Source organism: Danio aesculapii, chromosome 4 (assembly GCF_903798145.1).
Source record: "Danio aesculapii chromosome 4, fDanAes4.1, whole genome shotgun sequence".
Taxonomy (NCBI): domain Eukaryota; kingdom Metazoa; phylum Chordata; class Actinopteri; order Cypriniformes; family Danionidae; genus Danio; species Danio aesculapii.
The window spans coordinates 15,978,959-16,041,081 of NC_079438.1; the positions used below are offsets into that span (position 1 = coordinate 15,978,959).

A 62,123-nucleotide genomic window follows, 5' to 3' on the forward strand; every position below is an offset into this window, starting at 1 on the left:
CTGATCTGGCCCAAATCAACAGCTAAGATGTGGCCCAGATCAGTTAATGTTCCCCAGCCCAGAACTGGCCTACATCCTTTTAGCCAGAACTGAACCAAAGTAGTGCCACAACTCCACCAAGCTTGAGCCAAGTAATACATTTTATGTGGGCCTTGTATTCAAGATTAGTTCGGAGTTATGTGGCCCTTGTATGGTGTGTAAAGACTGATAAAGCCTTTATCTCTTACATTGATTTTCAAATCTCCATCTGTTTTGTGAACAGCGGTGTGTAGTAAAAAGTCTTTGATAAAAATGAAAGTTCTAAATAATAGTTTTTATTTGCAATATTTTAAAACATTATAAATACATGTACAATGTTATAAAAGACTGCAAATAAAAGCTATTACTTTGAACTTTCTTTTTTAATAACACAAATAAATCTCTTTTACTCTCTAGTAAATCTTGTGCAGTGTGTTTTAGCATCAGATACTATTATCCTGATAAATTCAGCCATCATGAATGAGCAGTTATACAAATTAAAACTATTCTTTAACAGAAAATTTGTTACATTTATCAGATCAGTCAACAAAAATAGTGCTTACAGTGTATTACCCTTGATGGAAAGATTTAAACTGTTAGTACGTTTTTATGCTGTTTAGTTCAAAATGAAAGTGAAACTGAAAGCAACACTACCGCTACCGACATCAACCAGCAGATGGCGCTCGGACACCACAAAAACTCAAACCCATTTATTATGTGCCACACATATTGCCATTTCCCTTGATTCAGCCATACGTTATTATTATCCAGTACATGTTTGCTCTTCTAAGACTACAACACAGTTATTTAAAATGGTAATAACATTTCACAATCAGTCAGTTTTTATTTATCTCTTAAGTTAAAAGTTAATAAATTAAAGATTCAGGATGTACCTGATGAATTCATTTTAAAGACTGTTCAATGTAATTGAACAGTAACCTAAGAATCTAACCCTAACCCTATATCTCACAGCAATTCCTGACTTTTTTATTTGGCTTGTACATATGAATGTATGGGATCTCATTAGTACATTTTAGTATGATTAATTTGCTCATCCCTCAATGATGGTTGGGTTTAGGGGTGAGGTTTGGTGCCTCCTTTTAAAAATCCTCCATTTTCGTAGATCTGAACTCTGAATTAGCCACTAAACTGACAAAACATGAAATAGTTGTTCCCAGTGGGATCAGGCTGCATCTGCAGAGTATGAGTAAACAGGAGCTTTAATCAGATTTGAAGAACAAACGTTTAATAAAACAGACGGCTTTGTTTAACATTTGGTTTAATTATATTTACTGGACATGTGGGTCAAATATAGGACATTTGAGTAGCATACTGCATTTAAATTAAATCTTTCAACTACTTTATTACTTTTGCATTTTGCTTTAGAATTACTATCACATCAATTAATGCTTTTAACTACATTTATTCAGTTTTATTTCAGAGATTAACATAATTTGAATTTATTAATAATTGAGTGGATTTTTTCAGTGTTTTTTATTATAATTTAAGAATTAATTAAATGTTGCTAAAAATAAGAATCAAATAATATAATTACAGTACTTATTTGATTTTATTACTTACTTTATTTCAATTTACTTATTTTTTAGAAACATTTAGAAGCAGAGCTACATGGCCTTCTATTAGTTTTTGTATTTCTACTTGTTGTAATGGCCTGTTGTTTTTGCAATAAAAAAATACATTTTAAAAAGCAGTGTGATGTGGCTGTATATCAGCAGTGGTGGGAGGCATGTGTTATAGTGTACACTAGGCACTCGAGAACGATTGTCCCTCTACCTGTTGTTTCAATCCCCTGAGAACTTTGCTCATCTTCAGAACGTAAATGAAGACACTTTAGATGAAATCTGAGATCTCCCTCGTCTGTCATAGACAGAAAGAGTCCAGAGATGCTCAAAGTCCAGAAAAGGAACCAAAAACATTGTGAAAACAGTCCATGTGACTTTAGTGGTTCAATTGTAATCGACTTCCAAGAACATTTTGTGTGCAAGAAAATGTTGACAAAAGCAGCCAAAGTAGGAACTGTTGAACCAAATAGTGGCTGTTTTTGCTCCTGTATTCTCTTCATTTGCATTCAGGCGAAGAAACTAAAACAGGTTTGGAAAAAGTAGAGGATAAGTAAATGACAGAATTGTAATTTTTATGTGAACTACCCCTTTAATGCTTCTGTGAGTAAAGGTAAATAAATATTATTACTGAAGATATTGCTAAAGAATGGCAGGAACACAGATAGTAAGAGACAACAAATTCAAATGAAAAAAAGAAACCCTATATAAGCCTATGAAGTTGTAGAAATAGAAAAGAAGAGATCATAATTATGAGGATGAGATTTGAACTCATATTAATAGGAAGTAATGTGTTGTAGACATGCAAGTCATCATGAACTGGATTAAAAAGTTGATCAAATTTGTCTTAAATGTTTAGATTAAAGGTTTTGATCTACTTTAAACTCTGAAGTGTGAGTTTGAGCGAGAGAGAGAGGGAGATTAGATAAAGTGTAAAGTGAAAAACATGGGAGAAATGTATCAATAAGTCATGACTGCAACAGTAAGTGGCAAAAAAGCTAAACAAAAAGACTTTTATTTTGGCGTGGCGTGACGTCATCAGGCGGCGCCGCTTTAGCGGTGTGATTCAACTGGAGAAAGGTTTGTTTTAAAACGTTTACAGATATAAACCGATTTAATTAAAGTTGCAGGTTTTTAATCCTGTGCTGTATTACGTTCCTGCTGTTGGAAATATTATTTTAACCCTTTATACAACGTAGTACTATTTTATTCTCAGTAACCGAGGGCTATTGTTTAAATAAAGTAACAAAAAATGTGTGTAATAAGTGTTTTAAAGAAACGTTTTACCTGATGTATTTTTGTTAATTACTCTCATTAAAAGAAACTGTTGAAGCAAGTGTTGAAGAGAAGTTATTTTGTTTCTGTTCATTGTTTTATTCATTTAAACAGAACATTTTTATTGTTTTGTTTATTTTAAACAGGATAAAGTGTCCAAACACAGAGAAAAACTCCTGCTGAAGCGACTGATCTCCACACTGTTATAAAGATGGCGTTTATTAAAGAGGAGAGTGAAGATGTGAAGATTGAAGAAACATTCAGAGTCAAACAGGAAGATCTGCAGGAACAAACAGGTTAGTTTTCATTCTCAAAGACCAACTCAGTCATTTGATCCTCATTCAGATATATTTAATAATAAGAATACTAAATTAAATCCATCTTGCAGCCCTGAGTGTGCTGCCTAGTTCTCCTAAATGCACATAAGCACTCATTGAAAGACAGGAATGAGTTTCTTTCGTCACTTGTTCTCATGTCTTTTGTCATTAATTTTATGTATTATTAGTCTCCCGTTTTCTTGTTCTCCTACTGTTTGTAAAGCATTCTTGAGCACTGGCGGTTTATAACATAAACAAAAACAATAAATTAAATAAAGTTTAACTGAGCTGATGATATTTGACCTACAGTATTCTCATAGAAGATATCTGCTATTACAGTGACAGTGTTTGGCTTTGTACTTTCCATTTGCAAACGTCACGTTGATCACAATTCCCTTTTTTTTACATCAACTTTATAGGTTTAAACTTGTTTCTAGTAGTTGTTACTAGTTCTCACAGACAGTATCTGAGTTAGAATTACTTCGTTATTATAATAACTAATTACCAGGGCTATTGTGTTTAAACAGGGTTTCTGTGGGGTCTTAAAAAGTCTTAAGTTTTCTGAAATATTGTGTTGTAGGTCTTAAATCTTTTTTTAAACAAGTCTTCATTTTCCTTTGTTCGTGTTTTGCTACCCAATCTGGCCAAAACCCATACAATTACCAACAATCCATCTCAATAAAACTTTCAACTTTTATTCAAAAAGGTCATTTTAACTCTATTTATCATAATGGTTTAATTATTTTCCTTACAATAACATTTGTTTAAACGTGCTCCATGTATTTACTGCTGAGGACATCGACCTGGATAGATGTTGTACATAGATTTAGTTTATTATAGTTTTTAAAACATTTGTTCATTTTTTATTTTTATTTTAAAGAAAGTTTATGTTGAAAAAAGTGTGTGGATACAAGTAAAGCTTGCTTGTTTTTAATATTTAAAATCTTTTGCTAAGAAGTATCTAAAATATTTTGTTTTTTTATTATTCATTTATTATTGTATTATTTAAGGTATTAAATTATATATTTTTTGATAGGACTAATAAAAATCTTTTTCATTCGGGCCATTTGAAAAATTCCTTAGCCTTATGAGTCTAAAATTTTATTCATAATGGTCTTTAAAAGTCTTACAATTAACTTGGTGAAACCTGTAGAAACCCTGGTTTACAGTATGTCAGAAAACGTGGATGCCCCCAATTTAAAATACGCAGATTGAAACAGACACTGAAATCATTCATTCTTATAAAACATTGTACAGTATTCTAAACTATATGATGTTGTTGTGGGACGACATGTGGCAAAACGAACAAATTATAGTGGAACAATAACGTTTAGCATTGCACTGACTACAACTGGCCAACAAACTAGTCTAAAAATTACTTTTGCTGCTTAAATGGATTGCAGCATGCTGATGATATACAAAAAAATTGTTCACCCTGGATCATTCTGATCCTGGATAAACAGAATCCTGGGTTATCTGTAATCATGTTCCACACTGCTCATGCTATACCTGGGGTTAAAAAATAATCTTGGGTGTTCATTAACAGACATTTCACATTCACAAACCATGGGTTAACATTATTATTTGTATATTTACCTTTTCATTGTCCCTGATTGGACAAACAGCAGGTCACCTTTTTAGATGGCATTTCTGCATCTTATCAGGTATATAAATTGTCACCATGTTAGGTCTTCAGCTAAGCCTCAGGACATGCACAAAGGCAAGAAAACAAAGACAAAAGTACAAATGAATGAAAACAAGTAGCAAAGTAAGTCATCTCGCCATCTCCTCATCAGTTTACAGCAAACAGAGCATTAAGCATTTGCATAAGTTATATACAATAATGCAAACTCACAAATACTGTAAAAGCGTGAATTATGCTCACTTGCTATGAACATGCAGGATTTGTGTCCATCGTGTCTTCCAAGCAGGTTAAAAAAATTTCAATCCACATGAATATTTATTGAATTTATCTGCAAGTTTCGTCTTTCTGCAACATCTCGTCTTTCGTTGTTTGTTTGTGTGGTGTTGCAGTCCAGGTTACCGGAAGCAACTGGCAAACTCCGGTAGCTGGTTAGAAAGTTTGATAACGCTAAACTTTTGCACTGCACATGCGCGATCACTCTGACAACTGGACTGTCTTAACGTTGCCTGTTTTTGGGGAGAGCTGGGAATACAAAACCACCGTAATGTGAAAATACATGAACTGAAACATGTATTGGTCAACATGATGTATTATTAATGTTAAATACACCTGTTATGATACTGGAGATTATCTGAATGTGATGTATGTGATCATCTATAAAAGTGCAATATTTTAATACTCACCGAAGGGAATTTAGTGGAGTCTTTTAGTTAGTCTTTTGCAGTGGAGGGCAAATAGTGGTAATTTCTACATGTATACATTTATTTTCTTGTTTGTTTGTTTTGATTTTTGTTTCCTTATTTTACTGATAACTTTATTAATTTTTTTATGGATATCATTTGTACATATGAGCAGTTTTGGCTGGACTGTAAAGAGGAGCGGACACTGTCAATTAGGGGTGTAACGATACACTCAGCTCACGATACAATGTGTATCACGATATAGTGTTCACGATTCGATATGTATCACGATATTTGAAATAAAAATTAAAACTGAAATGCAAATAAAAGATTTATTTAAAAAATTACCAAGTAAACAATTTTCAATGTATTTCTTTTGTTTCTTTTTGTTGTTCTTTAAGAAAATAACAAAATTAAGGAAAATTTAAGTAAAGGAGCAAAAATTTAAAAAATTGCATTCTATTCAAGTAAATTTTCTCACGATTTTGTAGATGTAAAATAAAGGTGAATATGAGTAGGCTGTTATTATTGATATTTCTCAGACTTATGGTAAAACAACAATAATATTGTGTGTAGGTCTACTGTTGGTTAAAATGCTAAATTTTGAATAGACTTTGAATAATGAACTTGAACAGACTTTAAATTTGTCCTGGTCATTAATGCACAGTAAAGTGATGACATCAGAATACAACTATTCATAATTCTGAAGTTGTATTATTATGTTTGAGACATATGCTCGCAATCTGTCATTAACAATATTATTAGACCTTCACTAGTAAAATCAGACATTTGACATTATCAGATTCCTTATCGCATTATATTCAATATTATATAGGCTAGAATAGTTGTACTGACACTGTTAAACATTTATTCTCATCCACAACACTGTGTTCGCTATGGAAAAAAACATTAAATGCTTGTCGTAATCATAACTCTAAAATGCGATATGATCATTGAATGACTTGCACGCTTTCGGTTTCATTTTCACTGTTAAGTGCTGTTCATACTTCGCGTGCGACTCTCTAACGATCACTCCGTGCCACAAACTGAATGTTATTTACAACTTTATTACCTGTTATTCACAGCCTATGGAGGTTCTGTTCACTAAACCAGACGCGTGCGCATCTATCATTAAGTAGGGCGCGCGCCCGCCCTCTCTGTAGTAACAGCTCACGGTCAGCAGCTGTTATGAAGCGGACAGGAGACAGAGGTAAGGAAACGTTAGGGTGTTTATTAAATGACAACAAGGAGCACATGAAGGATAGCCAGGAGGATCAGGAATGATGTTGGGGTCTTTTCCTCCGTGGCTGGGTAACAGGAATACACGAGGATGGACAGCACACACCAGATACAGCTGACAGAGGATGACACAGACTTGGAAGGACTGGAAGACAGGACGATTCGGGTGGACCAGGAAGACTAGGAGGAATACAAAGAGAACAGGTAAGTAAAGCGTTTGTTTTAGCTGAGGATGACTACGCTGAGTGGTCGCTCAGTTGTCCGCTTTCGTCGAGACGAGCCCGGACAATGAGCGACTGGAGTGCTGTGCTTTTATCTGGTGCTCGTGAATGTGATGCAGCTGTGTGCTCATTAGAAGTCAGGTGATGGTGATCTTCGTGAGTGGGGATCGTGAGAGCCTGACCAATCCGTGACAGTACCCCCCTCCCCAGGGCCCGCTCCTGAGGGCCGACACCTCCGACGCCGTGGTGGTCTCCCTCTGCCTCTAGGCGCTGGGAACTCAGGGTGGCTCTCATGAAACTCCACCATGAGACTAGGATCGAGAATATCAGCTCTGGGAACCCATGTCCTTTCTTCGGGGCCGTACCCTTCCCAGTCCACCAGGTACTCCAACTGGCCACCACGACGTCGGGAACGCAAGATCTCCTTCACTGCGTAGACGGCTCCTTCTTCTAGGAGCAGTGGAGGAGGGGGTTCCTCTTCGTGGTCAGGCTCTGTGGAGGGAAGAACAGGATCGTGATAGGGTTTCAGGAGTGATACGTGGAATGTAGGGTGAATACGGTAGTGAGAGGGTAATTGTAGTTTGTAGGTGACGGGGTTAACCTGTTCCACGATGGTGAAGGGACCAACAAATCGGGGACTTAACTTGCGAGAGGGCAGTCGCATGCGTATGTCCCGGGTGGATAGCCACACCTTTTGTCCGGGTGTGTATCTGGGTTCTTCAGACCTTCTTCTATCGGCGGTTACCTTGCTTCGACGGACTGCCCTCTGCAGATGTTGATGAGCCTCGTCCCAGACTCTCTCGCTCTCCCGGAACCAGTGATCCACTGCGGGGACATCAGATGGTTCGCCATCCCAGGGAAAGAGCGGTGGTTGGAAGCCCAGGACGCACTGGAATGGCGTGAGTCCGGTGGAGGGTTGCCGCAGTGAATTTTGGGCATATTCTGCCCAGCCCAAATACTGGCTCCAGGAGCTCTGGTGACCACTGCAGAAGGTCCTCAGGAACCGTCCCACCTCCTGAATCTTCCTCTCTGTCTGCCCGTTGGTTTGGGGATGATATCCAGAAGAGAGGCTGACGGCCACACCTAGGAGCTTGAAGAAGGCTTTCCATAGACGTGAGATGAACTGTGGACCTCTGTCCGACACAATATCTTCTGGAATACCAAATGACCTGAAGACTTGATTAAAGATATTGTCGGCTGTTTCAAAGGCTGTGGGAAGACCTTTCAGAGGGATTAGTTTGACAAACTTTGAGAATCTATCTACGATGACTAGAATACAGGTATTACCTTCTGACGAGGGGAGGTCAGTGATAAAGTCCACTCCTAGGTGTGACCAGGGACGGTTCGGAATCGGCAAGGGATGGAGCTTTCCAGCGGGTAGATGACGTGGGCTCTTGGATTGGGCACAGTCCTTACAGCCCTGAACATATTGCCTCACATCCCTTGCCATGTTTGGCCACCAGAATCGTTGGGATACTAGCGAGAGAGTATTGTTGATCCCTGGATGTCCAGTGCCTAGCGAGGTATGTAAGGAGTGGATCAGATCTACCCGGTGTTCAGGTGGTATGAACTGCCGATGAGGAGGGCATCCCGGCGGAGCAGGGGCTTCCGGAGTGGCAACGACTGGAGGAGCGTTCCAGGTGATCGGACAAATGGAGATGTGTTCGGGAAGAATCTTCGTTGGGAGTTCTTCATGATCGTGATGCTCGTGTAAACGAGAGAGAGCGTCTGCTCTTAGATTCTTGGGTCCTGGACGATAGGAAATGGAGAAATCAAAACGTGAGAAGAAAAGTGACCATCTGGCTTGACGTGGACATAGTCTCTTGGCCTCTTTGATATATTGGAGGTTTTTGTGATCTGTGATCACCTGGAACGGATGTTTGGCTCCCTCCAACCAGTGACGCCACTCCTCCAAGGCTAGCTTGATTGCTAGAAGCTCCCTGTCTCCTATGCTGTAATTCTGCTCCGCCGGGCTCAACTTCCGAGAGAAATAGGCACAGGGATGCAGTCGGGGCGGTGTATCATGATGTTGGGATAATACTGCCCCGACGCCGGTGGTGGATGCGTCCACTTCCACCACGAAAGGAAGATTTGGGTCAGGATGAGTCAGGAGTGGGGCCCTTGTGAACTCCTTCTTAAGAAGGCGGAAGGCTGCGGCTGCTTCTTTGGTCCACTCCAGTCCTTTGGGTTTACCCTTGAGGAGATTAGTGAGAGGTGATGTAATCCTGCTGTAGTCCTTGATAAACCGTCTATAAAAGTTAGCAAACCCAAGAAACCTCTGGAGCTCCTTAATGGAAGTGGGTTCTGACCAGGATAGAACAGCCTCAATTTTCTTCCCATCCATACGTATACCGGTTTGGTCAATGATGTATCCCAAGAAATGAATCGACTTCTGGTGGAATGAGCATTTCTCCGCTTTGAGGTAGAGGTGATGTTCTCTCAATGTGTGTAGGACCTCCGCAACGTGTTGGCGATGTTCGGCCTCACTCCGGGAGTAAATGAGGATGTCATCTATGTACACTATTACAAAGTGGTGAAGAAACTCCCGGAGGACTTCATGAATGAAGTTTTGGAATACGGAGGGGGCGTTGACCAGACCGTAAGGCATGACCTCATATTCATAGTGGCCAGTAGGGGTCACGAATGCTGTCTTCCATTGGTCCCCCTCACGTATTCTTATCAGATTATACGCGCTGCGGAGGTCCAATTTAGTGAAGACTTTAGCTTCTCGGAGCTGTTCCAAAGCGGCTGGTACCAGAGGAAGGGGATATCGGTATTTTACTGTACCGTTATTTAGGACCCTGTAGTCGATGCATGGACGCAGCCCTCCGTCCTTCTTGGCCACAAAGAAGAAGCTTGAGGCGGCTGGTGATTTTGAGTGACGTATGTACCCCTGACTCAGAGCCTCCCTTATGTAATCTTCCATTGCCTGATTCTCTGGAAGCGAGAGCGGGTAGATCCTACCTCTTGGCAACTGGGCATCTGGAACTAGGTCGATCGCGCAGTCCCATGGCCGATGCGGCGGTAGCTGGGAAGCTCTCTTGGGGCAGAAGACATCATGAAAGGAGCTGTACTCCTTAGGAATGTGGATAGACTGCTTCTCAGGAGGACTCTCGACCGATGTTGTAAACAAAGAAATGGGGTTCCGACCTTGAAGAGGGAGATTTGGAAAACAGGTAGGTGTACATCCAGATCCCCATTTCTTTATCTCTCCTGTGCCCCAAGAGATGATGGGATCGTGCTTCACCAGCCACGGGCGCCCTAGAATGATGTCCATATTTGCACCCTCCAGAACCAGAAATTGAATCCTCTCTTGATGTAACAACCCCACTTGAAGAAGGATGTCTTCGCATTGTCGATGGATACGGGTCGAAGATCGAGTGCACTGGGTTATCGGTTGTATCTGGTATATATGCGAGGACGCCTCAGTACGTAGGTGGAGTTGACGACAGAGGGATTGGGAGATGAAGTTCCCTGCTGACCCGGAGTCGATGAGGGCTGTGACAAGGAGAGAAATAGAGGCAGTAGTTATTTGTACGGTGGTAGTAAGTGGTTTACATTGTTCAATATTCGTACTGAATACACTCACTGAAGTCCGAATGGGACGAAGGGGACACTCCATACGGGTGTGTCCACTGACACCGCAGTATAGACACAGACCCCGGGTCAGCCTCCTCTGTCGTTCCGCTGATGTCAGTCTTCCAGACTCTATTATCATGGGTTCTGGTTCTGGAGAGGCTGTTGACTCAGGCGATTGGAGGAGTGCAGACGAGGGGGTGATGGTGTCCTGTTGATAGGAACGGAGACGATCGGAACATCGGAGAGAATGTTGGATGAATCTCTCCAGACCCATAGTATCATCTAATGTGGCCAGCTGGATTCGGAGAGTGGGTTCCAAGCCGAGCCGGTACGTGGTCAACAACGATCTCTCATTCCATCCACTTGCAGCTGCTAGAGTGCGAAACCGGAGAGCATATTCCTGTGTAGATAGAGTACCTTGCTTTAGATGATACAGCTGCTCTCCAGCGGCTACTTCCCCATCAGAACGTCCAAACACCTCTTTGAAATACTCCGTGAAGGTAGTGATGGAATTCATGACCGGCCCGGCTTGGTTCCAGATCGTCTCAGCCCATTTAAGTGCAGGCCCAGAGAGTAGTGATACGATGTAGGCGATCTTTGACTTATCTGTGGGATATAGAGAAGGTTGCATTTCGAATATGAGGGAACATTGTAACAGAAAACCATTGCACTCCCCCGCTCCGCCTGAGTAGGGCGCTGGTCGGGCCATGGGACTGGAAGGAAGGGCCGAAGAAGAAACTGTGGAGGCGGAAGTGCTCGGTGCTGGTGGCGCGTTGGAAAGTGGAGCTGGTGGCTGTAGAATCCGCTTCAACTGGTCCACCAGCTCTTGAAAGTGATCGGGGGTGCTCATGTTGTCGTCGTTATGGGTCCGGGCTTCTGTTATGAAGCGGACAGGAGACAGAGGTAAGGAAACGTTAGGGTGTTTATTAAATGACAACAAGGAGCACATGAAGGATAGCCAGGAGGATCAGGAATGATGTTGGGGTCTTTTCCTCCGTGGCTGGGTAACAGGAATACACGAGGATGGACAGCACACACCAGATACAGCTGACAGAGGATGACACAGACTTGGAAGGACTGGAAGACAGGACGATTCGGGTGGACCAGGAAGACTAGGAGGAATACAAAGAGAACAGGTAAGTAAAGCGTTTGTTTTAGCTGAGGATGACTACGCTGAGTGGTCGCTCAGTTGTCCGCTTTCGTCGAGACGAGCCCGGACAATGAGCGACTGGAGTGCTGTGCTTTTATCTGGTGCTCGTGAATGTGATGCAGCTGTGTGCTCATTAGAAGTCAGGTGATGGTGATCTTCGTGAGTGGGGATCGTGAGAGCCTGACCAATCCGTGACAGCAGCGCAGTGAGCGCACGTCGTGTGTGATTTTGCGGCCGTGAATACATAATTACATGAAGACAGAAATGACATTTTTGGGTGAATTGTACCTTGTAAACACAGTATGTGACTCTTTCAACACCATTAGGAGGTATGCATGTCGCTGAGCAAAGTATGTAAAACAATGTGAAGACTTCGGTTGTGTTTGACCCAGTATGCGTGTCAAGAAGCGGACGAGTCTAAAGCAATGACGGTAAAACCGAAATGTTGCCAGACGTCCGACTTTGAGAGGATGGGCCATAGTGTATTTCAACTCCATTCATCTTGACCTGGCAACGTTACTGCTGCTAGTTCAAGCAATCTGAACTTACATGTGACAGCAGTTCACTAATAAGAGAAAACGGACGTCATATGGTAATAAAATCGTCATAACGCCACGATGGATATTGTGACATTTTTGCATCGCAATAAATCGTACCACGATAAATCGTTACACCCCTACTGTCAATAAATTACATTTTGCACATAAGTGCTCTGCCATATTCTTAGTGACCTGTATTCCATCACGCCTCGTCACACTCTCCCTTGTGTGGTTTTAAACCTTTTTTTTTTTAAATCCTGTTGAGCACAAAAGAAGATATTTAAAATAAAAATTAAAAAAACGCTGGCTTTCTTTACGTTCCGGAAGAAAGGAAATGTTTAAAACCACATGACGGAGAGTAAATAGTAAGGTCATTTTAATTTTTGGGTGAAACATCCATTTCATGCTTGTTGCTTTGTGCCTTTGTACTAAAGTTCACTCTTTTTTTGTTGTTTTTTTAAGAGCTGATGGTGCTGAAAGAAGAGACTCATCAACTGAATGAAATGGAAGAGAAACAGTTAGAGAAAAACCAAGAAATAACAACTGATGAAAAACCCACACTGACTAAAAAGACTTCATCACGCGGAAGACCTCGGAAATCCAAATCTGCGTGTAATTTTACTTGTCGTCAATGTGGAAACCGTTTCAGTCAAAAAAACAACCTTCAAGTCCACATGAGAGTTCACACTGGAGAGAAGCCCTACACATGCCAACAGTGTGGACAATGCTTCTGTACTAGTGGAAACTTGGTAGTGCACATGAGAATTCACACTGGGGAGAAGCCGTACTCTTGCCCTCAGTGTGGAAAGAGTTTTAAGCAAAATGGCAACCTTAAAGTCCACATGAGAACTCACACTGGAGAAAGCCCGTACACATGCCAACAGTGTGGACAACGCTTCTATACTACAGGAAACTTTGCACAGCACATGAGAATTCACACTGGAGTGAGGCTGTACACATGCGAACAGTGTGGAAAAAGCTTCTATCATGCAGGAAACTTGGCAGTGCACATGAGAATTCACACTGGGGAGAAGCCTTACTCTTGCCTTCAGTGTGGAAAGAGTTTCAAGCAAAATAGCAACCTTGAAGTCCACATGAGAACTCACAATGGAGGCAGAATGTTTACTTGCACACAGTGTGGGAAAAGTTTTGCTCAAAAGCAAGACCTTGAGATCCACAATAGGATTCATACAGGAGAGAAACCTTACACATGCACAGAGTGTGGTAAAAGTTTCAGATGTAAAACACACTCAAATACCACACGATAACTCACACCGGAGAGAAGCCGTTTGCATGTTCTCAGTGTGGAAAGAGCTTCACAACTAAAGCTAGCCTCATGAACCACATGAATGGTCATACTGGAACCATAGTGTTCACATGTGATGAGTGTGGAAAGACTCTCACACGCAAAGACTCCATTAGGAAACACATGAAGTCTCACTCAGGAGAGGATCGTTTTAGATGCAGTGAGTGTGGAAAGGGCTTTAAATGTAAAAGAAGCCTCAGCACTCACATGAAGGTTCACAATGGAGAGCAGAGTCCTTAACACTGAGACCTTGTCCAGCGGAGCTTAGGGCTCTCTCCCAGGACAGCATGCCAAACAAGTGTGTACTCTTGAATACATATCAAGTTACTGAAAATGAAACCCTTTGAACACCTGAAGATTTAAACTCAATAACTGAAGAGGGGTGAAGATGTTTTTTGTAGTGTAGATCAGGGGTCACAGCCCAGTACCAGGTTGTAAGAGTTTTAACTTTATAATGAACCGATAACCATATTTTTGCACATTGCACACTTCCATGAAAAGGTCGGCACTGAAAAGAAAATTAGAAAGATTAGGGAGGAGAAACTGTCCTACACCCTTAGATTGTGTTTTTGATAATTCACATCATTTGATTGTCACTCGCATGAACAAACACTGATTTGCCTCCAGTTTTGGGCTTTTGTCCGCAATTTCACAAAACTTGTTGGCGAATGAAAGTTTGCCTAAACTCGTGCAGTGTGAACTCGCCATAATGACAGTGAGCGACTGATGCAGACTCCATAAAGCCCTGTTCAGACTACACAATGTCATTTGCCATTACGACAGATCAGATTTGTGTCAGATTATGAGATTTTGACTTGATCAAATCTTGATGTGTTGTGGGTAACAAATAAAGACTTTGGTTTCAAAACACTACAAATTCATTTGATGGACTAATTTGAGAAAAGAAACAAGTTTTCTATAGGAAGACAATTAAACTTTCTGTAGATAACTGGTTGCCTTTAAAGATACGCTTATGTGAAAACTCCCACATTACAACAAATAAGTTGGTGTATGGGGAAACCCAGTGTCGCTATTGTGAATGAGAACATGAGTGATTTTTTTAGCTTACATGCTAATTCCATCATGATTTAAGAGTAATAAGTTGTTTAATTCTTAACATTCTGATGGTTCTTAAAAAAAAAAAAAGATTTTTAAATCTAGATTAATCTCACACTAATCTTGGAATTAATCTAGATTAAAATAGCTCTTTTGAATTCTGCAGAAGGCATTCAGAATATGTTTGCTACCCAAATAATAAGTCTTTGAGAACGGGTTTCTCAAGCCAGGTTGCGCATTGGACCAGGGGCTCATCTCCTGTTTCCAAAATGCATCACAAACTGCTTGAGAAACTGATCTACTATGATAATTGATGATGAAAAAAATAAATGATGTTGAGTAAGATACTTGTGTTTACTAACTATTTATTCAGTTAAACATGAATTTTTAACTGTAGGGTTACATAAGCTCCAAACAGCGATTTTTGTTTACTTTAATCTGACTAAAGTCATAACTGAACTGAACAGAAATGGAACTAAGACATGTGGAGTATGCATATATTAGTGGCATTACTGAAGTAAACACTGCAATCAAACTACTACCTTCATGTAGACTTTTCGGCATATTTTCCGATCCACACATGCGGCTGTCAGTAAAGGACCGCACACACACACACCGCTAAATGCAGAAGTTTTTTTCTTTCCATTTGGCTAGCGTTATTAAATTCCATAACACTCTCACCAGTCCTTCCTCCCTGTTTGCGTCCCAGTGTGTCACAGGGGCATGAATGAAATGTTCATGAGTGAATGTGGAACTGCAGTTAAAGTCACCCAAAATTACAGGAAACTTAAATAAAAGCACTTCACGTAAACAACTTCATTATATTGTTGTGCATACATTTATACATGTGACAGAATTTGAGAATCGTATGAATTAGAAAGAAAAGTGATGGCGTGGTGTTCCCCTTCATAAGTGTGGAGTCGGAGAAGGTAAATATGGCGATCCGTTCACAAAGTTTTTATTTGATGTCTCTTCTTTTTATTTTCTCTGCTTAATCAGCCACAATATTATTGTCTATTAAGGCTAGATTACAGATGTCCATGTAGACATAGTCAGTAGTGTCTTCGAAGTATGTGAAAGATCCAGAAGGGCATCCTGCTGATTTGATTTAGAAGGGCACTTTTTTTCTCAGACGGCTCACTGGTCAGGTATACATCCACGCTAAAATATCAAGGTGAAAGTCATCATAGCTTGCGTAGAATAGACCCAGCTCCCAACCCAACTTTGAAAATAGATTAATGGCAATATTTTTTTTAAGAGTCTCATAACGGGCCACCACTTACATATAGATATATATATAATTTGTAAAGTATTTTCATATATCTGTGATGATAGGTTAACAACTGCATGAGGAATAAAGGTGTTCAATTACTCGCTGCGTGAGAATGACCCGAAACTCTGAGCGATGGCCAAGATCCAGCTGCTGCAGGACAGTCTGACTCCAGGACACATGCGGGGCTTTGCACTTGGTACAGATGAGGGTTTCTGTAACCATGTTGTACATCCTGTCGATGTCCAGAACCTGCCGTGCCCTTTTGTAAAGACCTCCACCTGTCAGCTGATGCTGTCCACATGCAGGATTAGGGCAAAGGACTTTGACCCTCCACAGCTTGTATGGCATCCACAGCAAAAGTGACAGAAAAATCTGGCTGGAGCTGGAGCCTGATTGTATGTAAGTGCAGGCTGTGGAGTGTAATACCAGACTTGGAGGTTGTTACGAAGCTCTGGCTTTCCTTTGGACCCCATTTTAAAAGCCTGCTGGCAATCCTCTTGTGGTCCTCTGGTGGCAAGGTTTCAGCCCAAAGGCGAGGAAGTGGAACAGCGGATGGAGATTGCAGCAATGACCCAGAAGGTGCAGTCTGCAAAGGAAAATAGAAGAATTCTGATTATTAATAGCATCCTGTACATATATTCATTTATTGTAAATCTCTGTTCATAGCTAATACAACCTGTATATAATGTTCATAGTACATCCATCTGTAAATATCACCATAGTTTTTCTATAAACTGCACTTTAGAACTTATACCTATATCCTGCACTTGCTGCTATTGCACTGCTAGTTAGACCTAAACTGCATTTCGTTGCCTTGTACTTGTGTAATTGTGTAACTTGTACATGTGTAATGACAATAAAGTTTAATCTAATCTAAAACAGATAAAACATTTAGTCTGGTAATGTAAATGCACCTTACATATTTGAGTGAGTAGACTTCACATGATGTTATCTTGATTATAATCTAAATACCTTTGATTTTAAGTGATTATTATGTATTTCAATTCCAAAAAACATTAATATAATTTTACCAATAAACATTTCCCCTAAAGACACATAAGTATTTTCCAATATAGTTATTTCTCTTTTTTCTTTCTACTTCTTTTCCATCCACATTTTTTTCTTTTACTACTGTGAAGATAAAATATCAACAGCAGAAGGATTAATTTTTGTCATTCTTTGCTTTATTTTTTCCTCTTTATTTTGTTATACATATATCATGCTTAGTTAATTAACATCAAGTTGATTTAATTGACAGGTCTTAAAACCACTTTGTGTGAATTCAGCTGGGGCAGCAAATATGCAAACTAAATGACCTTTTTTGGACAGAAAAGATGAAATTACTTACTGAGACAATGCTGGACGGCTCTGTGGAGCTGGTCACTGCCGCAATGGATGTGAGGACGGGGGCAGAAACAGGTCCTGTGTCTGTACAACCAAGCAGTATAACAAAGTACATTTTGTAAAAATATATCTATAAGTAACATTAACTCAGAATTTTTTGCAACCATTACTTTATTTGAACATTAATGTTTTATAAAACATTGGAAATGAATGACTGCTGCTAAACTGTAAAATTTTGTCACAGAGCTTATATGCAGAACAAAAAGTTTATAGAATGGTCCTTTTTTTTAATATATATGATTTTATGCACTAAAAGAATATTACAGAAATGTTATATTGAGATTTAATGTAACTGTACTTAATAAAAAAATACAAATTTATGTAAAAATAATGCTTATACCAAATTCTCTTAGAAAACTATGTGGATTATGACAATACTTACAGCCGTGCTTGGTGTAGAAGCACTACACACTGCTGAACTGGGCTGGACGTCAACCTGTGATGGTCTTTTAGCCACACTAAGATTTGGCTTTGCTGCAGAAATGGTGGGATCCGGAAAATCTTGGTTTGGTGAACTCAAAAAGGGCAAGACAAAAAACATTTCATTAAAAACACTGTGTTCACAATGGCAAAATGTACACTACTGTTCAAACGTTTGGGATCTGCTCGATGTATTTTTTTAGGTTTTAATTATGTTTATGAAGGCTACATTTATTTGGTCAAATATACAGTAAAAACTGGAATAATGTGAATTAATAATATAGGTAAATTAAATAAATAAAGAATAATTTATGTTATTCTATCCTTGAAAACGTTTTTACTGTTTCCCCAAAATATAAAGGAATGTTTCATGAGCAGCACAGAAAATCAAATAAAATCTACCTTATGTATGAGCAAATCAAACACAATAGAATTCTTTTTATATATGATTAATATGAAGCTTTTATATTTTAACAATTCCATTTTTTTGAACATTAGTGTATATCACATTACATTTCAAGCAATGACAAACTATCTTTCTATATCTTTGTTGTACAATCAGTTTGTTTTCTCTACAGATTTCAGGTTCAAGCTGTTTTTTATCACCACCCTCTGCTACTTTTACAGGAAGAAATAAGATATAAGTTAGAATAGATTTAATTAGACAACAGGTTCATTGCAAATAAATGTGACACATTAGATTTTGATTAAAATGACAGTTTTCTGGATCATGGAGCAATATGCAAACAAATATTTTTTTACTACCAAAGGAATAAATTATTGCATTGTTATATACAGTATTACTGTACTATTATTACATCATGCATTTCAACAAAAACATATATTGTATATTACAACATCACACTATGTGTTATTTACAGTTGAAGCCTGAATTATTAGCCGCCTTGTTTTTTTTTTTTCTCTCCAATTTCTGTTTATCGGAGAGAAGATTTTTTAAATCACATTTCTAATCATAATAGTTTTAATAACTCATTTCTAATAACTGATTTCTTTTATCTTTGCCATGATGACAGTAAATAATATTTGACTAGATATTTTTCAAGACACTTCTATACAGCTTCAAGTGACATTTAAAGGCTTAACTTGGTTAATTGGGTTAACCAAACTGGATAGGGTAATTAGGCAAGTTATTGGATAATGATGGTTTGTTCTTTAGACTATCGAAACAAAAATGAGCTTAAAGGGGTTAATAATATTGACCTTGAAATATTTATTCAAAATAAAACAAATAAGACTTTCTTCAAAAGAAAAAATATTATATCAGACATACTGTGGTAGCAAAAAAAAATTTAAATATATATATATATATATATATATATATATATATATATATATATATATATATATATATATATATATATATATAATTTTTTTTTTAGAATTTTTTTTAGAATTTTTTTTAATTTAAATTAGTACTTTTTCTAAATAATACCTCTTACAGACTTGTTGTTTAGAAAAAGTACAAATTTTAGCTTCCACTTAAAATTAAAACAAAGTATTTACTGTTAGTATTTGTTATGTATTATTATATATCATTTTCTGAAGTGTATATGTTGAAATGTAGCTTGAAAACTGTAACCCTGACCATGACCTGACCATGTGATGGAATCCAGATCACAGAAACTCAAACCGACTAATCAGCAAGTGTCTGCTACCCCCCACTGTACAAAAGGTGTGGAAAAGAAGCAGGTCTCTAGCAACACCTCAACTTTTTTATTGCTTTTTGTTCTTTTCTCTCTTATGTTTTAACTTTGAACTGAACTTTGAACACTTGAAACACTAAACTATTCATTTCTTTAGATTTTTTTTTTAAATGTACCATTGACAATTGCGGAGAAATCTTTGATGCCACTGGTGGAGTAGACGGGGGCTGGGGCTGGGCCTCAGGTTGTCTCTTCTCCATCACCTCCTGAGCAGGTACAGAAGGGGCAGGTTGTTCCACCGTTTGTGCTGGAGCAGCAGAGGCAGTACTCTGCTTAAATTAATTAGAAAAATACATATAATCATGAAGAAGGAAAGCTATTCTAATAAATAATAATAAACACATATTGATTCATAAATGTACCTTTTGTGTGTGAAAACCACATATGCATTTCAGCACACCTCCAAGCAAGGTCCTCTGGCCACAAGACTGCAATGGGCATTTCTCAATCTGAAAAAAAAAAATCATGAAAAATGTAATAAATAATTTTATAACTAAAAAAGGAATTTTAACTCAATGACTCCCTTAATAAAGCACACAATAGCTATGTAAATTAATTTAAAACTAGAATGTGTGTAATATTTATCTAATATGTAATTTTAAAGTTTTTATCCAAAAAAGAAAAGAAAAACTATAAGAGTAACTGGACAAGAACATTTCAGGTCTTAAAACCACATGCTGTATACTGTACACTCATAATCCCTTCCCCACCTTTTCAAATCTCTCTCATAAATGGTCAAACTTTAGTAAATTATACAACGTGAATCTCAATATACATGCAATTTTAAATACATTAATATTTAAAAACAACTATGACGTGTTTTACATAAATACTGTACTGAAGCCTTACAAGTTACTCTGTTAAGCCAATTTCAACAAACACTTAACTGTTTACGTTATATCATGTAATTGAAATACCCACTTATCGCTCGGATTGGCTCTCATCTTCAACATTTGTGAAATATTGCCAGACAATCCTTTGGCAGCTGGCATTCAGGTCGCAGTCTCCCCTGGAGGTGTGGGTTCGAATCCCACTTCTGACAAACGTAACCTTTGGCTGTGCGCTCAGGCTCAAGACTTAAACTCTTTGGCACCATGTCCGAGTGAAAAAGTAACATTGACAAAGCACTGCATCAATCTCTTTGCACCACAGTTCACGCAGCGTAGCAGTGGCCCTGGCAGTGAAAACGTGACAGGAATGGGAGCATCTTGCCATCGTTGCTTAAGACTTAAGCATGTGTTCAAAACAATGGACGTGAGCTTTAAAGCAAGAGCACTAAAAGTGGATCAAAATAATTGTCTTGGAATGCCATGTAGTGGAATGTCCTGAGATGCCGTTCATTTTTAATTCAATGGGATTCGCAGGGCTTTTTGGCTAATCCTCTTACAACGTCAAGTCATGACATTTGACGGATCCACGTCAAACGTCAAGTGATAACGTGACAGGAATGGGAGCATCTTGCCATCATTGCTTCAGACTCAGGAGATGTTCTTCGAACGTCCCGCCGCATGCCCTCCAGAGGAGCTATAGCCTTTTTTGCCCCGGGAAGCATAAACGGCACGGAAGGTAATAAAGTACGCCGCCCGGTCACCTAAGTGCTCCCGTGTGCCAAAATGTACCACCTTGCCCCGTGTGAGGCTTGAACTCACAACCTTCAGATTATGAGACTGACACACTGCCTACTGCGCCAACGAGGTAGACTGCTGAAGCTGGGCAAGCTGTGAAACACCAGCTTCCATGTAATGGTGCTGCGATGTGGCTCCTAGGAGACAGCTCCAGCTAAGTGTGCATGTCAGGGTGGTCGAGCGGTCTAAGGCATTGCGTTCAGTTCGCAGTCTCCCCTGGAGGCGTGGGTTCGAATCCCACTTCTGACAAACCTAATATTTGGCTGTGCATTCAGGCTCAAGTATTTAACTCTCTGGCGCCATGTCCGAGTGATACAGTAACACTGACAAAGCGCCGCATCAATCTCTTTGCGTCACAGTTTACGAAGCGTAGCAGTGGCCCTGGCAACCTTAATGGGCACTGTAGACTGCAAGTTTTGAGGCATTTGCGCAACATCAAGGCATTGTCTACAGCAACTCGGAAAAGCATGTGAACAAAACAATGGACGTGGGCTTTAATGCAAGTGCATCGAAAGGGGATCAAAAGAATTGCCTTGGAATGCCATGTAGTGGAATGTCCTGAGATGCCGTTTATGTGTAAGGCAATGGGATTCGCAGGGCTTTTCGGCTAATTCTCTTACAACGTCAAGTCATGACATTTGACTCTTTGTGGGAAAGAGAAGAAAAAAGCTGTGTCAGTCAATCAACGTGTCTTTTTCAAGGTGCTGTTTTGAATGTGTGTTTCTGGATGCGGTGGTTCCTATCTCCGGATGATGGGCACGAGTATCGCATCACAGGTCTGGGGGTCCAGCATGTCGATGCAGTGCCCGCGGACAGCTCATGCTCTCACTGTGAAGACGTGGCTGTTGCACAACTGAGATCTCAGGCTCAAGTATTTAACCCTCTGGCGCCATGTCCGAGTGATACAGTAACACTGACCAAGTGCCGCATCAATCTCTGCGCCACAATTTACGCAGCGTAGCAGTGGCCCTGGCAGCGTTAATGGGCACTGTAGACTGCAAGGTTTGAGGCGTTTGCGCAACATCAAGGCATTGTCCACAGCAACTCGGAAAAGCATGTGTTCAAAACAATGGACGTGGGCTTTAAAAGCAAGTGCACCGAAACGGGATCAAAAGAATTGTCTTGGAATGCCATGTAGTGGAATGTCCTGAGATGCCGTTTATTTTTAAGGCAATGGGATTCGCAGGGCTTTTCGGCTAATTCTCTTACAATGTCAAGTCATGACATTTGACGGATCCACGTCAAACGGCTTTAAAGCAAGTGCACCAAAACGGGATAAAAAGAATTGTCTTGGAATGCCATGTAGTGGAATGTCCAGAGATGCTGTTCAATTTTAATTCAATGGGATTCGCAGGGCTTTTCGACTAATCCTCTTACAACATCAAGTCATTGCATTTGACGGATCCACGTCAAACGTCAATCAATAACGCGACAGGAATGGGAGCATCTTGCCATCATTGCTTCAGACTCAGGAGATGTTCTTGGAACGTCACGCCGCATGCCCTCCAAAGGAGCTGTATCCTTTTTTGCCCCCGGGAAGCATAAATGGCACGGAAGGTAATAAAGTATGCCGCCGGGTCACCTAAGTGCTCCTGTGTGCCTAAAGATACCACATCGCCCTGTGTGAGGCTCGAACTCACGACCTTCAGATTATGAGACTGACGCACTGCCTACTGCGCCAGACAAAGAGCCGCATCAATCTCTTTGCGTCACAGTTTTCGAAGCGTAGCAGTGACCCTGGCAACCTTAATGGGCAAGTTTTGAGGTTGCAAGTTTTGAGGCATTTGCGCAACATCAAGGCATTGTCTACAGCAACTCGGAAAAGCATGTGAACAAAACAATGGACGTAGGCTTTAATGCAAGTGCATCGAAAGGGCATCAAAAGAATTTCCTTGGAATGCCATGTAGTGGAATGTCCTGAGATGCTGTTTATTTTTAAGGCAATGGGATTCGCAGGGCTTTTCGGCTAATTCTCTTACAACGTCAAGTCATGACATTTGACTCTTTGTGGGAAAGAGAAGAAAAAAGCTGTGTCAGTCAATCAATGCATCTTTTTCAAGACGCTGTTCTGAATGTGCATTTCTTTTTTTTATTTATTAGAATATACAAAAGATACACAATTTGAGATAATGCAAATACAAAGAAAATGAAACAATAACAAAAATGCAAAAAAACAACAACAAAACAATCAAATACCGCCAAGTGCGTGTGTTTGTGTGTGTGTGTGTGTGTGTGTGTGTGCGCGTGTGTGCATGTAAAGGTAACATGGTAAACAGGTCAGAGTACATACAAAAGGAACAATAACAGTCACAAAATGAAGCAAGTAACTTATGTAAGGAGTGACAATAATGCTAGTGATATAATGATAGTAATAATGACAGTAAACAAGCAAGAAAGGACAACAGTAATAATCATTAACAACAACCACTACAATAATAAAAATAATAATAATAAAAATAAATTCCAAGTACTACACCAACTACTACTAATACTACAGAGAGTTTCTAATGCTACAACTATTACTACTGCTACTACAGCCACAACCACTACTACTCCTACAACGTGTACTACTACTGAACCTATTACAATGACTACTACCACTGATACTACTACTACTACATCTACTACTACAACTACAGCAACATGAATAATGACAATGGTAGAAATACTTGTAATAATGAAAATGAGGAGATAACAGGACAAGTCAGGACAGTACTAATAATAATGGTAACAAAAGTAATAATATTGATGATAATAGTGAGAAGGTGAGGGGGGGTTGAGATTTCAGGAAGAGAACAAATAATATTAACAATAATAATAAGTAGAAAAAGGAAAGAGAAGAAATAGAAGATTAGAAAATTAGAAAAGGAGAGAAGAAAAAAAAGAAAAGAAAGGAAAAGAAAGAGTAGAAGAAAAGGAAGTGGAAACAATTTGCAGCAGACAAGACAATGAGAATATTGAGAGAAGAGAAAAAAAACATTACTATAATAATGATAATATACGGATAGTAAAAACTCAAAGTAAAGAAATATTGAAAAGAAGAATTTAGGTAATGCTAGGATTAGTTATTAATAATAGTAATAATAATAATAGTAATAATAATAAAAAAAAAGAATGAAAGATTGAGAGGAGGAATGATAAATGTGATAACTATGATATACTAAAACCAATAATAATAATAATAATAATAATAATAAAACAACAACAGCTTTCACAATAATTTGAGGTGGTGGAAGGTATAAAATCAGCATTAAAGTGTGTACTGTTTGTCAGTTGCTTTGTGATGCATTAAAAAAGTATGACGTGTGGCATGGAGCAGTCCAGTGCAGTGCACAGGCTGCCATGCCCACGCCACACTTACCCTGTGAGTGTAGTATATGTAAGTATATGCAAGGAGTTTTTTCTTTTTTCCTTTTTCTTTCCTTTCTCTTTCTTCTTTCAATTAAATCAAATAATTATTATTATTGTTACATTTGAAGTTATATGGAACTTGGTTGTGGAAAAAAAGGAGAGGAAAAACTAAATAAACAAAAATAATAAAAAAAATAAATAAATAAAATAAAAAAATAAAATAGAAAAAAAAACATTTGATAGAAACAGAAAAGGAGAATGAATAGAACAAAAGGGGAAATAAAGAAGTATGTAAATAACGAATTATAATGTGGGGAAGTATTAATAAGATTAATATGCAAAACTTTTTGTTTTTTCATTTTAATTTATTTATTTTTAATTAGATTTGATATTAAAGACTTTTTTTTTTCTTACCTCTACCTGGCCCCCTCTCCCCCCTCCCCTCTTGTTTATGTACTGATGAAGGTGTTGTTGGGGAATGGCTTCAGGCAAAGAGAATCTTCTATGGAGATGAATTCTGTTAGTAAGGTTTTCCAGGATGAGATGTGAATGGTATTTCTTGATTTCCAGTTCATGAGGATAGTTTTCTTGGCAATAGTTAGCGCCACCAGAAGTAATTGACCATTTGTATTATTTATATCTATTGTGGATATGTCACCTAATATGCAGAGGGAAGGAGACAGTGGGATGTGATATTCCATTAAGTTGGAGAGTGAGTCAGTAACCTTTTCCCAAAATGTTTTAATTGAAGTGCAATGCCATAAGGCATGAAGATAGGTGTCTGTGGTGTTTTGTGTGCAATGTGAACATATTTCTGATGTGAAACCCATTTTAAATAATTTCTGCCCAGTTAGATGTGATCTGTGAAGTACTTTATACTGTATAAGTTGTAAATTAGCATTTTTAGTCATGGAAAATGTGTTTTTGCAAATTTGAGTCCAGAGTGCAGCATTGGGAGTAATGGATAAGTCTTTTTCCCATTTAGCAGTTGGTAGAACTAATGCATTGTCTGATTTTGATATAATTTTGTATATTTGGGAGAGCAATTTTTTGTAGTAAGATATATTAATAAACTCTGAGATTTGAGGGGGAAGGTCTAGATTGATTGATTGGTTAAGTAATTTTCATTTAATTGACGATTTGATTTGTAAATATTCCAAGAAACAATTACTCCCAATGCTGTATGTCTGGGCTATATGCGAAAATTGTGCCAGGTTATTATTATTAAAGATATGCTGAAGTTGTGTGATTCCCTTATCTGCCCATGTGCGGAAGTTGAGTGGTTTCTTGTTAGCTACGAAATCAGGGTTTTTCCAGATTGGGGTGTATTTAGATGGAGTGAGTGGGGAATTTGTGACCTGATAGAATTTCCACCAGGCTGTCAGAGTTGCTTCTATTGTCGGCATTTTAAAACAGTGATGTTTCTTGATTGTTTGACTGCGAAAAAATAATTCTGAAATGTTAATATCTTTGCAGATTGATTGTTCAATATCTTGCCAGGTGTATTCTGATGAGTTAGGTTTAATCCATTTGTGTATGTTTTGAAGCTGATTTGCCAAAAAAATAGTAGTAAAAATGTGGTGCTTCTAATCCTCCTTGTGATTTTGGTTTTTGTAGGGTTGTCAATTTAATTCTTGGGGTCTTGTTTTTCCAGTAAAATTTTGTGATAATTGAATCTAGAGTTTTGAACCAGGTACGAGTGGGCTGTGTTGGAATCATTGAAAATAAATAGTTTATCTTTGGGAGTATGGACATTTTGGTTACTGATATTCTGCCCACGATGGATAGTGGTAAGTTCATCCAGCGTTGAAGGTCGTCATCTTTTTTTTTTAAGTAACAGAGTATAGTTGAAACCAAACAACTCTGACAGCCTGGGGGAAACATTGATACCCAAATATGTGATGTAGTTGGTGCACAGAGGGATTGGGATGTTTAGGATGTCACATCCACACTATCGGAATGTACCGGAAGTATAGCAGATTTATTCCAGTTAATTGAGTATTCAGAAATACTTGAGAAAGTGTCAATAAGTTTTATTGTTTCTTGTAATGATGTTTGGGGATTTTGTAAGTATAATAATATGTCATCAGCGTAAAGACTTATTTTGTGGTTTATGCTTAATGTTTGAATTCCTTTGATGAGGTTGTTTTGACGGATAGCTGCTGCAAGTGGTTCGATGAATATGGTGAATAGGGAGGGAGAGACTGGGCATCCTTGTCTAGTTCCCCGGTGTAGAGTGAAGCTGCGTGATGTTAGTCCATTAGTAATGACGGTAGCTGATGGTGATGTGTAGAGAGTTTTAATCCAGTTGATAAATGACTCCCCAAAACCAAACCTCTCTAATGTGGAAAACAGGATTTTCCAGTTTACTTTATCAAAAGCTTTTTCTGCATCAAGGGTGACTATGATAGATTTGTTTTTTGTTTATTGATGAGTGGTGTATTAGGTTAACGAGTCTGCGTGTATTATTTGATGAGTGTCTACCTTTAATGAAACCGGTTTGATCTGGATGAATTATGGATGGCATGATTTTTTCTATTCTATGGGAAAGTGCTTTAGCAATTATTTTAGTGTCTACATTGATTAATGAAATTGGACGATAGCTTGATGGTAATGTTGGGTCTTTATTGGGTTTGAGGAGGAGTACAATTGTGGCTGTGTTCATGGTATCTGGAAGTTTTGATTTTTGTTTTGATTCATTTAATAAACGAATGTAAAGTGGTGATAAAATAGACAAAAAGTGTTTATAGAACTCAGCAGGGAAACCATCAGGACCTGGTGATTTATTATTGGGCATAAGTTTAAGTGCATTAAAAATTTCTTGATCTGATAAAGGGGATTTAAGAGTATTTATTTGCTGTTCATTTAGTTGAGGTAAGTTGATATTGCTAAGAAATGAATTTATGTCATTCTAGGATGGGTCTTTTTCAGTGGAATATAAGTTGCTGTAAAACTTTTGAAAGATCTGATTTATTTCTTCTGGTGAGTTGGTGGGTTTTCCTGCTGAGTCCCTAATTACTGATATTGTTGTTTTTTATTTATTGTGTTTGATTTGATTAGCCAGATATTTACCAGATTTGTTACTATGATGGAAGTGTTCTTGTCGTAGTCTGTGAATAAGGAATTGAGTGTGTGCATTAAGTAGTTTATTTAATTGTGATTTACATTTTCTCAGTATATCTTGTGTTTCTTCTGTTGGATTATTTATGTTAACGTCTTCTAGTTCTTTAATTTTCTGTTCCAGTTCAGCTTGTTGTTCTTTTGTAAACCGAATATGAAATTATTTTTCCTCTTATTACTGCCTTTCCTGTTTCCCACAGAAGAGATGGAGATATTTCAGGGGAGTCATTCATCTCTAGAAAGCATGCCCACTCTCTCTTAAAATAGCTGTCAAAATCATGGTCTTGGAGAAGAGAAGTATTAAATCGCCATCTAGAAATGGGTTTATGTGCGGTGGTTATATTTAGTTTTAATGTTACTGGAGCGTGATCACTAATGATTATTGGGTGGATCTTTGTTTCAGAAATATTTGATATAATTGAATTACTGGTGAGAAAGAAGTCAATGCGGGAGTACAAATGATGAACTGGTGAATAAAATGAGAATGCTTTGATGTCCGAATGCTGGAGGCGCCAACCATCACCAAGACCAAGATCACTCATGAACTGTTTTATAGTATCTGCAGATTTCCAGGTGCGTTTATTGCCGATGTTGTTAAATCTGTCTGTAATTGGATCTAAAACTGTTGAAATCACCTGCTATTATGATGGGGCAGTTAGAAAGATTTGAAATGGAGGAAAAATTTTTTTGAAAAAAGGTGGTTCGTCTGTGTTGGGGCCATATAAGTTGCTCCTATTGTGAGTGAATTATTGTTAATTGAAATGTTAATGATAATGAAACGTCCCTCTGGGTCCGTAACTGTAGTATTATGAACAAATGATTTTTTTTATTTATTAGGATACACACTCCTCTCTGTTTTGAGTTGTAGTGGGAAGAATATAGATAGTACTGCTATGATTTAATTTTGTTTTGATCGGATTCTGATAAGTGAGTTTCTTGTAAAAGACAAATATCTGCTTGTAATTTACTTAAATGATTAAAAACTTTGATCCTCTTTGCCTGGGAGCCGAGTCCACGGACGTTCCACGATAGAAATGTGATTGGTGACATATTTTAAAGAAGTACAAAATAAGTAAGTAAAAAATAGCAATGTATGTTTATATATGAGTCTCTTGTTACTGCATATGCATAACTGTTACTGTATGTATTTGAAAAAGTGTGGAGTTGTACCTGTGTGTGTGTGTGTATGACAATGCAATGTTAATTTTAAGTGATAGACAAACAATTTAAACATGGAGTTGACAAGATGTACACGGAACAATGAGCAAACAGAAAAGACAATAAGTACCAACATTAAGTTTAAATTGGGAGGGGGATGAGACCTAGGTGCAATAACAAAACCATAACTCGGTCATATGAGGGAGATGAATAGAGAGATTGGATGAAATTACGGGAGTGATGCGTTCAGAAAAGCCAGGGGGTAATGTCCTTATCACGGTATAACTGTCCATCTATGTATAGTTTGTCCACTGTAATGATTGCTCGTTTTCCTTCGTTCATTTTCTGTTTTCTGATTGGGAAGAGTTGTTTTCGATGTTCGATGAATGACCTTTGGATATTGTTCGTTGAGACCGTAAGCTGTACCTTTAATTTGTCTCCCTTGTTTTTGAACCAGTTCTTTGTGTTTGTAGTGTTCGAATTTTGCAATGATTGGACACGGTCGGTTGTTGTTTTGTTGGGAACGGATGCGGTGGACACGATGAATGTGATGTCTTGTACAGTTTCAGCTGGCAGTTTGAGTTGTTTAATTTTTCGGGGTCGTCTGGAGTTTGGTCCGGGATACCTGTGAAAACTAGATTGTCTCTCATACTGCGTGTTTGTAAGTCCAATACGTTTTCTTTCATTGATTTATTTTCTGTGATAACGGAGGTGAGCTGAGTGAAAAGTGCGTGAACTGAGTCCTTTAAAAAGTTGTTTTCTTTAGTGAGAGTGTCTATCTGTTCTTGACTGAATTCTAAACTTTGACGGAGTTCTTGGAATTCCTTGAGAATGACTTCTATTAGTGTGATTCTTCTGTCGAGTCCGGAGAGTTTATTTTCAAATGAGCGTAATATTTCGCTTACCTTGGTACAACAGGATGGTGAGGAGGGTGTCGAGTTCATGTTAAATGGTGAATCGGCTCGTGGTCTCTTGGAGTTTGGAGCGGGATTACCGTTTTGTTTGTGATCTGGTGTGTCCAGATTGCAGCAGTATATGTTGTATTGTGTGTCGATGTATTCTTGAATTTGATCCAGGATGAAATAGAAAAAAAAATAAAGTATAGTCCAGTTGCACTGATGTAGTTCGATTTTGGATGGGTGAAACACACGGAGAAAAGTGGAAATAAAGGGAGAGAGAAAAAAAAGTCTTCAAAAGTTGTTTGCATTAGATTTATTTTTGACAGAGCAGCTGCAGCATACTTGCGTGGAGGCCCACAGCTAGGCTTGACGGCAAAATTCTGCCAGCCTTCCCTGGTGGTCTAGTGGTTAGGATTTGGCGCTCTCACCGCCATGGCCAGGGTTCGATTCCCGGTCAGGGAGCTTCCTTTTCACCTCTATTGTGAACTTTGAGCTCTAGCGACATAGATATGTTCGAACTGCACAGGCATGAAAGCAGCTCTGAGCGCAAAAGATCTCCTTAAAGCCGGAGTCGAACCAGCGACCTAAGGATTGCCAACATCCCACCTACAGTCCTCCGCTCTACCAACTGAGCTATCGAAGGCGCACGAGGGTTTTCCACAAGCCCACCCTCTTAGGGTTGCTGCAGTCTGACTGCTGGCCAAAAAGGGCAGAAGCAAAAACGCTCAAGCCTTCCTATACCAGGAGTCCGAGCCCGGGCCGCTGGGTGAAAACCAGGAATCCTGACCGCTAGACCATATGGGAGCTATCACTTGTGAGGGCCAGTCTTTGCACAAACTTCAGTTCTTTCTGATCTCATACACAGTCTCATGGTTTCCGTAAGCTAGAATCCCATAGTTTTTTTTATGCATGTTTTATCAGAGCACTTAGGTATTGCTGCAGCTCAGAGACTTACAAGTGAAAGAGATTACGCTGCAAGTTGGCTGGGTGACTTCAAAGTGGTAGGGACTTTTGCAACAAGTAGGCTGGGATTAAGGTTGGTGTAGCTGTAGTAGACGTTAATAAAAATCAGCAGTTGGGACAGCCTTTGAGGCGACCGCAGTGCACTGACTGACAGCAAAGCAAAAAGACCAAAGCGAGCCAGCCAGGAGTCACAAACATTAGTTCTTTCTGATCTCATACACAGTCTCATGGTTTCTGTAAGCTAGAATCTTCTGATCCATACTCATAAGCGTTATCCTTTGTGCCACTGGCACTCTGTTCAGCACCTTGTTAGCACATTGTTTGAAACAAGGACAAGGCTCTGTCAACCTGGAGTTCCGTCACCACACATTCTGCTTTGTTTTTATGGCAAGAGGTTGTGTGGATGGGATGCTCTTACAGGATTCCTGACAGTCCCTCCATAGAAGACCTGAGATCCAGGGTCGGAGACTCTCTCCTCTCCAAGAGGAGGTTAAAAGCCATAGTTTATTTTATGCACGTTTTATCAGAGCACTTAGCTATTGCTGCAGCTCAGAGACTTACAAGAGGAAGAGATTACGCTGCAAGTTGGCTGGGTGACTTCAAAGTGGTAGGGACTTTTGCAACAAGTAGGCTGGGTTTACGATTGGTGTAGCTGTAGTAGACGTTAATAAAAATTAGCAGTTGGGACAGCCTTTGAAACCAGGGGAGCACCCCACGGGCTCTGTGCTGGCGGCCCCAGAAACTCGATTCACTCCAGAGTGGAACTGAACAGCTCCAGCGGGGGGAAAGGCGACCGCAGTACACTGACTGACAGCAAAGCAAAAAGACCAAAGCGAGCCAGCCAGGAGTCGAACCTAGAATCTTCTGATCCGTAGTCAGACACGTTATCCATTGCGCCACTGGCCCTGTTACTGGCCTTAGTTAGTCATCGTTAGCTTGTTGCTTGTAATAAGGACACGGCTCTGTCAACATGGAATTCATTCAACACATGCTGTGCTTTGTTATTATGGCAAGTTGTGGTGTCGATAGGATGCTCTCACAGAGCATGGGACAGTCCCTCCCTAGAAGAACTGTGATCCATGGTCTGAGACTTTCTCTTCGCCAGGAGGAGGTTACAAGCATTAGATTTATTTTTGACAGAGCAGCTGCAGCATACTTGCGTGGAGGCCCACAGCTAGGCTTGAGGGCAAACTATTGCCAGCCTTCCCTGGTGGTCTAGTGGTTAGGATTCGGTGCTCTCACCGCCGCGGCCCGGGTTCGATTCCCGGTCAGGGAACTTCCTTTTCACCTCTATCGTGAACTTTGAGCTCTAGCGACATAGATATGTTCGAACTGCACAGGCATGAAAGCAGCTCTGAGCGCAAAAGATCTCCTTCGAGCCGGAGTCAAACCAGCGACCTAAGGATTGCCAACATCCCACCTACAGTCCTCCGCTCTACCAACTGAGCTATCGAAGGCGTACGAGGGTTTTCCACAAGCCCACCCTCTTAGGGTTGCTGCAGTCTGACTGCTGGCCAAAAAGGGCAGAAGCAAAAACGCTCAAGCCTTCCTATACCAGGAGTCCAAGCCGGGCCGCTGGGTGATAACCAGGAATCATGACCGCTAGACCATATGGGAGCTATCACTTGTGAGGGCCAGTCTTTGCACAAACTTCAATTCTTTCTGATCTCATACACAGTCTCAAGGTTTCCGTAAGCTAGAATCCCATAGTTTTTTTTATGCATGTTTTATCAGAGCACTTAGGTATTGCTGCAGCTCAGAGACTTACAAGTGAAAGAGATTACGCTGCAAGTTGGCTGGGTGACTTCAAAGTGGTAGGGACTTTTGCAACAAGTAGGCTGGGATTAAGGTTGGTGTAGCTGTAGTAGACGTTAATAAAAATCAGCAGTTGGGACAGCCTTTGAGGCGACCGCAGTGCACTGACTGACAGCAAAGCAAAAAGACCAAAGCGAGCCAGCCAGGAGTCACAAACATTAGTTCTTTCTGATCTCATACACAGTCTCATGGTTTCTGTAAGCTAGAATCTTCTGATCCATACTCATAAGCGTTATCCTTTGTGCCACTGGCACTCTGTTCAGCACCTTGTTAGCACATTGTTTGAAACAAGGACAAGGCTCTGTCAACCTGGAGTTCCGTCACCACACATTCTGCTTTGTTTTTATGGCAAGAGGTTGTGTGGATGGGATGCTCTTACAGGATTCCTGACAGTCCCTCCATAGAAGACCTGAGATCCAGGGTCGGAGACTCTCTCCTCTCCAAGAGGAGGTTAAAAGCCATAGTTTATTTTATGCACGTTTTATCAGAGCACTTAGCTATTGCTGCAGCTCAGAGACTTACAAGAGGAAGAGATTACGCTGCAAGTTGGCTGGGTGACTTCAAAGTGGTAGGGACTTTTGCAACAAGTAGGCTGGGTTTACGATTGGTGTAGCTGTAGTAGACGTTAATAAAAATTAGCAGTTGGGACAGCCTTTGAAACCAGGGGAGCACCCCACGGGCTCTGTGCTGGCGGCCCCAGAAACTCGATTCACTCCAGAGTGGAACTGAACAGCTCCAGCGGGGGGAAAGGCGACCGCAGTACACTGACTGACAGCAAAGCAAAAAGACCAAAGCGAGCCAGCCAGGAGTCGAACCTAGAATCTTCTGATCCGTAGTCAGACACGTTATCCATTGCGCCACTGGCCCTGTTACTGGCCTTAGTTAGTCATCGTTAGCTTGTTGCTTGTAATAAGGACACGGCTCTGTCAACATGGAATTCATTCAACACATGCTGTGCTTTGTTATTATGGCAAGTTGTGGTGTCGATAGGATGCTCTCACAGAGCATGGGACAGTCCCTCCCTAGAAGAACTGTGATCCATGGTCTGAGACTTTCTCTTCGCCAGGAGGAGGTTACAAGCATTAGATTTATTTTTGACAGAGCAGCTGCAGCATACTTGCGTGGAGGCCCACAGCTAGGCTTGAGGGCAAACTATTGCCAGCCTTCCCTGGTGGTCTAGTGGTTAGGATTCGGTGCTCTCACCGCCGCGGCCCGGGTTCGATTCCCGGTCAGGGAACTTCCTTTTCACCTCTATCGTGAACTTTGAGCTCTAGCGACATAGATATGTTCGAACTGCACAGGCATGAAAGCAGCTCTGAGCGCAAAAGATCTCCTTCGAGCCGGAGTCAAACCAGCGACCTAAGGATTGCCAACATCCCACCTACAGTCCTCCGCTCTACCAACTGAGCTATCGAAGGCGTACGAGGGTTTTCCACAAGCCCACCCTCTTAGGGTTGCTGCAGTCTGACTGCTGGCCAAAAAGGGCAGAAGCAAAAACGCTCAAGCCTTCCTATACCAGGAGTCCAAGCCGGGCCGCTGGGTGATAACCAGGAATCATGACCGCTAGACCATATGGGAGCTATCACTTGTGAGGGCCAGTCTTTGCACAAACTTCAATTCTTTCTGATCTCATACACAGTCTCAAGGTTTCCGTAAGCTAGAATCCCATAGTTTCTTTTATGTATGTTTTATCAGAGCACTTAGGTATTGCTGCAGCTCAGAGACTTACAAGTGGAAGAGATTACGCTGCAAGTTGGCTGGGTGACTGCACAGGCGCACGCACGCACACAGATCTCCCTCACACACACATTTCGGTAAATGCTGAATCTGCAGTAATAATCAGCAGCAGTGTAATTCACAGTGTTCAGCACATGACTGATGTGTTGATCTTTCTTACATATAATCTGCTGCGTTTTCCAGTGTTTTGTCAGTAAATAAAGAGCGGGATAATGAGCTGCTCTTGTGTGTCATTAAAGTTGAAATTTCATCTGTGTTTTCCGCTAAAGGAAGTGCTGAGAAACATGAAGAAACCTGTTGAAGAATTCACAGCACTTACACAACTTTCTTCCACTGAATACTTGATCCTGAAGCAGTAAACATGCACACTTATGAAGACACATCACTGGTGGACACAAACATCACTGTATATATCGAGTATACTCCGTGATATAAGCTGTAGAAAGTCTTTTATTGAGTCCAGCTTAATATGAGCTGCTGTGAATGATATTAGGAGCATCAGTGAGGGTTTGCTGCACTATTATTAATCAAACATAATCAATCCTGTCTGATTCCACATTCTCTGAGCTGTAAATATTGCAGTGTGTTTCCATGATCTCCAGATCTGTGTTTGTCTTATATGACATTATCTCTGCTTCTGCAGACACATAAAAACCCTTACTGTACTCCAATGTTATGATCAAATACAGTAGACCATAGGAACAGTTCATTTGAACTCATTCAGACTCTACATTCAGCAGCGAGTGCTTTGTGTTCATCAAAACATCGTCTGACAGGGTGAACATTCAGCAGTACGTCCGACAGTGGTTAACCTGATTCTCTGTCAGATCATGCTCTGGGTGACCAACAGTGGCTCTGTGAGCTGTTGGAGGGCAGTCAGTTTTCAGTTTCTGTCTTTGAGTCGGCTGCAGAATTACACTGCCATTAGGATTTAATGACTCCATATGTGTATTGAAAAAAAATGAGTCTTTCATTCCTGTTTGAATAATGGGCTGCTTCTCAATATCTTTCCTTGTTTTCAGCTCCTCCTCAGCCAAAAACACAAATACACATGAATGTGAATTTTAAGCATGAAGTTAATTCAGGAGATGAAGCGAGGACGCACAGATAAGAGTTGAGCAGCAGGTAAATGTGTTGGATCTAAACTCTGCAGGACTTTCCAGGAATTGAGTTTGCCAGCCCTGGCATAGATTATTCTGTATGTGTTTCAGGAAATTCACCAATGCTCAAAAGTACAGGACAGGACAACTGAGGAGGAGGTGCTGGTGTCAGCTTTACTGCATTCTGGAGTTTCCACTGGAGGAAGTAGTCATATAATCAGTGTTAATGCAGACCATAATCCTCTTTTAATCAGAATCTGATGATGATGAAGAACAGACCTTGAAGATCCAGTAAAGGTTTTGAACATGACGCAGCTTTCGAGAGATTATTGTGCTCCAGAGTAAACAAATACAAATGTGAGTATTTGGTTTGAAAACTTATCGTGGGGATGTTACATTGCATGGTTGTTTATTATATATTATTGGATGCTACATCTCTCTCTCTCTTCTTATTGTAGCCTTTTTGAACAGCTTAATCATTGTTGTGCTACTTTTACTACACACGTAACATCATGAACTATATAAATAACAAATATGAATAAACAATACTAATAACACAACTGGGGTTGAATTCATTCATTGTAGCTTGTGTTACTGAGATCGTAACAAGTACAATATATACCAAATTTGGAAAAGTGACCTGTTATATTACTGCAGTACAGAGGAAGACAGTTTTTCATATTTTTTTCCCTCATGTTTTAAACATGTTTTGACATGTTTTTCAGAAGTGCAAGAGTTTTCAGATCTGTTGTTCAACTCAACAGTTTAGCGGAGGAACAGAAAAATCTGCAGGCATTATTTGAGGTGAGAGTTTGCTTTTTCGGTACTTTATATCATCTATGAGTATCGTCTGATTATCCGTCGATCATCTCTTTGTGTTTCTGAGACTTTACTGCTGAGCTGAAGTCATTTTGAGGATTTCATACACCTCTTGATATCGTGATCAAACAGTGTGTGTTTCTAGACTAAATCACAGAAAGCTGCTCATTCTGATACTGAAATCTTTGTGATTTATAAGTGATCTGTGTGTTTATGAGCGATCTGTGTGTTTGAGTGATCTGTGTGTTTATTAGTGAGTCTGTGATTCTCAAACTGTTTCTTATCATATTGCTGTGAACTCTGAGACAGAAACTCACTCGACAGCTTCATTCTGATGTAATACTGTGTCTACATGATTCATTACAGACTCTTTCCTTAAATTGAGCAATTTTTCTACCTCAGACAGGAATGGTCATTTATTAAGCTCAGAGCAAATGTTGAACACAGAGTTACAGAAGATCTTAAATGCAGGAAACTCAAACTGCAATAATAGTGTTCATGAATACATTTAGTTTGTTTTTTGAGTGCACTCTAAAAAAAAATTCTGGAAAAAAACTGGAAAATGTACTGGCAGCTCATCACACAGATGTTTTACCGTAAATTAAAAACGGAAAACTTCCATTAATTGACAGTGTGTCCACATAAACAAACGCAAAAATATCAGTTTTTTGACGGTCAAACTTCTGTAAAATACAAAACATTTTATATAAACTTAAGGGTTTTCTATATTAAAAACGGTTATTTTCTGTGTTTTAATGGTAAAAAAATGGACAGATCAACAACTGTAAATTAACAGACAGCATATTTACTGACGAGGAAAATGCATAAAAAGGTAAAAAATCATTAGGTAAATGCTTGTTAGAATTACATTTACCCACTTACAGTTCATTTTGACCTTAATGGAAAAAAAAATTCTGTTCTTATTAACAACATCCAACATAATTCACTGTTGCACTTTCCATGGCCGGTTCAGTGAAGACAATAATCATTTAAAATAATGATAAAAAGGTAATAAAGCAGTCTTTTAACTAAAATATTGTGATATTCTTTTATTAACCATAGTTATCAGGGGAAAACAGAGGAAGAACTATGTCCTAGTGTCCTGTTTTACATTATTTATTCATTCATTTTCATTTTGGCTTTGTCCCTTTATTATTCTGGGGTCGCCACAGCAGAATGAACTGCCTACTTATCCAGCATATGTTTTACACAGCGGATGCTCTTCCAGTCGCAACCCATCACTGGGAAACATCCATACACTCTCACATTCACACACATACATTACGGGCAATTTAGACTTCCCAATTCACCTGTACCGCATGTCTTTGGACTTGTGGGGGAAAGCGGAGCACCCGGAGGAAACCCACGCAATATGGCGAGAACATGCAAACTCCAAACAGAAACGTCAACTGACCCTGTCGAGGCTCAAACCAGTGACCATCTTGTGTAAGGCGAATGTGCTACCCACTGCACCATCGTGCAGCCCTACATTATTTTTTATATAGTTTTATTTTTCTAAATACTATTAAACCTGTAAATTTCAGAGATCATGAATTTTCTCAAAAGAAAAGCAGAAAACAAACTAACAAATTCTCCTCTAAAATCAGGAAAATCATTTTCAAAAGTACATTGATTCATTTATTTTATGTTCGGCTTAGTCTCTTTATTAATCAGGGGTTGCTACCACAGAATAAACCGCCAACTTATCCAGTATATGTTTTACGCAGCGGATGCCCTTCTAGCTGCAACCCAGTACTGTGAAAAACCCATACACTCTTACATTCACACTCATACACTACGGGCACTTTAGCTTACTCAATTCCCCTAGAGCGCGTGTGTTTGGACTGTGGTGGAAACCGGAGCACCCAGAGGAAACCCACGAAATCCAGTTTGATCATTAAGATATGATGTGTAGTCAGAGTTTCGGGCAGGACAAGAAGTTTTGCTGGATTGAGCTGGTTTATAGGGTCTATGGAGCAGGTCATTGCCCCGAGAAAGGTTTGAAAACTTCTGACTATCTATCTATCTATCTATCTATCTATCTATCTATCTATCTATCTATCTATCTATTAGCAGTAGAAGCTTTTGCTCTGCTTTTAATCTTAGTGTTGAGAGTAACACATTACAGAAGTAAAGCAATCACTAATATATTAGTTTTTGTTGTATTGCAGAAATATAACAGATCACTTTTCCAAGTTTGGTAATATTGTACTCGGTACAATCTTAGTAACACACGTTGTGGGTCTGTGTGTTCTTTCTGTGTTGGGTGTGTGTGGCTGATGTTCTGTGTTTACCTTCAGCATATGTGCGGTCATGTGGTATTGTTGTCACTGGTGATTTCTCGTTGCTTAGCACCACTCAGCTGATTCATCAGCACACTACAGCTGCTGTGCATTACTTTACTTTGCTATCTAGTCTGCGCTTTTGTTTCACATTGTCAGTTCACTGTTGTTCATGTTTGTGTCTTGTCACATTGTCCTCGCTGAGTTCCGTTAGTGGCGAGTTCGCTTCCTGAAGCTGAGTTTCTTCTCTATATTGGAATTTCCTTGCATCCTGTCAACAGCTATTTCAGTTTCACAAACTATTTGTGCCTGCTACTGTATCAGGCTCTTGAGAATTAATAAACTCCCTGTTCACTTGCTATTGGGTTCAGTCGTGATTTGTGACACATCCCTACAGCTTCCTACACAGAGAGAAGGATCACAATAACAATGATAAAGCTGTTCTAAAAGATTACAATAAGCTGATTAAATAAGCTCTAAGTTTCACACAGTAGCGACCTCTGGTACTTTCAGCAACACTACAGTGAGGCAGGACAGAGCTTCTTCACTCTGACATCAGGCTCCAGGATGGCAGACATGCTGCTCAGCTTTTGAGCTGGTAGAGTAACGAGCAACAGGTGCAAATGATCATCTGACTCTCAGAAACAGCAAAATCTTCTGAGTGAAGCTGCGGTCACACTGGGCTTTTCCTCCCATAGACTTCCATTCATACGCACGCGAATGCGTCAGACCGGACACGCAAGGTCATCCGTCAAGTTTCGCAGGTTGCTGAGGTGCAAAGTTTAAGCTTGGTGAACTCTGACGTGTGAAATCGCATCATGTGACTGTAAGAGACCAATTGAAGATTAAAACGTGCTGTTTCTCAATTGCAAGAATGCAGAGAATGGACTTGCGTTCTTTTGAAGACCAGTCTTGCCAGGTCACTTCAGAAGAATGAACTCGAGAGACCACAAGAACAGAGAACGCGTCCTGTGAGAAATGAGATGCTGCATTCTTCCTGATGGTCACATGACCTTAACACATTTTTAATGGTAAATAATTTGAACATTTCAGCATTAATACAGCGATTAATTGTTTTTCTCCTTTTCCTCTCAAAAAACCATTGAGCAACGAAGCTAGAGTCACTGGGCAGACAGAAGCCCTGCCCATGACGCGAATCAGCGTCTGTTCTGAAGTGAATTTGACAGGCAAATGAAGCGAGTAACTCACAATGTTCACACGTCTATTTATGCGCGAATAGCACAATTTATCCGTGTGTTCTGCGTCTGGTGTGAACATAGCATTGGGAACCTTCAGTGCAGCAGAAATGTTTCTGTAACCTTGGCCAGATCTGTGCCTTGCCACAATTCAGTCTCTGAGCTCTTCAGACAGTTCCTTTGACCTCATAATTCTCATTGGCTCTGAGATGCATTGTGAACTGTAAGCTCTTATAAAGGTGTGTCGCTTTGATTAAGTCCAATCAGTGTAATCAAACACAGGGGAATGAGGAAACAATGAACTTAGATTCAATGATTAGATTAATGATTTTAGCAAATGGCTGCAATATATAACAAAGAGTGGGTCTGAATACTTTCCGTACTTTTCTCTTATGTCAGTCTTAGTACACCTTTAAAGGAGACTGAAGTTTCTCCTGCAGTTTATTCCTCTGGTGTGTTTGTGTCTTCAGTGTGAGATCAGGATCATGTGTGTCCAGCTTTGTGTCTCTGAAGAGTGACGTGTCAGTAGGTCCTCCACCAGACCTCAGAGAGAAAACATCATCTGCCCAAAGGTATTTTGTGTTTTACATTATTGATCACACATGGATTGTTTCAGGCATATTATTGTGAACCAACAATCCAGTAAAGAGAGTTATTCCTGAATGAATCAGTTGTGTGAATGAATTGAATGACTCGATAACTTTGGTAACACATTTACAGACACCTAGTGGCAGATTTAGTTTCTTATTTAACGTCATTATTAAAAAAAATAGATTATTCATGTCATCTTTTACTGTCATGCCTTTTCAAATATTATTTCTATGATTTGTGTAACATAAAACATGTTTTGAAGATGTTTATAACCCAACTGTTTTGTAAATATCTGTAAATACAGATGAAGCATTGGGGGAAAAATAGCTATTACAGCTTAATTTTGTGTAATAGTACATTGTAAATTAAACATTTATTTTCTGAAATACTTCTGTCTAAGGGTACTTTTCGAACAGTCTTTTAGATGCTGAACACAATAACAGTATTTTAGATGTTTAACACAATCATGACTTTTCTATGTGATTTCTCAGTTAAATTTAATATGTGACACAGCAGTGGTCCGATCGGACCAATCCATCCACGGTCTCGACTGTCTTCTTATTATGAGCAGCACTATACAGCACATGTATTATTTTCAGTGTTTCCTAGATATATCTGTATCTGTTTGCCTCTAAATGTATTGTTACAGTAGTTTTATCTGTTAACAGTGTTAAATATGAGTTAGCAGTTTCACAGACAATCTCCCGTGGATCTTCCATGTAGTAAAAACTCATTTTTTTATTCATATTTAAAATTGTAAACACACAAAGTGATTACTGAAAAAGATCCTGCTTCTGCAACACATTTCAATTGTAACTGTTATTTTTTATGTAATTAAAGATTTTAAGAATTAAAAAGTATTTGTCAAGTGAAGAATAATTGACTGCAGTTCATTGAATTATTCGAAAATAGTTCACACCTGTGATGCACGTAAAGTCGCCATTACACATTTAGTGTGTACTATTTTCGAATAATTCAACATACCAGAGTCGATTATTCTGCAATTTTTAATAGATGTCTGAACAATGATAGCCAGACCCAAAAAAAGGCTAAATTTAAGCTATCAGGGAAAATCTAAAAATCATCTAACTATAGTACAAAACTAGACTAGTCATCAAATACACAGATTAGACAGACTTCACATTGCTGCATATATGATGACTGGTCTAGTTTTGGGCTTTTGTTAAACATATATTAGACTTCTTTTAAATATAAATGTAATGATTAAAATATGTTTGCTACAATGCTTATGTTCCCACAACCAAAGCCACCATGTTGTATTCCAGACATTTCTCAGGTTTTTGTCCTCAAACTTCTCCTGTGTGTAAAACGAGTTTCTTACATATCCAAAGCTTTCTGTTGTGTTTTGATGTGATTTTTGACAGTAAAAATAACTGTAATCATTCAGTGTAGTGATATGGATATGTGCTCAAAATCTGCCAAATCTGCTTTAGCTGTGTGTTTATCTGAAAATAACAACGCCTTAGAAAGTTTATCAGCCAATCAAAATCAAGCGTTATACAAACTCATAATGTCTTTTTTCTTTATTGAGTAGTTTGGGGACGTACAACTGTATGTTAATGAATGTTTTATTTAAATATTGATCTTCTATTTTCTTCAATCGTAGAATCTTGAGAGCAAAATGATCAGATTTCTGAAGAATGAACTGGAAAACTTTAAGAAAATATTACAAGATTAACAGACAAGAGTTTGTAAAGGACTTTAATGAGCACAGAAGCAGCTCTTGATCTGACACTCTTCTTCCAAAGAAAGATGAAGCAAGATAAAGCTGCTGATACTCCTGAGGGTAAGAGACTCATGGCCATCTGTCAGACTGACACTTTCAAATATAGCTGGAAAAGTCAAGACTAAAACTCTCTGCCTCTTTGCTTCTGTGTTTAGATGAGCTGCTCTTCATTAATCAGCTTAAATATAGCCTGAAGAAGAAATATCAAAGTGTGTTTGAAGGTGTTGCTCAGCAAGGAGACTCCACACTTCTGAATAACATCTACACAGATCTCTATATCACTCAGGGTGGGAGTGAACAGGTCAACACTGAAAATGAGATAAGACAGATTGAAGCTGCTTCCAGACGTCATCAATTACTAGAGATACAGGTTGAATGCAAACATTTGTTTGAAGCTCCTAAACAAGACGAGCAGATCAGAACTGTCCTGACAAAAGGAGTTGCTGCCATCGGGAAATCAGTCTCTGTGCAAAAGTTTGTTCTGGATTGGGCTGAAGGAAAAGAAAATCAAGACATCAGCTTCATATTTTCTCTTCCATTTAGAGAGATGAACTTAATGGAAAAGAAAAGACAAAGTTTAAAAGACCTCATAACTCAGTTTTTCCCAGAGACTAAAGGACTGAACCTTACAAGAAGCACACGATTCAAAGTCCTGTTCATCCTTGATGGATTGGATGAATGTCGTCTTCCTCTGAACTTTGCTGGTAATGAGACGTGTCGTGATGTATCTTCAGCAGTCTCTCTGGATGTTCTCCTGACGAACCTCATCAAGGGAAATCTGCTTCCTTCTGCACTCATCTGGATCACTAGCAGACCAGCAGCTGCCAGTAAGATTCCTGCTGACTGTATCGACCGGCTGACAGAGATACGAGGATTTAATGATGCCCAAAAGGAGGAGTACTTCAGAAAGAGACTCACAGATCAGAATCAGGCCAGAGAAATCATTGATCACATTAAACAGTCAAAGAGTCTCTTTATTATGTGCCACATCCCAGTCTTCTGCTGGATTTCAGCCACTGTTCTCCAGAATATTTTGAAGGAGAACAGAAATACTGAACTGAAACACAGGGCTAATGCTGAAACACTGCAGGAATCTCCCAAGACTCTGACACAGATGTACACACACTTTCTCCGCTTTCAGATTCAGCAGAGCAGAAGAAAGTATGATGGAGAAAACACACCAGATGTCTGCTGGGATCCAAACGTCATCCTTTCACTGGGGAAACTGGCCTTCCAGCAGCTGGAAAGAAACAATGTGATCTTCTATGAGAGCGATCTGAAAGACTGTGGCATTGACGTCTATAAGGCATCGGTGTACTCAGGCATGTGTACCCAGATCTTTAAGAAGGAGACAGGATTTGTTCTTCATACCATGCACTGCTTTCTTCACTTGAGCATTCAAGAGTTCATTGCAGCCCTTTACCAACATCTGTTTCTAGACAGAGACAAGACACAAGCAGAAAAAAGTAGACATGAGTCCATGATTGATTTGCTGAAGACTGCAGTAGACAAGGCTCTGGAAAGTGAGAATGGACATCTGGACCTTTACCTTCGCTTCCTTCTTGGTCTGTTACTCCAGTCCAATCGACAACTCTTACGAGGCCTGTTGACACAGCAGGATGACAGTGACCAAAGCAAAGAGGAAATAATTGCATACATCAAGCAGAAACTTGAAGGAAATCTGTCTCCAGAGAGATCCATCAATCTGTTCTACTGTCTGAATGAACTGAACGACCAAACTCTGCTGAAAGAGATTCAGTCTCACCTTAGTAGAGGAAGTCTATCATCTGCTCGCCTTTCACCTGCCCAGTGGTCTGCTCTGGTCTTTGTGTTGTTGACCTCAGAGGAGGAGCTGGAGGAGTTTGAGCTTCAGAAATTCCAGAGATCAGACGAGTGTCTCATCAGACTATCAGCAGTCATCAAATCCACCAAAAGAGCTCTGTAAGTCAAAGTGCTTCTTTCTTTCAAATGTAGAATTCCATCTATTAGCCCAATGACGAAACTAACAGCATGGTCGAAGGTTAAATGCATGTTAGCCTTTTCTAGTGCTTCTGAAAAGAATTTTGTTATTTATTAGAATTTATTTATATTTGTTTTTTAGCTTCGAATTTAATCTGACTCCAATTTTAAGTGATCGTAAACTTTAGCCTGTATTTCTATTTGTAAGAACGGATCACATTCATCATTTATGACTTAATTTAGAGTTTTGATTTATATCTGTTCCCATACTCTTCAGTTATATGTTCATTAGGGACCAAATGCCGCTCAGAGTTTCACGCCCCGGGTTTTGCATGTCTTCTCACGGACAGTATGTCGACACCACATGTAGGGTTAGCTAATACTTAGATAGTCTGGTTGCAAACTGCTCACATATCCTAAAATAGTAGTTGATTTAGCCACTTCCATACAACTTGCTAATTTCAGCGAGTAGATGATTAAAGATCTCCATGCTGTCATGCTAAAATGGCTCTGTACAGTCAAATGTGTCTTTAGAATCAAAAGTCTAATCATGTCAAATCATAAAGGTAGTGCAGACTCCACTAATCTACTGGATATAAAAGATTTCAGGAGAATTCAGAATGAATCAAAACTTAACATTTTATTTGTCAGGTAAAATTGTATTATGCCAATTACATAATAAAACAATCAGAAAGCCAATTCAGAGATGATACTGTGAAAATACAACATCCATTATTTAAGATAAATCAAAGAGTTAGAGATGTATACCTGACCAGAGAAGTAGGTAGTAACGAGTTACATTTACTTCATTACATTTACTTGAGTTAAATTCTTGGGTAACGTGTACTTTTAGAGTACATTTAAAAATGTGTGTATTTTTACTCTTACTCAAGTAAATTATTAGAGAAAAATCATTACTCTACACTACATTTGGCGGCGTTCCTCCGTTACTGATAATAAATATGATCCATATATCTTGTTTGCAAATATCACGGGGCGCCGCTGCATTGGAGAGGTTGTGTCACGAGAGGTTGCTATAGAGACGTGTCTCCCGCTTTTGCTTTGAGCGAGGGCTCCTGTTGGAATAATGGCTGAAGTCTAGGAAGACGTGTGAGTTTATACTGCTGTCCTGCCTTGTTGCAATCTGCGGCTCAGAGAAGGACGGTGACGCTGTCTGTGCAGTGAGTTTATCGGACCAGGTCACCTGGCCTCAAGTTCAGTCTTTGTTTTTACTCCAAGATATCAACAAGAATAGTTTCATAATGTGATGCATGCATCAAACTGACATCGCAACATATACATGAATGACAGCTCTGACCTGAAAAAAAAAAACACGTAGTGGTAAGTGGCAAACTTATCCATGTTTTTAGACCTTATTAATGGTAACTATGGGATAACTAAAAAAACTGCTGTTTAATAGAATAACTGATTAGCCCTCATTAGTCATTGAACCATTAAATATATAACATTTAAACATAATTCTTTTTACTTACAATTGCTTTAACAAAAATATATTATCAACACATTTCTATAGTTTTGATATCTCATTTATAACTGGTTTCTTTTATCTTTGCCATGATGGCAGTACATAATATTTGACTAGATATTTTTCAAGACACTAGATATTTCTTCACCTTAGAATGATAAGGTTCTATCTGACATTTTTGTCAAAACTAAGTTATTGACATATTCTTCATGAATTACAGCATATTTACATTATAGGATTTTTTAAATATACGTTGTTTAAATGACACATACAATTCGCTGTATGGAATGCAAAAACTTTGAAGCTCAACATCTCAAAATCATTCAGAACGCAGATAGAACCTTATAATTCTTAGGTGACGATTTTTCAAATTACATTTAAAGGCTTAACCAGGTTATTTCAACAAGTTAGGGTAATAAATGGTTTGTTCTGTAGACAATCAAAATAAATATTGCTTAAGGAGGCTAATAATTTTGACATTAAAATGGTTTTAAAAACATAAAAAATTTTACTGTGGGGTGGGGGGGGGGGGGGGGGGGGGGGGGGGGGGGCATGGGTAGGGTCAAAGTGATAGAGCTTTTTCAGTAGCAGCTCCAAGACTATGGAACGATCTTCCAATCTCCATAAGAACTTCTCCAACTCTTGAGTCTTTTTAGAGGTAACTGAAACACTTATTTTCTTCAGCTTTTACTCGTGTTGTGAGTTTATGTACTTTGGTTCCTTCTATGTTTACATGTATTATGTGTGTTTTATGTACAGCACTTTGATACCCATTGTGGTTGGTTGAAAGTGCTCTAGAAATAAACTGAGTTGAGTTGATCAGGATAAACAGCTGGAGCACAGAGCTATAGTGGAGCTGGTAAAACCCTCCATGATGATGTGTGCACACCTTTCTGGAGGTTTCAAACACCTCTAGACTGCCTGGATGTCCTTAAAGGGGTGGTCTAGAGCAGCAGTTCCCAACAGGGGGGTCGCGGCCCACAAGGGGGCCTCAGAGAGTTTTGTGGGGGGTCACGTCATATTTTAAAAAAAATCTTAGCAGTGGACAGTTAGGAGAATGATCATGCTGCTTTAGTTCATTTTATCCCCTAGCTCAGTGGTCCTCAACCACCGGTCCGTGGATCAATTGGTACCGGGCCACACAAGAAATCATTAATTATTTTCATTTTATTTATTATCTGAGCAAAATAAGTGCAAAATAAGTAAGAAACAGACGTCTATAAAAAGTTACTTTGCTAAGGGGAAAAGGCCAAGTGAAGGACCTGCGAACTGCCAAGGAATAGATCCGCAACCCACTTGTCAACAAATCAGGTGAATCCACCATGGCTGTGCAAGAAGATCAACTGATGGAGATTGCAAATGATGGCGGCCTTTTAGGGGGCGTTCGCATATCGCGTATTTCTAGAGTCTACACAAGTTTGTTGTTTCCAGTGGAGGTGCGCGACGTGATGCGCTCACACCAATGAACCCCAGCCCGCGAGCGCATTGCGAGTCACGTGACAAGAATTGATCGATCAGCTTCAGCTTATTTGGAATTTCGGTAAGACTAATTTATTCAGACAAACACAGAACACACAAACACTGCAGTGCAGTCCTTAGTACTTTTCTTCATAGATAAAACTTGTATCAGAGAGTGACAGCAATGTTTTGTCAAGTTTGTCATCCTCTGAGAAAACGGCTGATGCTTGCATAGCAACCCCCCACCCCCGCAGTAAAATTGTCAAGCATTGACCTCTCTACGGTGATAAAAAGGTTGAGGATCACTGCCCTAGCTGACCAAAAATGGACAAATTTGTAATCTGTCCTCCACAAAAAAGACAGTCTCACTGATTCGCCTCGCAGTAATCCTCACACTAATTGATAGAGCATAACAAATAACATGCAAGTAGTACATTGTAATAGACTATATTATTTTTTTCTCCATATAAACCAGTGTGAATACTGATATTTTTGTTATTGAATTTCAAATAGGGCCAATTTAAAGGCCAAAGGCTCACGTTTTTCGTTTTTATCCAGCACCTGTTTTACGCAGCGGATGCCCTTCCAGCTGCAACCCATCTCTGGGGAACATTAGGCTATAATTTGTGCATAAACATATCTAGATATAGTAATAAACATACCGTTTGTTTGAAAACAACATTTTTTGTCATCAATACTGCAAACTTATATGAGCGATTACATCATTAAATGTGAAGGGGGCCTTACAATATTTTTTGGGGAAAAAGGGGGTCTCAGGCAAAAAAAGGTTGGGAACCACTGGTCTAGAGTGTATTTTTAAGGCTTGGTTGTGTTGATAAGATGCAATACAATGTGTGCTCAAGCTTCACTTGTAGAAAATCAGCTTATTTTTTCATATTTTACTTTAATCATATATAGCTACTCCGCTAACACGAAGACAAATGTCATATTTCTTACTTCCTCTGAAAGGCCCACCCTCAAGAGGCTCTGATTAGTCTGCTAACATACTGTGCTGTGATTTGCGGATTGGCTCCACGTCACCAGGAAAAGTGTCACGGCTCTACAAGCATGCACTTTTGCGCTGTGTAAATACTATCAGTCAGAGTAGCTGTTAGCCGTATCGGTGTGAGCCTGAATCAGACAGAAAATGACACAGAGGACACAGCTGAACCTCACGCCTGCTCTCTAAAATATCATCTGACAAGTGTTTTTCACATATGTTCAGAATAAGCATGTGTGAGTAATATGAAACATTCTCATATCTTTGGCTAGTTTGTTATTTGAGATGCAGAATGCAGGGAAAGTGTCCCGATAGAGAGACACTGCAGCGCTGCTGAATATTGTGTGTGTATAGCTAAATTGTTAGCTGTGCCAAACAGCATTTTCCATTGTTTACATACTTGTTTACGCCCTGCTACAACATACCATAAGCGCTAAAAACTGTGTTTGATGTACTAGAAAACATTGAAACTGCTGTACTAAACACAACTGAAATGGTGGACATGGCTGGAAATGGCTGAGGAGCTGCAGGCAAGATTATAGGGCAGGCAGTCCTTATCACTGACATGGAGGAATCTTTAGAAACAAAAACACATGTTTCCTCCAAACAGCAAACAACAAAGAAATATATAAAATAAATAAATATATTCAGTTACATATGCATCTGTTTCACTTTATTTTGTAAAGTGCTTTGTGATGCAACTTGTAAAGATGCTACAGAAAATTATTGTTATTATTTTGTTTGTTAAATAATAATAAATAAAACAATTCTTGTCTTGCAGTGTTAGGTGTTTAATGAAGAGTTGGGCTATTGGAACATTTGAAGGAAGCCATTTAATTGTGTTTTATGGACATAAATATTATTTAAAGCTAAAATCACCAGATGTGCTCACTAATTACACCAGTCACTACAGTCATATGTGCTTCAGACTATTAAACACACCAGATGAACACATGCTTATTGTTTTTGTCCTCTACACAGGCTACAGTGTGGTAATCTCACTGTTCGGTGCTGTGAAAGTTTGTCTTCAGTTCTACAATCCTCAAACTGTGTCCTGAGAGAGCTGGACCTGAGTAACAATGACCTGCAGGATTCAGGAGTGAAGCTTCTCTCTGATGGACTGAAGAGTCAACACTGTAAACTGGAGACACTGAGGTAAATGATTCTCCACTCAACAATAACTACAGTCAGACAGTTTCATATTAGGGCTTTTCATGCTTGAACATGTTAACCCTGGGTGATACTAAACCCCAGATAACAGGAATTATGGTTGATCAGTAATTGTGTGTTACAATGTTTCACACTGCTCATACTATACCTATAGTTAACCCTCAGGGGTCTAAGGTGATTTTGGGGCCCCTGAGATGTTTTGACATGCCCTGACATTTGTGCAAACTATGCTACAATAATATGTGAGAAATATTGATGTACATTATTGTGTTTTTTTTTAGAACAAAAATATGCGTGGTTAGTATGTTTTAGAGAATTTTTTTTGCTGATTTAAGGTCCAAAGAACCACACTGAATGTGCCTGAATAATACTTTAGAATATTTACTTCACAATTAAGTGGAAATTATTCTGTTCTCTCATTTAAAGAAAACATTACAATGATTTACATTTTGTTACGTTTGTTTTGGCTCCTCTCAGCTCTATGCGTGAGTGACAATGGTCATGAATAATTCACACTTGAAGAGACAACAGACACTCCCCCACTCACCCATCAAGGGCATGGTACAGCAATGTCCATCTGCAACAGCTAGCCCAAACTAAATGCTTGTTGTATTGCTTGCTGTATGACCATGTAAACACTCTGGGTGAACAATATACAGTGCACAAATCTCGCTTTTAAATTCATATTTTTAATAAGAAGTAGTTTGTACTTATATATTAGATTAGCCAAATCTGGAGCTTATCTAACAAAATAACTTATGATAACGCTCCAAAACTAGTACTAGTATTTATGTTATTGAAAAATGTTAAATACAAATTTTAAAAAAAGGTAAAATCAAGAGAAGCAAAACAATGGAACAATTTTGTTTAAATTTTGTAGGGTTTTTTTGCAATATTTAGCTTGAATTTAAATATATTATTTTTCTATTTCTGAATATGTTTGGTGACTAAAATATTATTTTCATAAATATTTCTGTTTAATAAATCTGTTTTGTTTAAATGCACCAAAATACACTGCCTATATTGACTGAGAAATGGAGGAAAGTATTGATTTTCAAAACGGGCTGTACTCCATTATGCTGAGTACTGTATTTGCACTTATACAGCGTTAAGATATATGTTTAAAATGGTATAAAACGTGTCGCAAAACTATCTTGTGCATTAATTCAGCATTTAATAATCATTTCTGAACAAAATGACAAAAGCTTTAAACACAAGAATAAATAATACTTTAAACATGAAAAACAATTCCTTTAAATCTAAATCATATTTGAAGACCTTTTATAGAGATTTCCCCAAATAGTTGCAGTCTTAGTTCACTTATAGAAAACTTCACCAGGTTGTGACTATGTCTGTGGGTGTCAACATTTAAAATCACTTTCCGTGTGAAAGTGAACCGCAGCAAGAACAAAAATAAACATTGTAACAGTTTTAATCCCTGTTTCAGAACAAAACAGTCAATCTACAAGTGTGAAAGCAGCACGTTAAACGTTAAAGTGAAGCTGTTTTGTGTCCTGGTGAAGTTTTGACCTGTTCTGATATGTGCAATTTCAGTTTCTTGAAAACAGAAAAATCACATCACAAAGTTTCTGAAAATAATCCTGATTACTCGTTCATCTAAAACAAGATATTGTAAATATTGAATATTGATGTGTTTCTCACCTGACAGAATAAAAGTCCCCTAATGGTCCATCAGTGTGGATGTGACTGTCAGTCAGGTGATAAATACATGAAAACAGTGGGTTAGTGTTTGTTTGAGCTCATTTTGTTTTAGTTCACAACAGAAACAAATCTAAATTATGAAATCTATTGTGTTTTCTGCATGACTTCAAGATGATCTTCTGAGGTCAAGTGTGTCTTATTCCTCACAGCAGACTTTACAGCTAGATTTGATGTATTATGAACAATGTCTTTGCTCTGTACAGTTATAAAGATGATTTTTAGTCCTTGTTGAGTGTGTGAGTGTGTTTGCTGATCTCAGGGCTTGATCAATAAGGAGAGGTGATCAGGATGTGTGTGTTCATCACTGCTGTTGACATGAGTAGAAACAGCAGTCAGCATCTTCACAACACAAAGAGATGTGTGTGATTTGTCCAACTGTGTGATGTGAACTCTTGCTGTATTTGTAGATTGTCTGGCTGTATGGTGACAGAGGAAGGCTGTGGTTTTCTGTCTTCAGCTCTGACTTCAAACCCCTCACACCTGAGAGAGCTGGATCTGAGCTACAATCATCCAGGAGATTCAGGAGTCAAGCTGCTCTCTGAACAACTGGAGGATCCAAACTACACACTGGACAAACTCAAGTATGTGGAGCATCACTGGCCTTGTGCTTTTCCACTGAATGGCTTTAAAAAGACACTAGAAAGCTCTTTTCTGATCTTCAGTTTTCTGTGAGAGTTATGGGGTGAGGACAGATAGAACGTTTACATTTAGTCATTTAGCAGACGCTTTTATCCAAAGCGACTTATAAATGAGGACAAGGAAGCAATTTACACAACTATAAGAGCAGCAGTGTTTTTTTTGAGAGAGAGAGAGTACAGTTAGTGGTATAGCCAGAGAGGCAGTTACAGATTAGGAAGGAAAGTGGAGACTAAACAGTTGAGTTTTTAGTCGTTTCTTGAAGACAGCAAGTGACTCGGCTGTTCTGATGTAGTTAGGGAGTTCATTCCACCAACTGGGCAGATTGAATGCAAGAGTTCGGGAAAGTGATTTCTTCCCTCTTAGGGATGGAACCACGAGGTGACGTTCATTCACAGAATGCAAGTTTCTGGAGGGCACATAAATCTGCAGAAGTGAGAGCAGATAAGAAGGAGCAAAGCCAGAGGTCGCTTTGTAAGCAAACATCAGAGCTTTGAATTTGATGCGAGCAGCAACTGGCAGCCAGTGCAAACGGGTGAGTAGCGGAGTGACATGTGCTCTTTTGGGTTCATCAAAGAGGTTTGATAGAATTAGCTGGAAGTCCAGCTAGTAGAGAGTTGCAATAATCCAGTTTGGAGAGAACAAGAGCTTGAACAATAAGTTGAGCTGCATGTTCAGATATGAAGGGTCGGACCTTTCTGATGTTATAGAGTGCGAATCTGCAAGATCGAGCAGTTCTAGAAATGTGGTCAGAGAAGTTTAGTTGGTCATCAATCGTTACTCCAAGGCTTTTTACCATTTTGGATGCAGTGATGGTTGCTCCATCCATCTGTATTGAAAAGTTATGGTGAAGAGTCGGGTTGGCAGAAACTTCAAGCATTTCCGTTTTCGTGAGGTTAAGCTGAAGATGATGATCTTTCATCCAGAGTGAAATGTCTGACAGGCAGGCTGAGATGCGAGCTGGAACCGAGGGATCATCAGGGTGAAAAGAAAGGTATAGCTGGTATATCATCAGCATAGCAGGGGTAGGAAAATCCATGTTTCTGGATGACTGGTCCTAAAGATGTCATGTAGATGGAGAAGAGAAGTGGCCCAAGAACAGAGCCCTGAGGTACCCCAGTGTTTAGATGCTGTAGGTTGGACACCTCTCCCCTCCAAGACACCCTGAATGACCTGTCAGAGAGGTAAGATCTGAACCATTGAATAACAGTGCCTGCAACGCCCAGTGATGTCAAAAGCAGCTGATAAATCCAGCAAGATGAGGACAGATGATTTAGTCTGCTTTAGCCAGTCTGAGATCCTCCACGACCGAGACCAGGGCAGTCTCAGTTGAGTGGCCTTTCTTAAAGCCAGATTGCTTGTTGTCCATGAGGTTGTTTTGAGTAAGAAAGTCAAGGACTTAATTGAACACTACTTTCTCCAAAATCTTGGCCATGAATGGAAGCAGGGATACCGGTCGGTAGTTTTCAAATAGCGTTTGATCCAGGTTGGGTTTCTTTAGCAGTGGGGTTACCCTAGCCTGCTTAAATGAAGTAGGGAATAGACCAGAGTCAAGAGATGTGTTAATTATGTGAGTCAGTGTTGGTATGACTGCAGGAGAAATGGCTTGCAAGAGATGAGAAGGAATGGGATCAAGCGGACAGGTGGTTGCATGGCTAGATAGCACGAGATTGGACACCTCAGACTCAGAGAGCTGGGAAAAAGAGGTGAGTGTGTGTGGTGTTGGTGGTGTATCTTGCGTGTTTGTTGTAGGTGCCACAAATTGAGCACTGATTTTTGCAGTTTTGGTGCAAAACAATGTAGCAAAGTCATCAGTAGTGAGTGTGGAGGATGCGGGTGGAGGAGGAGGATAGAGGAGGGAGGAAATGTTTTAAAAAGTAAGCGAGGATTGGTGGCACTGTTGATTTTCTGACGAAAGTATGTCTGCTTTGCAGAAGTAACCTCAGCCAGAAGAGTTTAGTATGTTATGAGCTGTTCAGAATTTTTAGTTTTTCGCCAAATTCTCTCTGCAACCCGAAGTTTTGAGCGATGCTCACGGAGAACATCAGAGAGCCAGGGTGCAGGGCTGGCACGGGCTGGCCTAGATGTAAGAGGACATAGTCTGTCTAGACATGATGCTAGTGTGGAGCAAAGTGTATCAATGGCACTGTTCGTATCAAGTGCAGAGAGTTTGCAAGATGGAGGAAGAGAGTCTGAAACAATGGTGGATAGTCTATTGGGTGAGAGAGAGCGTAGGTTTCTGCGAAAGGCAACTAGAGTTGGAGTGTGTGGCGGCTCAGGAGTAATGTGGATGTTGAGAGACAGAAGGAAATGATCCGATGTTTGTAGTGGAGTTACTAGTGTTTGATCAGCGAAGCAATGTCGAGTGTAAATAAGGTCTAGTTGATTACCTGATTTGTGAGTAGCAGAAGTAGGTGCTCTTTTGAGGTCAAAAGAGGCAAGCAGAGTCTGGAAGTCAGCAGCTTGAGGTCTTTCAATGTGAATGTTGAAGTCACCTAGCACCAACAAGGCAGTGTCCATGGATACAGCTTGTAGAGAATTACAGTCATGTCTATGAAGAGCAAATTACTGAGTGTGAAATGAATCTCCTCTGTATATGTTGGAGTGTTTTGGCTCAGTTGTGACATTAAGCGGGACACACTGTACAGTTTCAGCATTTGAGCTGAGCAGAGAAACTTCTTCCTCCATTTGTGCTGAAGAATCCTCCAATATCAGGTCAGGAATAGGGTTAGAGATTGAACATGCATTCAGATTCTGAAATCAGACACTTGGATTAATGTTCAGACTCTTGTTCTAAAATCAACATCTGGATTCCTCTTCTCTGTGCACACATGTGTATTTTTCACTTGCTAATCTGTCAGGAACTGGCGAGCAGCTTTAATAATTTGAACATAGTTTAGAGATGGACTGCAACATGTGCTCAAAGGCTGCATGTGCTGAAGAACGATGGCAAAGCTAAGTGTGATCACTGTAATAAATGAATGTTGCAGCAGGGTGTCTCCATCAACATGAGCAGTATCTGCGCTCGCTTCACCAACAGCAGAGGAAAAGAACGCACTGTGTTAGATTCATTGTGCATCCTGGCTGGAACCAACAAGTGTTGTGTGTTTTAACTGAAGAGTTTGGAGCGTGTAGCTGAGCAGCTCAGTGCTAGCTTTAGCTTATTAGCTGAGGGGGAAACTAAACAGCTCATTCTCTCCATCTGTGCGTGTTTACAGTCTGGATCATGGAGGAGACACGAGGATTACAGCAGGACCACGCAAATGTAGGACTACACACACACACACACACACACACATACAGCTGTGGTTATTAATGTTTGTGTTCTTGTGTTCAGATGTCTGTTTCCTCACACTGGATCCAAACACATTATACACTGGTCTCATTCTGTCTGAAGAGAACAGAGAGGTGAAGAGTGTGGAAGAGAATCAGTCGTATCCTGATCATCCAGACAGATTTGATTATTATCGTCAGGTGTTGTGCAGAGAGAGTGTGTGTGGATGCTGTTACTGGGAGATTGACTGGAGTGGAGATGTTGGTGTGTGTATATCAGTGTCATATAAGAGCATCTGCAGGAAGGGACGAGGTGCTGAGTGTTGGTTTGGATATAATGCTCAGTCCTGGAGTTTGATCTGCTCTTCCTCCAGTTTCTCATTCTCACACAATCACACAGAGACTCATCTCCCAGTAGAGCCGCTCAGCAGGAGAATAGGAGTGTTTGTGGATCACAGTGCAGGAACTCTGATCTTCTACAACATCTATAGAGACACAATGAGGCTCATCCACTCAGTCCAGACCACATTCACTGAGCCGCTCTGGCCTGGGTTTTGGGTTGGTTCTGGATCATTAGTGAAACTGTGCTGAAGACTGAGGAGATATTTACCCAGAATCCTCTGCAGGATCAGTCAGCAGCAGTGAGATGGTGTGTGTGTGTCTATGTGTGAGTAAAAAAAAGATATCTGTTTGTGTGTGTGTGTGTGTGTGTGTATTGCTGTGTGTACATGTGCATGTGTAAGAGAGTCTGTATTTGTGTGTGTGCAGGTGCTTGTGTGTGTGTGTGTGTGAGTGTCTGTGTGTGCATGTGTTCACTGCTCTGTGTTTGAGTGTGTGTGTGTGCGTGCACGTGTGTGAGAGAGTCTGTGTGTGTGTTTGTGTGTGTGTGGTTTGGGGGGGGGGGGGTTCATTCTATGAAACGGGTGTCATTTGTGTCCGTAACATTTGATGAGCTGCATGAAGCACAAAAATGTCCTAAAATGTGTTTACAAAGATTAAAGTGATGAATTTAAGGGTTCTTGCTAGCATGATATATTAAAAAGTATCACTATTAAAGAGAAATATATATTTTTTTACACTTTTTCATGATTACATAACACATTTCACATGTTCGTGCTGACTAACATTGCATAGCACCTAAAATATCATCAGGGTTCGTACGGGTGCTGGAAATCCTGGAAAATGCTTGATTTTTAATATAGTGTTTTCAAGGTTAGAAAAAGTGCTTGGATTTTGGACAAAGTGCTTGAACCTGCTTGAAATTGAAATTGCACGACTTGAAATTACGACCGTTTTGGTCACATATGTGCCCGAAATTTCATCTATCTGAGCTTCACGCAGAATGCCTATTTGCACTTAAAAACGGCAAACGCAGCACTCAGGAACAGTTTTAAACAGTCGTCATGTCAACTTAATGCAGTAAACAAATCCCACAACGCCCGCCCCACTGCTCTTCTGATTGGCCCACTGCTTGCAATGAATGCGAATGGATTGGTTAATGTAAGCTGTCAATCAGTTCAGATGACAGAGAGATACTGCTGTGAAAATTTAAAGGTCTGGATCCAGTCATTGGTTACCCCCAACACTGTATCCCATTGGTGTCAAATTCAGTTGCTGGAGTTCCCATCCTACTTCAACACACAAGTGCTCTATGCACTGCATGTGTTGTTCATTCATTTAATAAAAGGTTTTCATATCTGCTGATTTGTTTATTGTGTTAGACATTTTCTGTTGTATATTTGTTTGCTGCCAAAACAATAAAATACATTTGTTTAAAGATTTGATATGCTTTCTAGTTGTAATAACAGTTACGAATACTGATTAATTTTAGTAAAACTAAACTATATATACCACTGATGTGTATGCAGTAGCTGTTATGCTGTGAGTATAGAACTACAGTACAGTAACTGTAAGCAGTTTTCAGTTAGAACCGTTTTGTTCTTCAATGCTCTGTAAAGTGTCATATTGCATTCCTGGAAATGGCACACCTCCGGTTTAACTCCATCACATAATGCTGTAGCGAAGGAGAAAGCAAAAAATCCACAAGTGCTGTATGACTGCTGCATTGAACATCGGGCTTTCTGATAACGAACTGGGTAAATGTGGGCAGATAAGCCAGGATAACTTTTGTTCTGTTTGCTTGAAGATATTTGTGTCCAGGCTATCATAGATGTAAATCTCGTTGGATCCACAGAAAAGACTGCCGTTATCCAGTGGTTGTCGTTTCCGTTCATTATTTGTACAAATGGTGTCTGTGACATCACACCCCCTCAATGAACACTTTGTTAGAGCAAACTGGACTGAAACCCATGTATGTGAGGAAACTTCTGAGCAATATAAAAGGAAGCTGCCTCCACTTCATCACTGCTGAGCCAAGTGTATGGGTGAAGAATGCTAAACAATTGTTCTTGTTTCCGCTGTACCTCTTTCACCAATTTCTTGGCTTTAATTACCTCCTTTGGTGAATAATGTCCCCTAATTGGTCCACGGGACTTTTGTCTTTGTGCTCTTTTTCGTTTTTGCCCTTTCTATGAGATAAACATAACAAATAGGCATACATTTTATTAATTATTGCACCTCGGTTGTCATCTCAACTCCTATTCACCTCTGAAAATTAAGTCTTCCCTTTTTATTTTAGAAATGTGTGATTACTGTTTTACAGCAGTAAATGAGATCTATCAAGTTAGATTTGGATAAATCTATGTTTAGCAGTTTGTTATTTAAGGAAGTACACAGTAAAGTACATTAAAATATTTTATTTTGGTATGTTCTAACTTCATTTTTGTATCTAAAAGAAGTATACATATTAAGTCAATTGTTAGCACACATACTTGTCTGTCTCGTATTTGCACATAAAATTAATAGTTTTAGCTTCAAAGCATCTTTGTCTTGACTTCCTGTCTCCGGGTCCTGTGCTGCCACTGATGTTGTCTGCTTTTGTGTAGGAGTGCTGATTATCTTTGGGACAGTGGACATCTACATTTTACAAAGAGAATAGAAATTACTTTTTTTTATATTTGAGAAATGCTGAACTGGTTACATAATGCATCCAATAAACTGGTTAAATCAGCTTGTTCCATCAAATCTCTGTCCATACTATCTCACAATCTTCTGAAATTGACATTATTACTGTGCAGCTGCTTTGACAAATTAATGAATTGATAAGGTTAACCATTACCTGAAAAGCATCTTTGTCTTGGCTGCCAGCTTTTTTTGTCAGATTGTGTCTGTTTCTGAATGGGACTGTTGTTTGTCTTTGAGGCTGTATATGCCTGCATTTTACAAAAAAAGATATTAGAAATTACAAATATCTTTAACGAATGCTGAACTGGTTTGTATTTAAATGTGCTTCATGTTACCATTGTGTTTTTGAAATTAAATGGCTTGATGATGGAGGTCATGCAGACCCCTCCTCTATTTTGCTTGTGCTGCCTCCACTTCTCCTTCAGGATACGGTGTTCCTATAATATTAAATACTAATTTGTGTAAAAGTGCCTATTTTCTAATATTTGTATAATTGTTATAGAATTCCAGAGAAGTTGAAGACAATATTCCCATTATTTACACAAAATATTTATGATAGTGTGGTTTCACAATAAAAAAAGTTACACACTAACATATTTTGAAGCATAACACTTAACAAGTTTACATGTTTAAATACAATATAATGTAGACTGTTTTACCTTTCTTTTTGTGATGCGTTGAGCATCACTATATTCCCTCAGAAGTGCAGTGTGTGTGTTTTTGTTGGTCATAATAAAGTCATCAAGTCTGGTCAGTCATATTCCTTTAAAATGTATTTTCTTCAAGTCTGTAGTAACTTACAAACACAAGGGAGAGACAACCAACCATAAATATAATCTACAAAATCCCACTGACTCCATAATTTCTTGTGTCTTGTATTCCTGTGTGCAGTGGCAGAGCTAGAATTTTTTCACAGTTGGTGGTCAGGAGGTTGCCATGCACACACACAAACAAAATGAAAGTGTTTAGTAAACCCAAATCAATTTCATTACCAACATATAATTCAACTGCTGTGGGATCCAATGAAAGGTGTAGGGTATGTTTGAACCTGATCTGCCTGTTTGTGCTTCTTTATAAATAAGTCTGATATCTCGCCCTTTCTTTTCATGTTTAATTGACCCTGTGTAAAAATATTACAATCTGGTAACATCTGATCCAGTTAGAGACACATTTATCTTAATTAAAAATATCCATTATCATACCTGCACATTAACATCAGCAACCGATCTAAAAAAAACATTTTTCTGAAGACAGTATATGAGCTGGCTATTCCATTTCAGATGAATTTAACTCACAAACAGCTAGCCTAACATTACTCCCCCATATTAGCAAAATTAAATATAATAACTTGCATACATGCAGGGCTAGACTGGGAAAAAAACGGTCCTGGTATATTGGACCAGAGCGCCCCACTACATGCAATCAAAATGCTACACATCTGTGCACATCCTTGAATATGTTTAGCAACTCCTATTCTATAAAAGCACAGGAGCCATATTTAAAAAAAAATTTTTATTATTATATTAAAATTATAATCCATATAGTTATTCGCTGCACAGGTATGATGTTCCATTCACTTTTTTTTTATTCTAACTTCTGAAATCTGAAAATATAAGCTTTCACTTGTAATACTGGAAAATAAATATTATAACCACTGATATTTACACAATTTTTAAATCACTCTCGCAACCCCTTGAAATTATTCTGCGACCCCCCCCCCCCCCTAGTTTGAGAACCGCTGTATTAATGAATACTTTTTACTTAAGTACATATTTCAGGCTGTACTTCTTTACTTTTACTTGAGTACTAAAGTGTAGTCAGTACTTCAACTTTTACCAGAGTCATTTTAAACACGAGTATCGGTACTTCCAGCCTGATCTCACGAGAAAATGTAAGTATTTTACGTTTTGACAGTTTAGTGTCTAAACCCAACCGTCATTGGAGGATGAGGAAATCGTACTAAATTGTATGAATTAGCCACAAAAAAAAGTTACGAATTGCCGTGAGATTGTGTTGGTACTTCTACTTGAGTAAAGGAGGCGTGTACATTAGAGATAGAAAATGCTTCAAAAGTTACCTGTTAAGACATTAACTTTGTGCACTGGAAGTGCTCCTTACTAGCCTCTGTATTGGGTGTATTTTCTCTTTTCAGACACTGAGTGACTGCCCATTTTCACTCCCCCTCCCAAAGTGACGTAATCGATTACCTATTAGGAAACAACAGATGTAAAGAACAGAAAAACTGTATTCAGGGTGATTCAAAAGGAATCCCACAATGTTAAAAATTGAGAACTCAGCTAAGCTCTTTCTGTCGTCGATTTAAGGAAGCTCTGAAGTTTCATTTGTTTACTTATTTGGTCACTAGTATCGCTGTTGTCATCATGTTTCTTGTGGTATTCTTTTTGAATCACCCATATTTCCAAAAAGATGTGACATGAAGTCACAGATTGTAACTGCTATAAAACTAAGTACCTATAAGGCCTACAACTATTTTAAAGAAAATAAATGCAGCCTCACATCTTTCAATGTTGTTTAAATAATCTTACCATTCTAAAACTTTTGAATGCTAGTGTATCTCAAGAAAAAGATGAATAAAAGATGAACCAATGTTCCTGGAAACGATGGACAAGCCTTTAAAATAATGACAGATCTATAGTACTGTTATAAAGAACTTTTGCAATGAAATACATAAATTAAACAAGTAGCTTCTGTTTAACTTACCTTAAAATCTATTATTTTATCTATTCCATTATCTACATTTAAATTTAAAACCAAGCACAATAGGCATGTAGATCTTGTTTATAAAATCCTGTTCAATTAAATTTTAGTTAATGTGTTTAAAGAGAAATTTGGATTAATACAGATTAATACATCACTAGTTGCATCAATTACATCATTTGCAGTGTTTTAAGCAAGTGAATGAGCTGGGATATCTTTTGGCGAGCGTTTGACTGGTATCACTGCTTGGTCAAATATTCTGAACATATTCAGTTTTTTGTACTTGCAGAACCAACTGTTGAGGTTACGTTAAGTTTCTTTACACATCCTAAATTATAAAGTTGTGAGGACAGTATATTAATGTGCACTTACCGCAGAATTAGATGATAAGGTCAAAATGGTCCCGCTTCTCCAGAAAACGTAGCCCTCTTTTGTCCTTTGACCATGTCTTTGTATTTTAACTGCGGTAGTGTTCATATGTGAATGGCATTTTCAGTTAATATAATCAACCAACTCGTATTTTATCTTCATTTCTCAGCTGAAATAAGGAGACAAAACGGACAAAACACTGGTAAACGACCGTTAAAAAACTGCGTTTGTTTGTGAATCCTTGTTGTCAGGACAACGTGCGCATTGCCGCGATTGCTCTTCTGTGGGGAACGCGTGCACAAATTCACCGGTCGCATCAGAGTGCCTCGTGGTCACAAAATTCTAAAGCAAAATCGTAAAATGTGTGAGCACGCATTCAAAGCGAGCGCCTTCGATCTCCTTCGTGGTCGAGAAAGAGTAGTATAAATTACTGTAGCATGTAACTGCTTCATTTAAAAGGGTTTGAAAAAAACAGACTCAACTCAAGGAGTCGATTCCTGTCCTGGAGTCAATTCCGAGACTAGGTTCATTGAGAGTCGAGGAATCGACTCTCATTCTCTACAGACTGATTTAGAAATCCAGTTGTTTTGCCATTGTTCTCATGTACACAATATTAAATCTCATTACATTTTTACAGTCAACAAATGACGTTTTTTGAACTCAAAAAACAACAACAAAAACATATTTAAAAATGAATAAAAACGGAATTATCTTTGCAAACCTTTTAAATTCTATTTAGATTACTTGTTTCCAAAAACATCCCTGAATAAAAGTACAAAAAATGTAGCAAGTGCAGCACAGTATTGCCACAGAATTGGGATATTAGATTATATATCAGCACAAATGTAGAAAAGTTGTACGTTAATATACTGCAAATTGTACTGTTGTTGAACTTATTGTAATTTTATTTGAATTTTATTATTCATTATTTTGCAGTAGCACATTTTACTTCAGTTATCCTCCTTTAAACTGTTGATATACTGTAGTTTTGCTTCCGTTTACTGAAGTTATTTTTTGTAAGGGTTTGTTTAGGCTATATTGTTTTGTAAGTATGAAATGTAAAAGTAACACAAAAATCCAGTATTAAGGTTTACAAAAATAATAAATCTGTATAATAGGTTGAACAGTCATCTGATTCAGCATCATTAGTCATACTCAGATGTAGGTCTTCTGTCTCACTGTCTTGAGTACATGACTCTGTAATATGTCTCTCTTTGTTAGTTTTGCCTGCGTTTCATATTGATGGATCCTCAGCATCTTTTATCTTTTGTTTATTAATCAAATCCCTTACTCCATTTCGATTGCTGATCCACATGACTCAAAGCCAATGACGGTTTATCATATGATCTTGACCAAACAAAATCTGAGACAGTTTTGACCAGATTTCTGAGGAATAAGTCATATCTCTCTTTGTGAAGTTTACTTAAAACTAATTTCGAGAGGATCACATTATTATGATTGAACACGGCTGGTTCTGCA

The 62,123-nt window shown here is 39.0% G+C and overlaps 1 protein-coding gene, 1 long non-coding RNA gene, 9 other non-coding genes and 1 pseudogene across 11 annotated transcripts; 7 read left to right on the plus strand and 5 right to left on the minus strand.

Annotated features, from left to right (window-relative positions):
• The first annotated feature begins 2,631 nt into the window (after positions 1–2,631).
• On the plus strand, positions 2,632–16,686 carry LOC130222121 (gastrula zinc finger protein XlCGF8.2DB-like; annotated as a pseudogene).
• Positions 16,687–21,217: 4,531 nt separating this feature from the next.
• trnal-cag (transfer RNA leucine (anticodon CAG)) lies at positions 21,218–21,300 on the plus strand. The gene has a single exon. It is a non-coding gene; the product is annotated as a tRNA-Leu (tRNA).
• Positions 21,301–29,969: 8,669 nt separating this feature from the next.
• On the plus strand, positions 29,970–30,041 carry trnae-cuc (transfer RNA glutamic acid (anticodon CUC)). The gene has a single exon. It is a non-coding gene; the product is annotated as a tRNA-Glu (tRNA).
• A 94-nt stretch (positions 30,042–30,135) lies between these two features.
• On the minus strand, positions 30,136–30,222 carry trnay-gua (transfer RNA tyrosine (anticodon GUA)). The gene is given in 2 exon segments: positions 30,136–30,171; positions 30,186–30,222. It is a non-coding gene; the product is annotated as a tRNA-Tyr (tRNA).
• Positions 30,223–31,375: 1,153 nt separating this feature from the next.
• Positions 31,376–31,448, minus strand: trnar-acg (transfer RNA arginine (anticodon ACG)). The gene has a single exon. It is a non-coding gene; the product is annotated as a tRNA-Arg (tRNA).
• Positions 31,449–31,746: 298 nt separating this feature from the next.
• trnae-cuc (transfer RNA glutamic acid (anticodon CUC)) lies at positions 31,747–31,818 on the plus strand. Its single transcript has one exon. It is a non-coding gene; the product is annotated as a tRNA-Glu (tRNA).
• Positions 31,819–31,912: 94 nt separating this feature from the next.
• Positions 31,913–31,999, minus strand: trnay-gua (transfer RNA tyrosine (anticodon GUA)). Its single transcript is given in 2 exon segments — positions 31,913–31,948; positions 31,963–31,999. It is a non-coding gene; the product is annotated as a tRNA-Tyr (tRNA).
• Positions 32,000–33,151: 1,152 nt separating this feature from the next.
• On the minus strand, positions 33,152–33,224 carry trnar-acg (transfer RNA arginine (anticodon ACG)). The gene has a single exon. It is a non-coding gene; the product is annotated as a tRNA-Arg (tRNA).
• Positions 33,225–33,522: 298 nt separating this feature from the next.
• trnae-cuc (transfer RNA glutamic acid (anticodon CUC)) lies at positions 33,523–33,594 on the plus strand. The gene has a single exon. It is a non-coding gene; the product is annotated as a tRNA-Glu (tRNA).
• A 94-nt stretch (positions 33,595–33,688) lies between these two features.
• trnay-gua (transfer RNA tyrosine (anticodon GUA)) lies at positions 33,689–33,775 on the minus strand. Its single transcript is given in 2 exon segments — positions 33,689–33,724; positions 33,739–33,775. It is a non-coding gene; the product is annotated as a tRNA-Tyr (tRNA).
• A 1,359-nt stretch (positions 33,776–35,134) lies between these two features.
• On the plus strand, positions 35,135–40,057 carry LOC130222255 (uncharacterized). Its single transcript, XR_008836384.1, has 4 exons — positions 35,135–35,219; positions 35,306–35,551; positions 35,920–35,998; positions 39,962–40,057. It is a non-coding gene; the product is annotated as an uncharacterized LOC130222255 (long non-coding RNA).
• Positions 40,058–41,709: 1,652 nt separating this feature from the next.
• Positions 41,710–57,950, plus strand: LOC130222223 (NACHT, LRR and PYD domains-containing protein 3-like). The gene is given in 8 exon segments (XM_056454857.1): positions 41,710–41,777; positions 41,779–41,811; positions 41,813–41,889; positions 41,985–43,770; positions 48,714–48,887; positions 51,032–51,205; positions 54,479–54,525; positions 54,598–57,950. Coding segments are annotated over 8 exon segments (2,871 nt in total). The 5' UTR covers positions 41,710–41,724; the 3' UTR covers positions 55,125–57,950.
• Positions 57,951–62,123: the final 4,173 nt, after the last annotated feature.